This window comes from Mytilus galloprovincialis, chromosome 4 (assembly GCF_965363235.1).
Source record: "Mytilus galloprovincialis chromosome 4, xbMytGall1.hap1.1, whole genome shotgun sequence".
NCBI classification, from domain to species: domain Eukaryota; kingdom Metazoa; phylum Mollusca; class Bivalvia; order Mytilida; family Mytilidae; genus Mytilus; species Mytilus galloprovincialis.
Window position 1 is genome coordinate 51,430,544 of NC_134841.1, and position 72,089 is coordinate 51,502,632.

At 33.2% G+C, this 72,089-nt stretch overlaps 2 long non-coding RNA genes and 1 pseudogene across 3 annotated transcripts; 1 reads left to right on the forward strand and 2 right to left on the reverse strand.

Annotated features, from left to right (window-relative positions):
* The first annotated feature begins 7,759 nt into the window (after nt 1-7,759).
* Nucleotides 7,760-20,209, forward strand: LOC143072393 (uncharacterized). 2 transcript variants are annotated; one of them, XR_012977162.1, is made up of 10 exons: nt 7,760-8,651; nt 9,146-9,399; nt 9,770-9,838; nt 10,190-10,395; nt 10,770-10,838; nt 11,190-11,395; nt 11,765-11,833; nt 12,181-12,248; nt 12,883-12,947; nt 13,187-20,209. It is a non-coding gene; the product is annotated as an uncharacterized LOC143072393 (long non-coding RNA). The 2 variants fall into 2 exon arrangements; XR_012977161.1 differs by having other exon boundaries at nt 7,762-8,651; nt 9,146-9,395.
* Nucleotides 20,210-24,163: 3,954 nt separating this feature from the next.
* On the reverse strand, nt 24,164-34,212 carry LOC143072395 (uncharacterized). Its single transcript, XR_012977163.1, has 5 exons — nt 34,029-34,212; nt 30,924-31,001; nt 27,407-27,515; nt 27,150-27,203; nt 24,164-26,545 (listed from the first exon to the last, which is right to left on the reverse strand). It is a non-coding gene; the product is annotated as an uncharacterized LOC143072395 (long non-coding RNA).
* Nucleotides 34,213-35,896: 1,684 nt separating this feature from the next.
* Nucleotides 35,897-37,734, reverse strand: LOC143072394 (uncharacterized; annotated as a pseudogene).
* Between the last annotated feature and the right edge of the window lie 34,355 nt (nt 37,735-72,089).

Consider the following 72,089-nt stretch of genomic DNA (forward strand, 5'->3'; position numbering starts at 1 on the left):
CTGAAAATTTTTCTTTTTTTTTTCTTCTGCCTAATTTTTTTCCTTAGCTGTTGTGTTGTTTCGCAAGATTTCGCTTAGATATTTGGAATATGATATCATACAGTTTGTACACTTTTGTAACTACTATTGCGTAACCAAATACTTTTCCATGTAAGAGTTATCTCCACGAACACTTTTTCTCTTGTTAATTCGAAAACATTGCAACTGTATAAGAATCCGACAAACTTATTTCTCCTATTTGCTCGTTATATCCTCAGGATGTTTCGTTTAATTTTGACCAAAGCTGTATAAAGATTCTATATGAGAGTTATTTCCCCTTTTGCATTTGATATAAGTGAAATGTATTTGTAACTGGAAAACCATAAGTGATAGAGGCCTAGGGTCATTTGATTTTAGATCCTTGGTCCATAAAAATGAATATGAAGTCAAGGTCATGTTCAAAATTTTGATTTTAGCTTGTTATCACTAACTTTCAGAAATCTTAGTTATAAGATATCAAGAAAACATTTTTAAGAATTATTAGTTGCGACATGTCCTAATACATAAATTTGAGTTGATAGGGTACAGTCATTTAATGAGAGTTTTCTCCCCTATAATATCTAAAATTACAGGTCTGGTTATATTTATCTCATTTATCATATATAATTAAAACATAGGGTCTTTTGATTTGAGGCCCTTGTTTCGGACCTTCTTACGTTCTATAATTTGACCTTTGCTTTTTATAACTCATGTGTATACATAATAAAGTCATGGGACTTTTTGCATTAGCTTGTAATCCATTTATCCTTGAAAAAAACAACTGTAAGTGACCTTTTCTAAACTGGAAGTATAACTATTTTTTTCACTTAATGTAAAGTATATAGAACCATATATTTTTGAAATCAGTGTCAAGTAAACTATCAAACAATACCGGAAGTGACATTTTTCAAATTAAAAATAATCTCCCTTCTTTTATATTTTTTTTGTATAGAAACCATATATTTTTGGAATCGGGGTACAATAAACTGGAATCGACATTCATAATCAAATTTTTTATATTTTAAAATTATCCTTATTTGTGGAAAGACTTTCAATTGTTCTCTCAATAATTGGTTTTTAATTTTCTTTATATTTTCTAATAAATAAATTTGGTGTATTTACTGTCTTCTGATTGGTTAAAATTATTAGTTTTATTTTCAATGTTGTCAATTTTGATGGTGACACGCCCACTCTGATGTTGAGTATTCATACGCCAACATGTGTGTACGTTGTTTTTGTTAATATAAAAAGTTCTTTGAGCCTTATTTTTGACAGAAATTTATTTATAATGAATGGCAATAATTTATTTTGATTTTATTGAACCATAAAACTAATTTTTGACTCTGCACATTTTACATAATCCGCTTCGCGGATTATTCAATGTGAAAAGTCAAAAATTAGTTTTATGGTTCAATAAATTCAAAATAGATAAAAGCCATTCATTAATAGCCTATAGAAAATATATAGTATAGCTAACTTCAAAGATTTGAAAGTGATGTATGTTTATCTATTTCATTTTATATGTTTTGATGTTTATCTGTTTCATTTTATATGTTTTCATATTTATGGTGTTTTTTTCTTTCCATTTTCTATAGGTTACTTCAAATAATTGAAAGTGAAGTATGGTAATCTATTTCATTTTATGTTTTAGATTACGTCCAGGATCAGACAGTGAGGTAAGTTTTGATAGGATTGTGTGCATGTTTGTATGCCTTTTGTCCAAGTTTCCTCTAGGTGTCGTCAAAGGATCCAAGGGAAAGGTATGTTAAGATAAGATTGTGTTTTTGTATGCCTTTTGTCCAAGTTTCCTCTAGGTGTCGTCAAAGGATCCAACGGAAAGGTATGTTAAGATAAGATTGTGTGTTTGCATGTATTTTTGTCCAAGTTTCCTCTAGGTGCCGTCAAAGGATCCAAGGGAAAGGTATGTTAAGATAAGATTGTGTGTTTGTATGTATTTTTGTCCAAGTTTCCTTTAGGTGCCGTCAAAGGATCCAAGGGAAAGGTATGTTAAGATAAGATTGTGTTTTTGTATGTATTTTTGTCCAAGTTTCCTCTAGGTGCCGTCAAAGGATCCAACGGAAAGGTATGTTAAGATAAGATTGTGTTTTTGTATGTATTTTTGTCCAAGTTTCCTCTAGGTGACGTCAAAGGATCCAAGGGAAAGGTATGTTAAGATAAGATTGTGTTTTTGTATGCCTTTTCCTCCAAATTTCCTCTAGGTGGCGTCAAAGGATCCAAGGGAAAGGTATATTAAGATAAGATTGTGTTTTTGTATGTATTTTTGTCAAAGTTTCCTCTAGGTGCCGTCAAAGGATCCAACGGAAAGGTATGTTAAGATAAGATTGTGTTTTTGTATGTATTTTTGTCCAAGTTTCCTCTAGGTGCCGTCAAAGGATCCAACGGAAAGGTATGTTAAGATAAGATTGTGTTTTTGTATGTATTTTTGTCCAAGTTTCCTCTAGGTGCCGTCAAAGGATCCAACGGAAAGGTATGTTAAGATAAGATTGTGTTTTTGTATGTATTTTTGTCCAAGTTTCCTCTAGGTGCCGTCAAAGGATCCAACGGAAAGGTATGTTCAGATAAGATTGTGTTTTTGTATGTATTTTTGTCCAAGTTTCCTCTAGGTGACGTCAAAGGATCCAAGGGAAAGGTATGTTAAGATAAGATTGTGTGTTTGTATGTATTTTTGTCCAAGTTTCCTCTAGGTGCCGTCAAAGGATCCAAGGGAAAGGTATGTTAAGATAAGATTGTGTTTTTGTATGTATTTTTGTCCAAGTTTCCTCTAGGCGCCGTCAAAGGATCCAAGGGAAAGGTATGTTAAGATAAGATTGTGTTTTTGTATGCCTTTTTCTCCAAATTTCCTCTAGGCGCTGTCATTTTAAGGATCCAAGGGAAAGGTATGTTAAGATAAGATTGTGTTTTTGTATGTATTTTTGTCCAAGTTTCCTCTAGGTGCCGTCAAAGGATCCAACGGAAAGGTATGTTAAGATAAGATTGTGTTTTTGTATGTATTTTTGTCCAAGTTTCCTCTAGGTGCCGTCAAAGGATCCAACGGAAAGGTATGTTAAGATAAGATTGTGTTTTTGTATGTATTTTTGTCCAAGTTTCCTCTAGGTGCCGTCAAAGGATCCAACGGAAAGGTATGTTAAGATAAGATTGTGTTTTTGTATGTATTTTTGTCCAAGTTTCCTCTAGGTGACGTCAAAGGATCCAAGGGAAAGGTATGTTAAGATAAGATTGTGTGTTTGTATGTATTTTTGTCCAAGTTTCCTCTAGGTGCCGTCAAAGGATCCAAGGGAAAGGTATGTTAAGATAAGATTGTGTTTTTGTATGTATTTTTGTCCAAGTTTCCTCTAGGTGCCGTCAAAGGATCCAACGGAAAGGTATGTTAAGATAAGATTGTGTTTTTGTATGTATTTTTGTCCAAGTTTCCTCTAGGTGACGTCAAAGGATCCAAGGGAAAGGTATGTTAAGATAAGATTGTGTGTTTGTATGTATTTTTGTCCAAGTTTCCTCTAGGTGCCGTCAAAGGATCCAAGGGAAAGGTATGTTAAGATAAGATTGTGTTTTTGTATGTATTTTTGTCCAAGTTTCCTCTAGGTGCCGTCAAAGGATCCAAGGGAAAGGTATGTTAAGATAAGATTGTGTTTTTGTATGCCTTTTTCTCCAAATTTCCTCTAGGTGGCGTCAAAGGATCCAAGGGAAAGGTATGTTAAGATAAGATTGTGTTTTTGTATGTATTTTTGTCCAAGTTTCCTCTAGGTGCTGTCAAAGGATCCAACGGAAAGGTATGTTAAGATAAGATTGTGTTTTTGTATGTATTTTTGTCCAAGTTTCCTCTAGGCGCCGTCAAAGGATCCAAGGGAAAGGTATGTTAAGATAAGATTGTGTTTTTGTATGCCTTTTTCTCCAAATTTCCTCTAGGCGCTGTCATTTTAAGGATCCAAGGGAAAGGTATGTTAAGATAAGATTGTGTTTTTGTATGTATTTTTGTCCAAGTTTCCTCTAGGTGCCGTCAAAGGATCCAACGGAAAGGTATGTTAAGATAAGATTGTGTTTTTGTATGTATTTTTGTCCAAATTTCCTCTAGGTGGCGTCAAAGGATCCAAGGGAAAGGTATGTTAAGATAAGATTGTGTTTTTGTATGCCTTTTTCTCCAAATTTCCTCTAGGTGGCGTCAAAGGATCCAAGGGAAAGGTATGTTAAGATAAGATTGTGTTTTTGTATGTATTTTTGTCAAAGTTTCCTCTAGGTGCCGTCAAAGGATCCAACGGAAAGGTATGTTAAGATAAGATTGTGTTTTTGTATGTATTTTTGTCCAAGTTTCCTCTAGGCGCCGTCAAAGGATCCAAGGGAAAGGTATGTTAAGATAAGATTGTGTTTTTGTATGCCTTTTTGTCCAAGTTTCCTCTAGGTGCCGTCAAAGGATCCAAGGGAAAGGTATGTTAAGATAAGATTGTGTTTTTGTATGTATTTTTGTCCAAGTTTCCTCTAGGTGCCGTCAAAGGATCCAACGGAAAGGTATGTTAAGATAAGATTGTGTTTTTGTATGTATTTTTGTCCAAGTTTCCTCTAGGTGACGTCAAAGGATCCAAGGGAAAGGTATGTTCAGATAAGATTGTGTGTTTGTATGTATTTTTGTCCAAGTTTCCTCTAGGTGCCGTCAAAGGATCCAAGGGAAAGGTATGTTAAGATAAGATTGTGTTTTTGTATGTATTTTTGTCCAAGTTTCCTCTAGGTGCCGTCAAAGGATCCAAGGGAAAGGTATGTTAAGATAAGATTGTGTTTTTGTATGCCTTTTTCTCCAAATTTCCTCTAGGTGGCATCAAAGGATCCAAGGGAAAGGTATGTTAAGATAAGATTGTGTTTTTGTATGTATTTTTGTCCAAGTTTCCTCTAGGTGCTGTCAAAGGATCCAACGGAAAGGTATGTTAAGATAAGATTGTGTTTTTGTATGTATTTTTGTCCAAGTTTCCTCTAGGCGCCGTCAAAGGATCCAAGGGAAAGGTATGTTAAGATAAGATTGTGTTTTTGTATGCCTTTTTCTCCAAATTTCCTCTAGGCGCCGTCATTTTAAGGATCCAAGGGAAAGGTATGTTAAGATAAGATTGTGTTTTTATATGCCTTTTTCTCCAAATTTCCTCTAGGTGGCGTCAAAGGATCCAAGGGAAAGGTATGTTAAGATAAGATTGTGTTTTTGTATGCCTTTTTCTCCAAATTTTTTCTAGGTGGCGTCAAAGGATCCAAGGGAAAGGTATGTTAAGATAAGATTGTGTTTTTGGATGTATTTTTGTCCAAGTTTCCTCTAGGTGCTGTCAAAGGATCCAACGGAAAGGTATGTTAAGATAAGATTGTGTTTTTGTATGTATTTTTGTCCAAGTTTCCTCTAGGCGCCGTCAAAGGATCCAAGGGAAAGGTATGTTAAGATAAGATTGTGTTTTTGTATGCCTTTTTCTCCAAATTTCCTCTAGGCGCCGTCATTTTAAGGATCCAAAGGAAAGGTATGTTAAGATAAGATTGTGTTTTTATATGCCTTTTTCTCCAAATTTCCTCTAGGTGGCATCAAAGGATCCAAGGGAAAGGTATGTTAAGATAAGATTGTGTTTTTGTATGTATTTTTGTCCAAGTTTCCTCTAGGTGCCGTCAAAGGATCCAACGGAAAGGTATGTTAAGATAAGATTGTGTTTTTGTATGTATTTTTGTCCAAGTTTCCTCTAGGTGCCGTCAAAGGATCCAACGGAAAGGTATGTTAAGATAAGATTGTGTTTTTGTATGTATTTTTGTCCAAATTTCCTCTAGGTGGCGTCAAAGGATCCAAGGGAAAGGTATGTTAAGATAAGATTGTGTTTTTGTATGCCTTTTTCTCCAAATTTCCTCTAGGTGGCGTCAAAGGATCCAACGGAAAGGTATGTTAAGATAAGATTGTGTTTTTGTATGTATTTTTTTCAAAGTTTCCTCTAGGTGCTGTCAAAGGATCCAACGGAAAGGTATGTTAAGATAAGATTGTGTTTTTGTATGTATTTTTGTCCAAGTTTCCTCTAGGCGCCGTCAAAGGATCCAAGGGAAAGGTATGTTAAGATAAGATTGTGTTTTTGTATGCCTTTTTCTCCAAATTTCCTCTAGGCGCCGTCATTTTAAGGATCCAAGGGAAAGGTATGTTAAGATAAGATTGTGTTTTTATATGCCTTTTTCTCCAAATTTCCTCTAGGTGGCGTCAAAGGATCCAAGGGAAAGGTATGTTAAGATAAGATTGTGTTTTTGTATGTATTTTTGTCCAAGTTTCCTCTAGGTGCCGTCAAAGGATCCAACGGAAAGGTATGTTAAGATAAGATTGTGTTTTTGTATGTATTTTTGTCCAAATTTCCTCTAAGTGGCGTCAAAGGATCCAAGGGAAAGGTATGTTAAGATAAGATTGTGTTTTTGTATGCCTTTTTGTCCAAATTTCCTCTAGGTGGCGTCAAAGGATCCAACGGAAAGGTATGTTAAGATAAGATTGTGTTTTTGTATGTATTTTTGTCCAAGTTTCCTCTAGGTGCCGTCAAAGGATCCAACGGAAAGGTATGTTAAGATAAGATTGTGTTTTTGTATGTATTTTTGTCCAAGTTTCCTCTAGGCGCCGTCAAAGGATCCAAGGGAAAGGTATGTTAAGATAAGATTGTGTTTTTGTATGCCTTTTTGTCCAAGTTTCCTCTAGGTGCCGTCAAAGGATCCAAGGGAAAGGTATGTTAAGATAAGATTGTGTTTTTGTATGTATTTTTGTCCAAGTTTCCTCTAGGTGCCGTCAAAGGATCCAACGGAAAGGTATGTTAAGATAAGATTGTGTTTTTGTATGTATTTTTGTCCAAGTTTCCTCTAGGTGACGTCAAAGGATCCAAGGGAAAGGTATGTTAAGATAAGATTGTGTGTTTGTATGTATTTTTGTCCAAGTTTCCTCTAGGTGCCGTCAAAGGATCCAAGGGAAAGGTATGTTAAGATAAGATTGTGTTTTTGTATGTATTTTTGTCCAAGTTTCCTCTAGGTGCCGTCAAAGGATCCAAGGGAAAGGTATGTTAAGATAAGATTGTGTTTTTGTATGCCTTTTTCTCCAAATTTCCTCTAGGTGGCGTCAAAGGATCCAAGGGAAAGGTATGTTAAGATAAGATTGTGTTTTTGTATGTATTTTTGTCCAAGTTTCCTCTAGGTGCTGTCAAAGGATCCAACGGAAAGGTATGTTAAGATAAGATTGTGTTTTATATGTATTTTTGTCCAAGTTTCCTCTAGGCGCCGTCAAAGGATCCAAGGGAAAGGTATGTTAAGATAAGATTGTGTTTTTGTATGCCTTTTTCTCCAAATTTCCTCTAGGCGCTGTCATTTTAAGGATCCAAGGGAAAGGTATGTTAAGATAAGATTGTGTTTTTATATGCCTTTTTCTCCAAATTTCCTCTAGGTGGCATCAAAGGATCCAAGGGAAAGGTATGTTAAGATAAGATTGTGTTTTTGTATGTATTTTTGTCCAAGTTTCCTCTAGGTGCTGTCAAAGGATCCAAGGGAAAGGTATGTTAAGATAAGATTGTGTTTTTGTATGTATTTTTGTCCAAGTTTCCTCTAGGTGCTGTCAAAGGATCCAACGGAAAGGTATGTTAAGATAAGATAGTGTTTTTGTATGTATTTTTGTCCATGTTTCCTCTAGGTGCCGTCAAAGGATCCAAGGGAAAAGTATGTTAAGATAAGATTGTGTTTTTGTATGCATTTTTGTCCAAGTTTCCTCTAGGTGCCGTCAAAGGATCCAACGGAAAGGTATGTTAAGATAAGATTGTGTGTTTGTATGCATTTTTGTCCAAATTTCCTCTAGGTGGCATCAAAGGATCAGACAGTAGGTATGTTAAGATAAGATTGTGTGTTTGTATGCCTTTTTCTCCAAATTTCCTTTAGGTGGCATCAAAGGATCAGACAGCAGGTATCTTAAGATAAGATTGTGTGTATGTTTGTATGTCTTTTTGTCCAAGTTTCCTCTAGGTGCCGTCAAAGGATCAAACGGAAAGGTATGTTAAGATAAGATTGTGTGTTTGTATGCACTTTTGTCCAAATTTCCTTTAGGTGGTGTCAAAAGGTCAGACGGACAGGTATGTTAAGATAAGATTGTGTGTTTGTATGCATTTTCGTCCAAATTTCCTCTAGGTGGTGTCAAAAGATTGGAGGGACAGGTATGTTTAGATAAGATTATGTGTTTGTATGCATTTTTGTCCAAATTTCCTCTAGGTGGCGTCAAAGGATCAGACAGCAGGTATGTTAAGATAATATTTTGTGTTTGTATGCCTTTTTTTCCAAATTTCCTCTAGGTAGCGGCAAAGGATTAGACAGCAGGTATGTTTAAGATAAGATTGTGTGTTTGTATGCTTTTTTCTCCAAATTTCCTCTAGGTGGCGTCCAGGATGGTGTTTTTTTCTTTCTTTTTTCTATAGGTGTATGGTGTTTTTTCCCGGTTGACTTGTTGTCCACAAGGTTAAGTATATATTTTTTTTCAATTTACTAACTGTTGTCTCATAAATATTGAGATGATTTAAGTTTGTATTACAGATGAATGAGCACAGATGAAAGTTCAGTCCTACACCTGAAGGAAGATGGTTTCATTTTAGTTGCCAGATAATGATGATGTAAGTATTTGGTCATAACAATTGTATTTAAACTATTTTAAAAAAAAATTTAGGTAATAAAAATCAGTTTTTCCTTTGAAAGTCCACTTGAAATTTTATTACAAAATTGTCGTTAATTTCTTGTTAAAATTTATTCTCTAATGAAATATAATTCTAAAAGATTATTATTGTATTTGTAAATAGACTGATCCCCCCAATTTAGGATTTGAAATAAAACAGGCATCACATTAACTTCTAATTTAATTATTACAACAAATAGACTTAATTATTGACAATTTGGATATTTATATACATATTTATTTACATTTTAATTGGGAAAATATGACTTTGTTTAGATTGTTTGTTCAAAATGTATTCATCAGATTGTTTTGGTTAGCCACCACATTCTGATAATTATCTGCATACATTAATTTCAGAATTAATGATGTGATCATAATAAACCGTCTTCATAAAACTGATTAAAAGATAAAATGAAAATGGTTAATGAATTACAGGAAAAAAGAGCAAAGACACAGAAAATTGCGCCATTGACACAGATTTGGATAAGAAGCTTAAAGGAAGGTCCATGTTTCAGTCGAGATGGCAGATGAGTAGCAACTCCATGGAAGATGTTTGTTTAGATCTTAACCAAGTCCGAGGCTTTGCCATGTAAGCAATCAAGCAGCAAGGATAGCAGCTGGAATGAAGATTAATTATTACATTGATCTTCAAACAAGTCTGAGGCTTTGTCATGAAAGAAATAATGCAAGTATATTTAAGCCAATTAATTCTGTACATTATCAGGAAAAATGTGATAAAGTCTATAAGGAATATCTGTAAGGCAACACACATTTTTGTTATTTTGCACATTTACAACACACAAAAATAGATATTTATCAGTTTGATAAATGTTGTTCTGGTACAGGAATAAAATTTTATACCATGAAAAGTAAATCCTAATAGAATTTTTACTTCAAGGAAGACTAGTACAATAAACAGCAAGAATGTTTCTTTCATGGGGAGATAACTCACCTCACTATTACACAATCAGAATACAGAATAGATTAATAAAAATTTAGGCTGGCAATTTAACAAATTTGTTAAATATATAATTTGTGTCAATTTTAATTCCTTTTTAGGTTATAAAACAGTGCCAATGTTTTCATGAAGGGGAGTAAGACTTGTGGTATAAGATATCTTAAATACAAGTATGTATATAATTCATCTATTTAAACAAATTTTATCGTCATAAAACAAGTTTACAGGATAAAAACGTGCACTAGGCTTAAAGTTGAAAGAGGTCATATGGTTTTTTGTTGTTGACTAAAGGTTCTAAAATTTTAAATTGATCACACTGATGTTATTGTAAAGACTTGTATGCAGGCTTTGGCTAAACCACAAAATGAAGTACCAACAAAATTACAATTGTTCACCAAATAAGACGCTGAAAATGGCCCCGTTGATGTAGGTCAGGATATGAAGCTTGAAGGAATATATGTCTATTTCATTTATATTAACCAACAGAAGTCTTATAAATATAATTTAATTGATAATTTTAGTTTTTGTTCAAGAAGCCGGCCAGTCCAAGTTTCAGTCCAGATGGCAGATGAGTAGCAACTCCATGGAAGATGTTTACTTAAATCTTCAACCAAGTCCGAGGCTTTGCCATGTAAGCAATCAAATAGCAAGGATAGCAGCTGGAATGAAGATTGATAATTACATTGATCTTCAAACAAGTCTGAGGCTTTGTCATGAAAGAAATAATGCAAGTATATTTAAGCCAATTAATTCTGTACATTATCAGGAAAAATGTGATAAAGTCTATAAGGAATATCTGTAAGGCAACACACATTTTTGTTATTTTGCACATTTACAACACACAAAAATAGATATTTATCAGTTTGATAAATGTTGTTCTGGTACAGGAATAAAATTTTATACCATGAAAAGTAAATCCTAATAGAATTTTTACTTCAAGGAAGACTAGTACAATAAACAGCAAGAATGTTTCTTTCATGGGGAGATAACTCACCTCACTATTACACAATCAGAATACAGAATAGATTAATAAAAATTTAGGCTGGCAATTTAACAAATTTGTTAAATATATAATTTGTGTCAATTTTAATTCCTTTTTAGGTTATAAAACAGTGCCAATGTTTTCATGAAGGGGAGTAAGACTTGTGGTATAAGATATCTTAAATACAAGTATGTATATAATTCATCTATTTAAACAAATTTTATCGTCATAAAACAAGTTTACAGGATAAAAACGTGCACTAGGCTTAAAGTTGAAAGAGGTCATATGGTTTTTTGTTGTTGACTAAAGGTTCTAAATTTTTTAATTGATCACGCTGATGTTATTGTAAAGACTTGTATGCAGGCTTTGGCTAAACCACAAAATGAAGTACCAACAAAATTACAATTGTTCACCAAATAAGACGCTGAAAATGGCCCCGTTGATGTAGGTCAGGATATGAAGCTTGAAGGAATATATGTCTATTTCATTTATATTAACCAACAGAAGTCTTATAAATATAATTTAATTGATAATTTTAGTTTTTGTTCAAGAAACTGGCCAGTCCAAGTTTCAGTCCAGATGGCAGATGAGTAGCAACTCCATGGAAGATGTTTACTTAAATCTTCAACCAAGTCCGAGGCTTTGCCATGTAAGCAATCAAGCAGCAAGGATAGCAGCTGGAATGAAGATTAATAATTACATTGATCTTCAAACAAGTCTGAGGCTTTGTCATGAAAGAAATAATGCAAGTATAATTAAGCCAATTAATTCTGTACATTATCAGGGAAAATGTGATAAAGTCTATAAGGAATATCTATAAGGCAACACACATTTTTGTTATTTTGCACATTTACAACACACCAAAAAAGATATTTATCAGTTTGATAAATGTTTTTCCGGTACACGAATAAAATTTAATGCCATGAAAAGTAAATCCTGTTAGAATTTTTACTTCAAGGGAGACTAGTACAATAAACAGCAAGAATGTTTCTTTCAATGGGAGATAACTCACTATTACTCAATCAGAATACAGAATAGATTAATAAAAATTTAGGCTGGCAATTTAACAAATTTGTAAAATATATAATTTGTGTCAATTTTAATTCCTTTTTAGGTTATAAAACAGTGCCAATGTTTTCATGAAGGGGAGTAAGACTTGTGGTATAAGATATCTTAAATACAAGTACGTATATAATTCCTCTATTTAAACAAATTTTATCATCATAAAATAAGTTTACAGGGAAAAAAACATGCACTAGTATTAAAGTTGTAAGAGGTCAAATGGTTTTTTGTTGTTGACTAAAGGGTTCTTAAATTTGAATTGATCACACTGATGTCTTTGTAAAGAATAATGTATGCAGACTTTGGCTAAACCACGAAATAAAGTACCAACAAAATTACAATTGTTCCTCAACGAATTGGTGCCCAAGAAAATGAGGAAATCTACAATTATATGCAAACCATATTCCAACACTGATTCTATTTATTTTGTAAGAATTTTTTATTGACTATAAACATTTTACTTTTCAGGCTAGCAATAATTACTGCTTTTCAGTATGGATAGAGTTTTAGAATAATCATTGGAGCAGACTTTTGAGGTAAGAAAGAACCATTGCATAGATTTATAAACTTGTTAATTACAGATTATTTGAATGCCCTTAAATTTTGTTTAAGTCTGTGACATTTGAGACAAAAGCTTAAGACGTGGGTTTCATAGAAGTCTAAGGGTTAAGTGGGATTGACTGATTTTTTATTAGCATGACAGAGGAAAGTCAAGGGTCTGGGATCAGACAGAAAGCCATCATACTTGGTCAAATTGTTTTCCATCATGTGTAGTTGACCATAATGTACCACCATTTTGATTTGACAATTTTTTTAAAAGTTATAGGAAGTCTATCACAATTTTAAATATTATGACCAAAAATTAACTTCTGATCACAACTCCTCTGATCAAGACTCTTTTACAGAAAGCTCCTGCCTCCTGTACGGATTGTTTTCCCGTCATGTATAGTTATAAAAAACAAGGAGATGTGGTTTAACTGCTAATGAGACAACTATCCACCAAAGTTCAAATGAAGTGGATGGAAGCAATTATTGTCACATTGATGTGTTCTCTGCATCTTCTTTCACCTTGATATGTTATATATCACCTATTTCTATATAATGTACATAAGTATACCAACATTGATTCCTTTTTTACTATTTTGAATGACTAAGCATTTTATTTTTCAGGTTAGCATTACAGCTTGTCCTTGCAGATTGATGTTGGAAATGGCTATTAGAGTTGACTTTTAAAGGTAAAAAACTATTTTATAGATTTAAAAATTTTCTATTTTTAAATCATGCAAGTTCCCACAATTTTTACAATCTTTTTACAATTTAATGTTCTCTGGAATGACATTTCAAGTTTTAGGAAGCGAAAAATTATTATTTTGAAAGTTTCAATGCTTTAATTGTTATTCCCAGCTTGCTATTTGTTGCCTATTTCAGTTTCTTAAAATATCACAGAAAATTGAAAAGTGTATTTCTTTTTCAGTTAATAATTACTGTGGCTGAAGGATATAATTGTGTGATTAATTCTCCATACTCCTTAGAGATGTTGTGAAGGTTGTTAAAATGTTGACAGCTGGGCATGCTCATCAGACATCAGATTTAAAATCCCCATTCTGACGGGACATGACTGCTGATTTGTATATCCTGCACTTAGTAACCAAACAGATGCCTTACTTTTGCATGGATTTTACTGCCAGTCTGAAGAAGACCAAGAGTTACCATATTTCCCTTTGTGGTCTTTCTAACTCTACCAAACAGTTTCCAATGTGAACGATTCATATAAATCTTGCATAAACAAGAGCAAGAATGTAGTTGATAAATTCTAAAATAATTAATGTAAAGATTCTCCATTTTCAACAAGAGTGGAAGTTTTTAGTTAAGGTTAATGTATTATGTTTTGAATTTTCACCTAACTTTCTTTTTTTCTCCAATCCATTAAATGCTATGGACTTTTGAAGTCCATGGTTCAAGTTTCTCAAACATCAATAACCATGTCAAACCTTCTTGGAATTTTGTGAAAAATTAAAAGCAGAAGCATATTTTTATTCAAAGATAGTATCAAAAGCAAAACTTGGAATTCAATTTTTTGTATCTCACTTATAAATTGACTATAGTTTTTCCTGACAGTCTTAATTTACAAATTTTAGACATCAATAGTGTCATGGCTTCATAGAATTCTATAAAGCCTTAACATAAGAGAAAATACCAAAAGTAATATTTAAAAATTTTCAGTATTTTTCTGATAGATGAAATTAGTTTTGTTTTGCATTTATGATTTACATTTAGCCTTTGGTTATCCTCTTTAAGACACCAATAACAGCTTAAAAACCTCCTTTGAATGTTAACATAATTATCTTTATGATTAAGAAAAATTGTTTCATTTTCATTTCATCCTTCCATATTTTATTTTGGTTTTTACCGCCTACTTTACACAGCAGTAACACAGACAAATCTTTGGGGTTCTGCGTAATCCTTTCAAAAGTTTTTTATTGCTGTTTTTACAAGTTGTGTAGTGTACATGTGTTCATTATTTTCTACTTGTATCATATACATGTTTTTTGATTGATGATTAAACGGTAATACTATTGTAATTTGAGCAGTACCAGAGTAAATGAATGTTTTACAAAGCATCCATAAAACTTTTCATGCATTGAGTTGTGCCAAGTCCAAAAAAAAAAACCAGAATATTGATGAAACATCCTACTTTCAGGGAATGTCAAATAATAGTTTCTGTAAAACAATAATTTGTGTACTGAGTGTACTTAATGAAATGTAAAATTTAGTATTGAATTACAGACCACCTTAACTTATAGTTGTCCATATTTTGAGTTAGAGCCGATAGACTTTTCTATAATTTTGATATAGTTTGTCTCATAAGTAGTGCACTACACCTTAAAAAACTGTCAAAACAAGAATATTTTTTTTGTATTTGTGTTTATTGTCTAAAAGAAATGCACTTTTAAATAATTGTTCTTGGGCCTAAGAGATGAGTTCAGCAAATGTAGATTCAGCAAATTCCCTGATCAGTAAATGTAGATTCTTCAAATTTCGTGATAAGCAGCTATGTACATAAAAGTTGAATTAGTTGAATTCAATCTTAAAGAGTTCACTTAGTCTGTAAAAAAAAATCATATTTCAAAGATAAGTGTACCCGTTTCCTTTCATATGAAACTTTTTCTTCTTCTGTAGGACAGTTAGTGGTTCAAATATATGCAAGTTGGGAATAAAATTACATGCAAGTTTTCAGAATTTCCACGGAAAAATGAAAATAAATTTGCATCAAAGTTGCACTGTCTGCAAAAAAAGTTCAATGCAAGAGTCTCACATAAACTTTTTTAATCATGTCAATTAAGCATGGAAATAACCAAAAAGAAACAAATTTCTCTTTCCTATAGCTTCTATATGCACTTTCATATGTAAATATGTGTTACGGCCGAAATTGACCTCAACTTACAATTTTTTAGAAGCACCCCTCTAAATTTTATTTAATGCATAAAATAACAAGCCCCCTATTAATATACGGTGAAGGAATGGGATAAAGTCAACTTGGTTATCAGAATTTGTGATTATCAACCCTTATCAAAAAGAACTTTTGCCAGTGTAGAAATTTTACTGGAAATATTTCTTTGTAAAGGAGGGCTTTCAATACAATTCAAAGTATTATAAGTAAGCTGAAATCTGAAAGTAGGCAGCTATTTGACATGCGGACATAATAACTTGCCGCCTTAACGTCAGGGGGTAAATAGAGCAAAATCTTGCATTCTCCCAATCTCCTGGCATCCATCTTTCAAATTACATTATTTTTTATATGAAATTAAGGAAGTTCGCTTGCTTTGGGATATTTGTCAGATTTTCAGAATTCTCTAGTTTTATTCATTTGAATGTCTTAAAAAAAATTGCCCATTGACCCCTAATTTTTCTTTTTATAAATCTTTTACATGTATACCGGTAATGATGAGCCATCTGTAAGTCTCATGAACTTAAACTTGGCAATGATAAAGCTATAAGTCAAGAGAGAATATTTTTCCCGCAAAAATTTCAATGATTTATCTCGGAAACAAGCACATTGACCTTTAAATTATTTTTGCTCTTTTGATTCCTTTATAAATCGCCTATCAATATAAACTAGTGTTTTGAAAGTTCATTATTTTGAAACTGAGAAGCAAACTGCTTTCCCTTAAAAAAAAAATGCCCCATGTCCTCTGCAAATGGGATAACTGTAAAGAAAGTCCTTATAAAATGACGAACAATTGTTTCTTTGATCCAAAAAATTGAATATAAGAGGAATGCAACTAATGCAAAGGTTGTCTAATTTAATAAGAAAGACAACTTTTGGTTCGTACCGCACTGTCATCATGATTAAAACTACAGAAGAGTACAAAATTCCCAAGTGATATTGTGTTCTTCGCAATTTGTCACCATAAGAAGAAATTACAAATAGAGAGTGAAAGAAGGTATGACGGTAAACTGGATTAAGAATGTTAAATAAAATATGTTTTTGCAAATTTGGACGACAATTAACTGCAATTATGTACCGTTTCAACAATAGAAGTAGTATAGACTTGCAAATCCATACCATTACATCACAGGAAGTAGTATGGTTGTCTGAGCGAAGCCAATTGGAAGCACGTACCTCTTAGTGAAGCTAATTGGGAGCACACCCTCTGTCTTGTTGCGAAGCTGATTGGAAGCAGTACATATATACCTCTGTCTGCAAAAGCTAGTTAGAAGCAGTACCCCTGGCAGAGAGGTCCCAATTAGAAGTATGTAACTCTGAGGGAAGCCAATTGGAAGCATGTACCTCTGCAAAATTTGATTAAAAATTATTCAACAAATTTTATTTAACATTCTTTTTAAAGTTTACTTTCATACCAGCTCTCATTTTCTATTTATAATTACTCCCCTTGTTGACATTTTGACATGCAAATTATCACTCCACCATTTAGAAGATCATTCTAATAAATTACTACAACACACGCTCAAGTATTGTTATAAGGGTAAACTATTTTATTAATTTTGGTTTATGCACCTTTAAACGATAACTTATTACTTACTTAAACTTTTTGACAGCTAAGGTTCCTCAAGATCTATAGGGAGGCTGATATAAGTTTGCTATCAACGGCATATGATACAGTAACAGGGGAGGTAATGATGTCGCTAATGTCAAATGTTACTTTTAGCCATGTCAAATAGTTGCATATCAGGAAAAGACCCATTTTTTTACTGATTTAACATGAAAATGAATTCATGGACCCCTCTTTTTAAAAATTACATGAGGCTTGAATATGTTTAAAGATTATTTGTGCTAATTTGAAGAAATCACCAATGGAATTTTTCTAAATAAGATAAATATACAGCCAATAATGATGTTTTTTTTTTTTTTTACTAAAATCATGCATAAAGATCATTTGTGCCAATTTGAAGAAATCACCAGTGATATATTTTAAATTAGATAAATATGCATTCAAAAATGATGTTTTTTTTACTGAAGTTGTGAAAATATAATAAAAATGAATTATTTCAAAAGAATATTGTTACACAAATTTAACTTTTTAATTTCTAAACTCCCCTTGTATTTGTCTTTTATGACAAAAAAGAAAGTACGTCTTTCCATTATTTGGAAATATCTAAGAAACCGAAATGTCTAGTATGAAATGTCTGAAATTTGACCACTCATCTATACAAGTAGCAAATGAAGGTACATGTATTATTACATATTTGAATTGACTACGTGAATAAATAGCTTGTGAGCAAACTTTTGTGTTTTTTATTTTCAATAAATTTTATTTAAATGTAAAATACAATAAATTATTTTTTTTAGATTAAATTGTCTATGGGGTAGAATCATCGGTTCTTAAGTTAATGATTTTATAAGAACAGACTTTGCAATCATATAAGTTTGTTAAATAATATTTGTGGTCTTGAAAAATCATGATATCCTTGGAATAGAATAATTACTCATGGCACCAAATAGATTTGACTAGAAATTATTTTGTTATGTAGTAGTTTAAGTGAAAATAGAAACCCTTAATATTTCTTTTAACAGTTTTGAATTATAAACCTCATATATACTTTAAAAACACTTTTTTTTAGTTTAAATTCAAATTGCAGATTTGACATGATAAATTCATTATTTTTATGTACGTTCCCTAGTAAGCTTAAGATTAGAAAATCTTGAAAAAGAAAAAGAAAAAAAATGTACCAGCAGTGAAAGGATTTATAATTTTAAGAATGAATTCAAAGTTTTCCAATGTATATAGCTGCATACTAGGATTGGTATTTGTTTACTTGACAAAAACAGGATTTTTATTTCGGGTCATGTATAAAAAAATGGATTTCCAGAAAGTTGGCTTTTGAGGCTTGAACTTCTTTTCTTTACACTATTGAACCCCAACCAAAAAGATGCACTAGTTTTCTCTGCCAAGTGGTGTATTTACAAACAATTCAAAAAGTTTTGCTTGTTCAGTTATTTTTTGGATATAAAATACTCTTTTACCTTGATAGAAACAAATCCTCACAATTTCAATATCTCACAACAGCCATCATAAGGACTCCCTGGTGAGAATGTGGGAGCCCTACAGTTTTCACTTTGTTCGTCTGTCTACAATTTTTGTAAATGCAAAATCTCCCCCCAGAAAGATAGGTAAATTAAAGCAATCTTTACCATTCACTGTGCTTCCAAGCACTTTGGTTACCATTCTAGGGTTATGCCCCTTTCCATATGGAAAAAATCCTGAATGTTTGTTTCTGTTCTCTTAGTTTAAGTTTGTCTCAACTAAATTTAATGAAATGTGTATATATAATGCTTATTACCACTAAACGCAGTTTAAGTTCAAATTTTGGCAGCTTCACTTTTACAGTTCTTGAGTTATGTCCCTTTATAACGTTATATGCTAGCGGGGGCATCATCTGTGTCCTTCTGGAGGTATTGACCCCATTTATTTTTAATATAGTGGAAGCAGATTAGTTATTTGGGTATTTTGTAGCATAATTAATTATAACTAAATTTTGCTTGTGTTTCATAGACCTATTGTTGGAAATATTTTGAAAACATTCCCTTTCTACACAGTGTTAAGTTTCTTTTTATAATACTCTAACTGATATATTTGCACATGATCGTGTATTTTGTTTTGAATAGTTCTCCTTTTTTATACTGTCCAAATTATACCTCTTGAGACAGTTCTTCCAAGCAAATAGTTTCAAAAAAGGTTTCCAACATTTTTACACTACATTGATTTTATCTCATTTTAAACACAGTTTACAAGTATTTCATTAATTATCATTATAAGTATTTTCTTTATGTGTATATTTTTATGCTTAAGAGTTGTACTCATGTATATTGTATGTATAATAATTCCCTAGGCATAAAAGTATAACAGGAATTGCGCATTTGTAATATATGTACATGTAGGCATAGGAATTCAAGCACCAAAATGATTGGTTTGTAAAGTGACATCTTTATGTATTTTATGTTCTGGTTTGAACTTTGAACATTGAATTTTAAGGGATGTTCAAAGATTTGCATAATTTTGTATTACTAAGTGGAATGGCTATTATATATACAAACATAATCGTATTTCGACTTTTGTACCAAATATTTTATAGCTGTAGTTCTTATGACAAGATTTCTTTTTTACTTTCATATTTACAAACAAAATTATGTTTTCTTTTTCTCATTTACCTAGTGAGGTCACAGAACATATTGTAGTAAAGGGAGAAATTATTGTATATACGGTACTAGCATAGTATTTTTATGAGTTCACATCAGTAGGTATAAGACATGTGACTAATATTATAGCAGGAAATTTTTTCCCGGAGATTATCACTTTCTAGCCCGCTGCAGACAGGGCATTATTCATGTTCCATTCATATTATACATTGATACATGCATTTATATATTTTTTTCAAAACAATACACGTCCAAGTATGTCTCGTGAGACGACTTGTCGCATTGGGTCGGAGCATATATGACTGTTTCCGGACCCTTGGGTTGGACCCAGGTTTCCAGTTTCCCATTATTGGGTTTGTTTGGTTGTTCCTGGCCGGCGAGGTCGTTTATGATCGAGTTATTCATTTGTTTAGTTATTCAGTTTACATTCATGTCAACCATATTATATCTCTTGTTTGTTCTAGCTAAGTTGAAACTTATAGTATTTTTTCAAGTACATTTCAAGGTTTTTGTTATTAGGAGTAGTTGTTGTGATTGCTTTTTTCATATGTTTATATATATTTATGTATGTAATTATTTAATAAATTCTGTTGTTCACTATGCTTGCTGGGCTATCAGCAACACTTTATCATTGTATTCATTGATACCTTATAATAGATATGAGTGTATAGGGTATACGTATAGTTATTCAAATGCAAAAGGTTGACATGAGATTATTTCTCTAGTACTGGTACAAGTTATTGAACTCATATTGTATAATATATGTTTATATTGATAATTTGTCTTATTAAATGGCAGCTCACAATATGCTGTACTCGAGCTAGTCAACAAACATAAGTTTGTGTTGTGTTTTTCTTTAAGGAGTTAAAGGTTAAATGTATTTTGTGGAAAGAAGACTAATTTAAGATCCTATGTCCTTCAAGCTGTCTGAGTTATTGATAAAAATCAGATGTGGTATGATTGCCATTTAGGGTCAACTCTCCACAAGAGACCAAATGACACTAAAATAAACAACCATAGGTCACGGTACTGCCTTCAACAATAAGCAAAACCCATACTGAATAGTCAGCTTCAAAGGCCATGAAATGACAAATTTAAAATAATTCAAACATTTGTTTTGTTAAGCCTATATATTTGAGGGAAAGAAGTTAAGGTAATATTATATATATTTTATATATAAGTATGTCTGAACCAGTGACCACTCTACAATAGATTTTATCCATCAGATCATCATCAGTGATGGGGATACAAGGCTGACAATTATTCTGTATATAGTATAATTCCTCTAAACATCTGATGAGCTGTTTGGCGATTGCAAATGGCAGTCAGCAGGGTTTAAGAACGTGTTGTTCAACCTGCTTTAGTCAAATGCGTTTTGTTAAAATATTCTTTTTCACTTTTTTGGTCTTTTGGAAAATGCTGTTTGTGCTGTATTTAGACCCTTCTACCAAGAAATTTGTTTTGCATGCACACATATAAAAAAAAATGCGGTTTTTATCAAATGCAATCATGTTTGAACGTTGTTTTCAATTTAGACTTATTTATATTTTTTTCGTGTGAATAGACTCGTATATAAAATTGATTTGACATAACCTTTGTTAATACCCCTGCTATAAAGAGTGGTATACCTATAGTGATGCACATGTCCATTCATCCCCTATGAACTTCTGTTAGAACTATAATTTCCACTCCAGGTTTCAAGTACAGCTTTAACAAATCTTTTGGAAATATCAAGGCAATGTCATGGACCATAAAATTTAGGATAAGTTTGATTTTGATAGTTTTGACATTAAAGTTGAACAAGAGATGCCCTAGTTACTGCTAAAATATGGGTTTCCATAATAATACTGCTTGACCAAATCAATTGAAATGATGTTAGTATAAAAAAGATGTGGTATGATTGCCAATGAGACAACTAAATGTCACTGCACGGCCTTCAATAATGAGGAAAGCCCATACCAAACAGAAAGCTATAAAAGCCCCCGAAATGACAAACAAGTCAAACGAGAAAACTTGTGGCCGACTTTATTTACAAGAAAATGAATGGAAAACAAATATGTAACACATCAACAAACAACAACCACTGAATACCAGGCTCCTGACTTGGGACAGGTACATACAAACTGAATGTGGCGGCGTAAATAAACATATTAGCGGGATCACAACCCTCCCTAACCTTGGACAGTGGTGTAACAGTACAACACAAGAACGAACTATAAAAAATAGTTGGAAAAGGCTTATATAACTCATCAGATTGATACAAATAGAAATACATCTAACAAAAACACAAGAGTAAATTTGATGTTTTTCACATTTATCATTTACTAGTTATGCCCATACTAAGTATTGATCTTATCAAAAGTTGCTGCGGACTATACAAGCGAACTAGACTTTTTCCTCGATGTTTGGGGATAAAGAGGGGGTGCGGACTATACACAAATGCGGATAATACACGGCCGTATCTCGTCTGAATTGTTTTAGATTGTCATATCTGGGCCTTTTATAGCTGACTATGCATTATGGGCTTTGCTCATTGTTGAAGGCTGTACGGTGACCTATAGTTGTTAATGTCTTTGTCATTTTGGTATCTTGTGGACAGTTGTCTCATTGGCAATCATACCACATCTTCTTTTTTATATATAAATAATAGGGAAGATGTGTTTTAGAGGTCAGTTTGTATATGTTGTTTCACAAGCTAATTGGAAAGTGTAGATTGTGTCATAAAATTGAGAATGGAAATGGGGAATGTGTCAAAGAGACCACAACCCGACCATAGAAAAAACAACAGCAGAAGGTCACCAACAGGTCTTCAATGTAGCAAGAAATCCCACACCCGTAGGTGTCCTTCAGCTGGCCCCTAAACATATATATACTAGTTTTTTTTCTGCTGAAAATTAGCTTTTCTTGTCACTTGGCTTCCGTAGTAAACTTTTTAAAAAATCTTGTGAAACTACGAGAACAAAGGAGGTTAAAATTGGACTTGAGAATTGTATGTTTTGTTTTAATCAGGCCAAAATACTACAAATTATACATAGGAGTAGTTGGGATAAAACTATTAATACAAAATAACTTCTTTTTTGGCACATCACAATAAAAGTGACAAAGGAATGACCCCTTAAATATGCATTATTTGAGCTGTAATGCCAGTTTTGGTCAAATTTTCAATAATTTGGTCTTCCACCTTTTCGTGGACAGACCTTTGCTTTTGTTCTGATTATTAATTTTTGTCTTGCACAGTATTATTGTTTCACAAGATGTCACTTAGATTTTTGGTATATGATATCGAACAGTTTATACGCTTTTAAACCTGACCCTGTTTAACCAAACTCCTTTTCTTAGGAGAATTATCTCCACGAAAACTGTTTTTCTTTTGTTCACTACTCCGTCACAACCAAAAAAGATTACAACAATTTTTTTTTACCAAATTGCTAGTTACAACTTCAGGATTTAAAAGTGCTATGAGCAGTGTTTATTAAACTTTGGTGCCTGATTTATATCTATTAAGATAACCTCCCTTTTAATTTTTATAAATTTCTGATATATACAGAGTAGCAAAATCTCAAAATCCATCATTTTCCAACTTCAATTATTTTTAGCAAATATAAATTTTTAACCTAAATCATAGGAACAAATAGAGGTCTTGAATGAGACTGTATCTTGAATCCATATAAAACATTAAAACTTGGATCTGAAAAGTGCCGATTTTGCATTTTTTCAAATTTCAAAGTGATTTTTCTCCACCCAAGATCACATTTTTTTGTAATGCCTCCAAAATTATCTTCATATATCATTCTTTTACCAAGAAAAAAATTGAGTATGTGTTTTTTGTTGTTTAAAAAAAAAAAATCCAAAATTTTCTGAAATTTGGAAAAAACTTGAAATTGTGAAGTGCAGATTAGAAGAAAGTATGCTTTTATCTTCATCAATTTCAAAGTTTTTCTTATTTAATTTTGTAAAGTCATACTAATTAGGAATTGCATTGATACACAACCAATATTATTTAAAATAAATATCAATAACAGTTGCTATGGAAAAGCATTACAAAGAACTTCCAAGTTGGCTTCAGACCACAATTAATTCCCTTTGTTTATGATCTAGAAATATAGTTCCCAATTATTGGGGTATTTATTCTTTTGTCCTTGAGAAAATGACATCTTAAGTAATAATTGATAGACGGATGCCTAGTGATGCTTAGTGATGACTTGAGACCTACATGACATGTAAGCACATATAGGGGACAACGAAGGCCAAGTGACGCCCCTAACACATTCTATGTGATCCTGGATACTACTGTGCCTCATGATAACCTTCAGACCTCTAACTGTGTTGCCCTTTAACCCTGGAACAGCTGGTTGCAAATCATACTCATCATAAACATGTACATGTATATATTATACAACATGGGACCAAAATCTACAGTCTCTCGGCTAGTCTTTAAGATGAATAACCACATTTACTGACCATATAAAAACCAGAACCAGACAAATGACTAAACCTAACGCAAGTACTTCAACAAATTGATAAGGCTGTTGATAACAAAGGCTTGATAAAGTTTCACTTTTATTATAATATAAGTTTGGGTATTTCTTTCAAGTGTTCTGTCTACTGTTTGTTTTACTATTTAAGAGGTCATATCAGTGAAATAAGTAAAACATATTGAAAAAAAAAAATTATTGTTGAAAATGAAAATAGCGATCTGGTCAAAATGAAAGTAAGGTAAAATTCATAGCGGGAAATCAAATGGCAAATGGCAAAATCAAAACCTCAAACACATCAAAAGAATGACTTACAAGAAAATAAAAAAACATGGTCAAAATTATTTCCTTTCTCTCATTTTTTCATGTAAAATATGTGAACAAATGAATGAAAAAAACTAGTTTTGTTTGCTTAAGGATGTACTTAGGTGAGGTTTTGGAATGTGTGTCAAATGTTCGGACTCCTTGGTGTTTTTCCATACAATATAATGTAAACTATTTTGCCCCATAACAGCCATTTATTTTTTCATATAAGACTTAATAGCTCATTAAGGGTCATTTACCAAAATTTTAGAAGATTCTTAATTTTATTTCTTTTGTTTTGAGATCTAATAATACCAATGCAAATATAAGGTAAAAGTCCGGGTCAGCCTTTTCCCGCCATATTTTAAATCTCAAATATCTCGAAAAGGAGGTCCATGACCTATCAATATTTTTAGCTTATTTTTATCCTTAATTGATGCTCTACCAGCTTATAGTATCAATTTTAACTTCTTAATTTATTATTTTTCATCTAACCTCACCTAAGTACATCCTTAAGATATCTTTTTTTTGTATCTTATATAATACTTTATCGTAGAAATGCCAAGATATCAAAAAAATGTGGAAAAATAATGTTCAGTATTTACAGATGGGTGTTGAAATAATCCATAATGTAAAATTTTATATTGCCAATTATGCAGAAATGAATATCTTCACATGATATTTTGGCAATAAAAAGTAACAAGTTTGTAGCAACTAGATCTAAAAAGTCATTCAAGTTATTATTGTTTTAATATTTTGAAATTTTTACATCAAACAACAGTCTGACAGTTACCGGTATATAAAATATCAATAGATTTTTCCATAAAAAACAAGGTCGTTGTTAGTGTCATAACAAAGTCTCCTTACTTGACATGAATGATTCATTTTAAGCGCCTGATCATGATCTCTCTATATTGGGAACTTTATACAGATCTTGTAAGTCACCATATCCTGATTCAAATACATGTATAGTGTTTCATAAGTAAAGGGTATAAGCTCGGTCGAAAAATCATCTGAATGTATTACTCTGAACCATCTCCTTGCATGACTATAAATCAATCCACAAACAAAATAAATTAATTCGGGTGTCATGCATAAACTGAATTACTTATCCTTCTAAGAATTTCTTAATAAAAAGTCTGTAACTGTATTAAAATGAATAACAGACTTACTAGATAGCAATACTAACACAACATAATATTAAACCACAAAAATTCCAAACAAATTCCAAAGGGAACTTATATATGATTTCAGTTATAATGACCAGTACCTTGTACTATGCTTAGTTCAGCAGTCATCTTTGTTTGTAAATAGGATAATTTCACATAATTTTTATTTAAGGTGGTACCCAACACCTTCACTTAAACTAATTTGGCTCGTTTGATTTTTTATAAAATTTTGACAAAGCATTTACTTTGACCCTTTGAAAAAAATATAAAAATTAAAAAAAATTTGAACAACCATATTATTAGAAAAATTACACAGGTTACATAGCAGTTTGACAAACACTAGGTTTGATCATTGAGAAGCTTAATATTCCATTAACGACACAACGTAAGTAAAACGTTTACCTGATTTTACAGAGTTATCTCCCTGTAGTGTTAGGTACCACCTTAAAGATGACTCAGATTCTGTTGAACCAGTGATTTCAGAGAAGAACCCATAAGAAATAGTTTTTGATCAGTAAGACAGATAAAAATGGTGGCAAAGATGACAACAAGTGATATATATAACAATCAAAATTTGAATATAGTACATGTAGCAGATAAAATCATTTAGTCATTTTCAAAAATCTGATTTCGAAGTTTACAAATTTCTGTTTCCCTAATAGCGTCAGAATCTTCTGTACATTTTCCTTTTTTGTTCATTTGCGAAAAGAAGCTTGTTATCTGCTGAACAGCAGAATTTCATCATAGGTGAATCTTCTGGTGCCGTCTGTGTTTTTCTAATTTAGCATGGATTCCAACACTATGAAGGGGTCTTCTTTCCGACCAGTAGTAAGACCTATATTGAATTTTTCTGTTAGATATTTTTTTTGGTTGTTGAATCTTTTACATTCTCTTTCATCCTTGAGGCACACCCAGAAGTATGTTGGTTTTCTTGGTTGTTACTTGGCTCTAATTGTTTGGTTTCTGCTGTTAAGCAATCATTTGTTTGTATTATGCTGTATTCAGCTATTTTTTGCAAATAAAGATGTTTAGTTACATCAGAATTAATACTGGATTTGTGGTCGAGCTCGAGACAATATTTCCCTACAATTATATGATTTGTCAAGGCTTCATCATTATCAAAAGATGGCAAACATCCATTGTTTGTACATGTCATGTGAATAATGCTTGTTTTTCTGTTTCATCCTGCTGATTTGTGGGTATTTTTTCCTTTTCAATTAACAATCCTGTCAAATAAAAGAACAGTATGTTAACCTATTCTTTAAAATTTAAACTTCTGATAAATAATTAAAAGTACCTTATTGTTAGCATATTGTACAAATGATGATGTAATTTTTGTTTAAAGGACATACAGTTAAGATGTAAAAAAGCAAAATTCCCATATTAAAATAAAATAATTAGAAATTATGCTTGCTAGTCTCTAGGGCTATACTAATAATTTTTTCTAAACATCAGATATTTTAGCTAGTAATAAGCAATAGCTTGTAAAAAGTTTTAATTAAATCAGGTGAATACATATATACCATAGTTTTAACAGTAATATTTTGCAAAATGTGGAATTTCCCAGGACAATATCATATTGAAAGAATACATGTAGCCACTTTACCTATTTTTATAAACTGAAAGTCTGACCGATGATTTAAGAGAAAATGAATTTGTTTGTGCCTAAATATAGATAGAGTTATACCAAATTTTATTGATTGTGGGTATAATTGGTATTTTTAAGTGGTTCTGTTAACTTCTGTCATATTTGCAAAGTGACAAAAGGGAAGTAATTCAATTCTTTAAAGTCAATAGCCAATATATAAGGGAGATAACAATACAACTTACTTTCTATAGTCTATTTTCTTTATTAAAACAACTGTTCTTCTTATGCATCCTTATCTGAAAGTGAAAAGATACATTTTACAGAGGTATCATTAGATGTTGTATACATAATTCTAATGTTGATGCGATATTAAAAAAAAATACACCTAGTTTCTTTAAAATGTTCTTATTACTTTTTATGTGTTATGAATATGATTAAATAATTGCCTTTACTGAATAATCATGATTTTTGAAAACAAATTATCAAATAAAATATTAACCCGTGAACTGCAGACTACCACTCCTATAATCTGTCACTATTTCTTCTATCTGCATATCATAGCACTCTTTACTACTACTGGTTGATATGTCTTAGTTCCAATATTCAATCTGTAATATATTAAGACATAAACATGTGATGATCCATAAAGTTATGAATACTAGTACTCAGTATAGCAGAAATTAACTCTTTAACAAAATCATGACTGAAACAAATCTTTCAACATTAATTTATGAAAATGTTCAAGCTCAGATACCCATTTTGAATTTGTTTTTATACAATCTATACTGAATATATTTAGAGCTTAATTCTTTCAAAATATGATAGTTATCTCCTATATGATATAAAAGTAACAACTTTAATATATAATATTCTTTAGCTTAGACATACATAACAATACATAAGAAAAATGGATGCATCTTTGTCATTCTGTCAAACAAAACCTTCACCATAGTGAAAAGAATGCAGATAAGAAGTAACAATAAAAGACATGCATGGTGGTTGTGTTCAAATATGATCTTCATAGGTGGATCCAGGGGGGGGGGGGGGGGGGGCTGGGGGGCCCGGGCCCCCCCCTTTCGTGGGAATAATTTGGTTGATTATATAGGGAATCACTGAAGCATGACTGGAGAGGGCCCCCCTTAGGTCAGTCAGAGGGCCCCCCCTTAGGAAAAGTTCTGGATCCGCCACTGATCTTAAACTTCTTTACTTCACTGAAATCATGGCTTATGCAACAGCTAGAATCTACAGTCAATAAATGTGACAAGTCTATTGTTATATGCTTAAGCTTTCAATGATAGCAAAATGTTTTAATAAATAGAGTTAAATCATGGAAAGTTTTATTCATATTTTAATTTTGGACTGGTAATGTGCTATGTTGAAAAGGATTTGTGATCCACCATTTAAAAAAAATGTTAGTTTCAGATTATGAACTGTTGATAACCTTAAATGTTCCGCTGTCATATGTGAGAATTTTTCCTAGCCAGTTGCAATCCGTCTGTTTTTCATCATCATGCCATACATGTAAAATTTGGTACCCAATAAGTAGCTCTGGTTCTTTAGATAATTTTGCCAAATACAAATCATTTTCAGATGAATTTTGAGAACTTTGATGTTTTTTAAATCCAAAAGTTGAAGAAGATTTTCTACTAATTTCAGTTCACTGTATGGTTTTCCTTTGCAACTGTATAAAAATAAATGTTTCTGTTCACAATTTACTGTATTAAACCAACTCCTTTATCATGTTAAAATGTTGTTTCAAAGCTTTAATTTTTTTAGTTTTGGTTCGACATTATTCTAGTTCTGTATTTATTTTATTTCTATCTTCCCAAATTCCAATATCTCTCATTTGCTCTAAAATATCTTGTTTGTGTTTACTTCTTTTTTCTAATTTCTTTTTCTGCTGTTCCTCCCTTTGTTTTATTGTTGCTACATGACTTTTAAAAAGATTACTCTTTCTCTCTTTCATTATTTTAATGTTACTCCTGTTAGATTTTCTTGCCTCAGATATAATTTTTTTTTTATCATCAGAAGATTTTTCCTCTAACCATGCACCAGTTTTATTACCACTATACATAATTGTATTTTCTATACCATTTATATTGCAATTAGGTGCACTTTTAAATTTCGAATCAACTTTTGCCATAAGTCTTTCCAAACAAATATTATTTGGTGGACATGATGCAGATTTTTTCATAATGTTGTTACTAGGTTCATGATATATGCCATGTTTCAAAAAGTCTTTAAATAAAAGTTCACATTTGCAGCGCAATACAACAACTAATTTGGCAAGTATAGCCTCTGTCTGACTGTCCAAAAGAGATTCTTCAAAGAGAGACGTAGATACATCACTCAGCTGTGTGGATGGTCCGAAAAACAGTGAAATATAATTTTTTAACATTAAATATGGGTTTTCTTCACAACATTTAAGTACATCAATAAGGTGATTACACACATTTCCCATAGATAGTGCAGTAGAACTTTCATCAGATGCTCTGTTTAAATATGGTTCAGTAATAATTTTAGATATGATGCCCAAAGCTCTGCAAATTGCCAATATTCTGTCATCTTTTAGTGCTTTCAAAATATAATGGTGTGTAAAATTTAGTGTGCTTTTAGAATTTTGTCAAATTACTGTACCAAATGAGAAGCTAAATAAAATGTCCCTGCTGCATTAAAAAACAAAACATTAAATCTGTTTCCTCTAAAATTCATTACAGGAATTGATTTCATCCCTTTATCCTTCATGTAAATCGACACATACAAGGGATCTCCTGACCCATCTTTATAAAAAAGTTTGGAAACAAATCTGAGCAGTGTCAAAATTTTTGAATCTGAAGAACTTTTAGAATCTGACGCAGCACAAAAACCAATATTACTTTCAAATTTCATAATTTCTTTTTGACAAATATCTGCAAACTGCAATACTGGATGAACAGCACATCTAAATTCATTGATATTGTTATCCATGCATGTACCAGTAGCATTATTTTCAGCATTTAACAATCTATTGGTTTTTATTTCAGTTGCACTTCTGTCAGTCATAAAGTTTGATGTTTTTTCTAAAAAGTTGGTACTCTCAGAAATATCATTTAAGATTTCTTTCGTATTCTTAACATATGTTTCAGCTTTACCATCTGAAATTTCTCGTACCCCTGCAGTCAAAATTTTACCTGACTCAGTTGAATATCCGACACCATATATATGTCTCCCTTTTTTAGTAGTCGCATCTCTGTGCATAGTTAAGTTTTTATCATTTTGAAATACATCCTCTATATGATGCCTTGATGCCTTGACACACTATCTAATTCATGCATCATTTTTGATGCTGTGCTAACACTTGGAAGTTCATTAATTTCATAGTTCACAAGTGAGAGAACAGTACGAATAATTGGCTGAATATGTTGGAACCCTATATTTCTACCCAGAAATTCATAGTATACTTTTCTGATGTTTTCATCATATGGCTTGCCTTTTTCACTCAATCGTACACTTAACTGTTTGTCAGTGATAGTTTCTATACCAATATTTTGATTTTCACATGTATTAGGTAACTTTGATAGTACAAGTTTTGGTAGTTTAAATTGTCTTAAGCTATAGGTTATAAACCGTTCCCCGCCGTGTTAACCTTATGTTTTCATAAAATGTGCTACTCTTCTGGCTTTGATTTGCAAACTATATGCATTTACTGTATCAATATGCACACCAGCGACATCACATAGTGCTACATGTAGCTTTTTAACATTTCCATTTAACCTATCATATATTTCCTTCACTATTTTATTTGTTATTTTTTCTATGACAGTTCACAAATGAAAAAATATCTCAGATATTTACCATAATTCTCTGTTTTGAAGAAATAAACAATCAAGCATAAGCAAGCAATAGCAAGTAAGCACAACGAAATATAATTGCAAAATAAAAGCAAAGGGTAATACAAGCAGCACAAAAAATTATATTAGAATTAAATAATAAAAAAAAGCAATTGTAAAAAACTGTAATGAAAATGATCTACATACCAAATTACAACAAGATCACATTGTGTTTTCATAACAACACATCCACTATAGTTTAGGAAACTTGTGTTTTGCATCAACCTAAAAAAAAACAGTACTGATCAGTACTACTAATAAATTCACATAAATTACTAGTGCAATAAAATTTAAAAAAATCAGGTGTATGAAAAAACTAAGTTTTACAGCTAATTTCCAAATGCTTGTAGAGAAAAACTTTGAAAGGCTTGCTTGCCCTATTTGTATAAATTTTAATTCAAGATTTGTAAGTAACATTGACATCTTCAAACAATATATATAGGCATACTGTAACTTGTATATAGTATATCTAAATTTGATTGGACATTATCCCTATTACAATAAACAAGCAAAGCAAGCAAGACAACCAAAGTCTTGCTTTACATGCATTAGGAAATTAGCTGTAATCATAAAACAAATAAGTTTGAAAACATGCTTGTGACACAACTTGTGCTATGAAAACTCACATATCCAAACCAGTATCACCATGATCAGACTTTATTTTAGTAAAATTAGTGCTTGGATAGAACAAATGTACCTATTTTCTTACCTTATTTTCTGTTATTGATACATAGATGGCACTTTAGACATACTAATTCTAAGACTTATTTTGATTCCATACTTAAATTTATTATTCAAAGTTAGTATACAATTTAAGAAACTTGACAAAATGTTTGGCAAATCAACTAGTTTCTGTAAAATTTAATACTTTAATTATGCACAATGCTTAGTGAGTCATCACTGTCAGTATCATCAGGAGGATAGTATGGTCTCCTGCCCTGTGGGTTAATCAAACTAACTGAATGTGAAGAAGAATCAGATTCCATTATGTCAACAATTTGAATATGACCTGTGTCTATCAAATTCTGTTGGATATCTTTGTCATCAGTATATTCAATATCTATACTTGAGGACTGATTCAAAGAATCAGTTTCTGAATCAGATCTTAAAAAGTATGACTCAAATGTATTTGATTCTAGTTCCTGATATTGCCCTTCATCTGTATCTGCATTAGAACTTACAAAAGAATCCATAGAACCAAAGATATCTGGAGAATAGATAGTGTCTGAGACTCTCCATTTACACAATTTATACTTCCATGGACAACATTACAAATTTCACACAAACACCCTGGAGACAGATTACTGACTGATTTCAGAATCAGTTTCTATTCCAAAATATTCATTATATACACAGCGATATAAAAGTGCTGCACTTCCATTATATAGTGATATATATCCTTCTTCAGGAACAGGAGTCTGAAAGTAAGGGTATTCCCAAAATGCACACCTAGCCATTTTTCTGAAATTTAAGTATTTTAATTTAGTTTTTTTTTTAATTTAAATATTTTTACATCTTGTATGCATTTTTATTTTTCGTTGGTTGCTGCATATTTCTGGGAGGAAATAAGTATAATATTGTTTCTTTTGGGTTTTTTTCAAATGTGAAGATGATTTGAAATGTTAACATATGAACAAGGGAAGTAATCCTAACAATATTAAATAATTATCTCCTCTATTAATGTTTTTTATCACAAGTATATTAAATCAAATCAAATCAAAGTTTTATTCATTGTCGATACATAGTAAACAAAGTAACACAAGGTCTAGTGAGCTTTTAAAATCAATCCTCCCACTGTTTATTATTCTTTTATGCTTTATATACTTAATGATTTTGTTGTCACAAAAAACAACAACATTGTCATCATTACTTTTAACTCATATTTCAAATATTTTGGCCACGAGCATCACTGAAGAGACATGTATTGTCGAAATGCGCATCTGGTGCAAGAAAATTGGTACCGTTAATTTTATTACTACCACTGGGTCGATGCCTCTGCTGGTGGACTATTAGTCCCCGAGGGTATCACCAGCCCAGTAGCCAGTACTTCGGTACTGGCATGAAAATATGGATTTTTTGTGTTATTACAATTTGCCGTTACAAAATATTAGAAATTATTATAAATTAAGGAATGTATCTCCCTCATGCAAAGCTCTGATTCCTTTCACGGATTTGGCTAAACTTTTTGGACCTTTTGGATTATAGCTCTTCATCTTTTATATAAGCTTTGGATTTCAAATATTTTGGCCACGAGCATCACTGAAGAGACATGTATTGTCGAAATGCGCATCTGGTGCAAGAAAATTGGTACCGTTAATTTTATCAAGACTGCATGAATAGTTAGTGAAGAACTTCTATTTAAGAATTGAATGCTCTTTTTTTTAATTTATTGGGGTGTAAAAGCGTTGACCGAAGTACATTTTGTTTCCGCGCTTCATACTAAAAATGTGCGCACGGTCAACGCTTTTACAACCCTATAAAGTTACAAAAAAAAGCATTCAATACTTATAATAACATTTTTACCTATAGGATCATGAAATCACGCCTTTTATCAAGTTTTTATTTCATTTACCTGTGCACTTTATTGTGGGACCTCGTGTCATCATGAATGAAAAGTTTTATTGTGTGATACAACTGCTTAAGGAATAACATGTGATGTCTAGTTAGCCAATCAGAATAACATATTATAGTGAAACATACATTTAATGTAATTATTTAAATATAAATATGAGTATTTCAGTGTTAAAGATTCTTCATTACTTAATAATTATTAATTGTTATATGAATAAAAGGAGATGTGGTATGTACATCAATAAGACAACAAATCAATGACATACTCATAGATAACAAAAAGACAAAATACATTCTTCTGTCCCAAGTCAGGAGCCTCTGGCCTTTATTAGTCTTATATTATTTTAACTTTTAGTTTCTTGTGTACAATTTGGAGTTTAGTATGGCGTTCATTATCACTGAACTTGTATATATTTGTTTAGGGGCCCGCTGAAGGAAGCCTCCAGGTGCGGGAATTTCTCGTTGTATTGAAGACCTGTTGGTGACCTTCTGCTGTTGTCTGCTCTATGGTTGGGTTGTTGTCTCTTGGTACATTCCCCATTTCCTTTCTCAATGTTATTCAATAACTCAAAAGTTAAAATTTCTTATGAAGAGATTGGTTCCTTCTTAAAAAAATTAAAAGCTGCATTTGTTTTACAACACAGTTATCTCTTTTTCTAAAATATCTAAACATTAGCTTACCAAGTTCCTTTTATATTCAGATATATGAAAGTCCAACTTCAAAGTTCAAATACAGATAATGAAAAATAAGCTCCTGAAAATACATGAAACTTGTCTCACTTTTATACATAGATTTAAGAAAATTCAATTTATAGCACTAGTGGAACCCTCAGGTTGCATAACACTTGCAGAGCCTGATTAATGATCCACACGAATATGTGTTAAGATAGTTCACCATGCTTACATGTTACAAAGCCAACTAGCATAAAGCAGAGGGTAAATAAGGATCAAGAGGTGCATACACTATAAAGTGTGTGTTGTATAAGAGCGAGAGAGAAGAGAACATGCATATAAACTGAATTCATTTTTTTCTTGTGACATGCAATGGAAGTGTTATAGGTATTAGAGAAGGAATATTAAAATTCATAGGATAATATGAAAAAAAATATAACCATGATAACAGACCATCACTGACATTTGACTTCATGTTTCCCCTTACTTATTTTCTATGTTTTGGGTAAACTCTTTATTTCTCATAGTTGTAACACATTTGACTAAAAGTCACTATAAAGTCTGGACTTAACTTATAGAATTTTTATATGTACAAAATGTATTTACAATTTTTTTTCTTGTGCTTCTTTTTTCAGGTTTTTTTTTCACACTCACAGTGCTTTTATGTTCAGATCCCCTCCCCCTACCCTTTTATCACCCTCTTAAATGATAATATGTCAATAAAATTATTTAAATAATGAACAATATTGAATTACTTTATTGTTATTGTCATTTTGATTGCTTTATTTCCATGAGGAGACAAAAAATATTTTATCATTCATTAGATTTCTTTTCTGATATAGAATATTGTATAAGGAAAATTAATACCGGCAGAGGAAAAATCATATAAAGTTAAAAGCACTGGAGTGACGTTTTAGAAATTTTCACACTAGCGAGATTCAACTGTGATATCAAATGTGTCATTTTTGTAAATGAAAATGAATGATTGTCCATCTTAATGGCTCATTAGACATCCATGGTAAGGATAGCTATTACACCTCTTTATATTAAAAAAAATATATTTCAGTGAAGGATCGCTTTTGCCATGTTGAATATTAACAAATAGATTTCATAATAATTCATATTTGGTATGTACCCTTTTATTCCTACCAATCTCATAATTTCTACTTCGTTACAAAACGTCATTTAGCAGCACCACTTGTCAATTTTCCCTTGGTATCGTGCAGCACACAACCGAATCACACTTCCGGTATACATAAGAGTTATCTTTTCTTTTCCCGCAATCGTCAAGTAGAAACGCTAATACATGTGTACATTATTGTGCTATAATTCTTTATGTTTACTTTTGAACTAATAGTCTTATAGGATTTGTCTAGAGAACTTCTGGTAGTTGTTCTTGATGGGTTTCTTTCTTCGATAGACTGTTTGACTGAACTTCTTTTAGTCAACAATGTAAACATGATGGCAGTGGTAATAACACAATCTGGCTTGACATTAAAAATATCTATTTTCACTTCAGCTTAATCATTTAATAAAATAATAAACTTTAGGTCATGAGTGTGACAAAATAAATTCCATTTCTCCAATTTTAAAGAAATTATAGTTAAATGCATTTTTATAGGAATTTATTGATGTATAAACTGAACCAATGTTACTCACAAACATATCATAGTTTATGAGTGAATTTGTCGAGTTTATACACCAATGAATTCATTTAAAAAGGCATTTAATCCTTTACTATTAAATCTATCAGTGGTTCTTATTTCAAATATTTAATTTTTTGTTAGGTTTAATTAAATTACTTCCAAATTCTTTATAATAATACTTGAATACATGTATAACTATGTAATTTTTTTGCATAACAGTAATTGTTTGAGTTTTTAGTCTGACATCAAATAATTAACTGGACCAACACCACAGGCTTTCCAAAAACAAATACCCTGCTCTTCAAACTGAAAATCTGAGTAGGAACCAATGGCTGGTATGGCCTTGAAAGCAGTCTTCTTTGAAGGGTTGTACTCTACTACACTCACTCTGTGTTTCACATTTTTCATTGTAGTTTCAATATCCTAAAATTAACATAAAAAATCATTTATGAAATGGTTTCTACTTATTGTAAGAAAATCCATGATTACAATAGACAACTTTTGAGTTCGATGCATTTCCGTCAAAAACTCTGGTTTTAGTGAACGTCGTTTGTGCGTTTAGGGGCGTCGTCACTTCCATTCCAATGTTGAGCGAGTGGTTGGAAAACTGGAATTCTATGTTGTACGAATTATACGGCAAATTAAATTCTAAAAAATTGACATTCAGCCATTCTGTCATTAGGGAATTGTTATTAAGTACCTACAGAACAACCATTATTTTTAGTTTATCCTGAACAATGGCGATCACTAAGATGCTTGATGAACGTAAATAGTGCAGGGATACAGAAGATCCCCTCTATCTGGTAAATGACGTCATAAAGGCGTGCATAATTGACGAGTTTTTTATGGTGACGGATGAACTCGAAAGTGGTCTATTAGTTTACATTAGCCTTGACACACTTTTAAAGTCAGTCTTGGATGTTCAACTCATATTTGTGTTCACTTTCATGTTCTTTTTTTTCCCCAAACAATAAACTGTCTTAATTACAAAGAAGATAATTGACTGATTTGGGTAATATTCTACTGTTACAAGTACATGTATATAATAGCAACTGGAAAAAATACCATTTGTAGCAATAGTTTATTTTTGTTTGAAATTAAAATACACTGGTAGCTCACATTAATATTGCATTAAAAAATTGTCAAGTTTTATTTATGGGTGCTTTTGTCAAAACTGAAGCTTAGGATCTAAATAAAACACAATGTATCAAAATTTATTATTACATATTTTTAGGTTAACAATCATGTCTCATAATACTGTTTTTTTTAATTTTTATCTAAAATGGTTGAACTGATAGTAATATTCTGCAACCAGTTTCATTATAACTGTTATTCTATGTAAACTTAAAACTGAGCGAGTAAGGACAGAAAATTTGCAACTTTCTAAAGAAAAAAAATATAAAATATTACAGAGAAACATATACCTTTTTCATTGCAAATGCTGTTAAAAGATAATTTTTCTGGTTTATAAATCTTCTTATAGCTGATTTCAGAGTCGCTCCTGTTCTGTCTCAAGGTTCTTTGCCAATCTGTGACTCACAGAAATCATACGAAGTAATACTTCCATTTGCGTTAAGGAGGGCCATCATCTCAGAAGATTTGTAGCATCCTGCATTATCTGACCATAAATGAAATGATAAATCAGAACCTTTCATAGTTTGGATGCAGTTGATGACATCAATGATTATTGCAGCTGTGGTCAAGCTGTCCTGTGTAATTTGACTCTGGAAAATGTGAACAAACCCTAAACTTTCAATTACCTCATCTGATTTCCTGAAGGCCATAGTAATATGCCAAGGAAAGCCACGTTTGGCAAACCAGTCATCTGGTCCTCATGATACTTTCGTGGCAAATACTTCAGTCTGAGACCAGAAATACTTCATCTTGACCCATAGTTTCAAACAATTTGCTCGTTGCCTTAATATCTTGATTCTTACAATGAACAATATGCCTCTTTAAATTATTGATACTTTGGATGGATTGCTTGATTTTAAAATTCATATCATTCAGTTTTTCATTTTCTCTGACAATATTTGTCCAGCACTTCACCAGTTTCTGTATTGATAAGGTTGCATGAGACACACACTTAATTGTGTTGATGCTGGCAAGGATGTGCAATCTGTGGATGAATAGAATCACTAAGTGCATACATCAGACAATGATCTCCTATTTCACTATTTGCAGCAATATGCACCTGAAACATAAATGTACAATATGAAACATTTTTTGACTACTTCATGGAATGTTACTTTTATTTTGGTCTTTGTCTTACAAGCATTAACCTCTTTTTATCTCTAGCTTGGTCTGTTTTTCAGATACATTATGTACTCTAAGAAATATATATTTAGTGTATGACATAATTGGAACATGTGCACATCTGTCTAGCAGGTATCATCTGTTCATTATTTTTTTTAAAGTTTGCCCAGTTTTCAGAAATTGCGTATTTGGCACAACTTTTTGGAATTTTGGATCCTCAATGCTCTTCAACTTTGTAATTGTTTGGCTTTATAACTATTTTGATATCAGCGTCACTGATGAGTCTTATGTAGACGAAATGCGCGTCTGGCGTACTAAATTATAATCCTGGTACTTTTGATAACTATTTCTATAAGTGATACATGTAAGTCAATTATATCTTGTATGTGGTATAATTGTAAGGTGCATGTACATGTATTTCTGGCTGTGTTATCTTTCCTTAAACTCATTTGATGGTTCATTGGTAAAAATTAAGTTTTCTTGGTGAGTTTTGTTTCTAAGAGACTTAAGCAATAGGTTAAATGAATTTGCTGTACCAGGAATGATTGTACAGCCTATATGTGTTTGTCTTAAAGAATTTATCTGAACTTGACTTCCATTTACATTGATCTTCGACATGTGAATTCAATGAAATACTTGCAGTATAATTATTTTTTTCGTTTCAACAAAAATTCAATTATGAACAATACAACGTAACAAGACATTTCATTGTGTTTATTCTTGTTTTTTTCTTTATGAATTCCTAAAACTACTTGGAGCTGGCATGTCAGTTTAGTGCTAATAGTCTGTTGTTTTTTAGGTATTATTGTCATTTTATTTATTTTCTTTCTTCTGACATCAGACTTGGACTTCTCTTGAACTGAATTTTAATGTGCGTATTGTTATGCGTTTACTTTTCTACATTGGCTAGAGGTATAGGGGGAGGGTTGAGATCTCATAAACATGTTTAACCCCGCCACATTTTTGTGCCTGTCCCAAGTCAGAAGCCTCTGGCCTTTGTTAGTCTTGCATTATTTTTAATTTTAGTTTCTTTTGTACAATTTGGAGTTTATCACTGAACTAGTATATATATTTGTTTAGGGGCCAGCTGAAGTATGCCTCTGGGTGCTGAAATTTCTGGCTGCATTGAAGACCTGTTGGTCCGAGACCACAATTGTATTCCCTTGATTTTCGTTGTTCACAAATATAGTCCCTAGTGTTGACATTGGGTTACTTGCCATTAATTTTTATACCCCTTCCAAATTTATTTCTCCATGTTTAATGCCTCAAATTGCAAGTAGGGGGGTAAAATTACACTGTAAAAAAAATTGGGTCCAGAATTTTAAAGGAAAGTAGTGATTTAGTCCAGGTGATAAAGGTTGAAAAATAGCACTTCGGAAGCTGTCAAAAGATTTCAGGACGCCCTATTAAAAGATAAAACTGTCCATATTTTGAGTTAGAGACAATGAAGTTTTCTATAATTTTGATATAATTTGTCCCAAAAGTAGTACAACACACTGTAAAAGTTTCTTTGAGAAAGCGCAGGTGGGACTTTTTTTATTTTCATTTATGTTCTAAAAGAAATGCACTACGAAATAATTGTGGTCTCGGACCTGTTGGTGACTTTCTGCTGTTGTCTGTTCTATGGTCCGGTAGTTGTCTCTTTGACACATTCCCCATTTCCATTCTCAATTTTACCTTGAAATCTGTTTGTAGATACTGTTTACACTGCAGAAGCAATGAAGAAAATTCTTTGTTGTTCTCGATCAATTATGTCCATCTTAGCTAGTTTGTCTAGGATATCTATGATGGTTCAAATTGAACATCCTCCTTTAGCAACAAAGTAATCTATGCCTTCAAGACTTGTTCTCACTTGTGCTCCACATTGCGCCAATATTCTATACATGGTGCTATCACCTAAAAATTTAAAATTTATAATTTAATTCTAAAGTTTGAAGAGAGCAAATGAAAATAGGAATATCAATTCAATGTTTTTGTTCACAGTCTGAGAGTGAGAATAATGTAATTCTAACATAAGAATAACACAAGTTGAGCATTAATAGTAAGCCAAATTTGTTGAGACATGAGATTATCATGTAAATATCACAATATTTAAGGGGGCTTGCGGGTCTAAATCAAAATTTTTATTTAATATAGGATTTCGCTATATTTTTCTATAAATACTTTATCTTATACTAAATAGAAAAATGAAATAAAAAAATGTGGTCACCGTTCATTTACGCTCACAATTTGCCTTCGAAACATTTTTGATAATGTCCTTTTTTTCTGTTGAACTAATAGGAGAAAAATTGGTATTATCGAAATAAAAAAAGAACTAAATTACAGAAATCACTTAAATTTTACAATTATTTAGTTTATGTACAGCTTATTCGAAAACAACAATAAAAAATATAGGTCACATATGAAATAAAAAAGATATTTCGATTTCAATGCCAAAAAAATGGCATTTTTGCACCAAAGGGAGATAATTTGGAGCTTTTTCAATGATATCTACATTTTAAAAGTCATCTGGGGCCAACACGAATTGATTATTTGGGATGATTTTTGTACCATATGATAAAGTAACAACATTACTAAAGGTAATTAATAAAATTTGTAATGAAAAATAAATGTTTAATTTTTTTCTGAAAATCTTATAATTGCAAGCCTCCTTAATCATGAAAATTATGTTTCTACTGGTTTTACATTATATTCACATGATTATTTGAGACAAAATTAATTTAAGGTTAAATTAATGTTAATATCTACTACAAAAATAAGTAATCATCCATTGTAAACAGACAGAACTCAGGAATGTTAAAATAATAATAGATAACCAGAGTAGTTATGACTGTGGCCAAGTTTGCTTGAATCTGGCCTAAGAGTTTCATGGAAGACGATCTTAGTAATTATATATTGTAAAAAAATTACTTTGAAGGGCATTAACTCCAATAGTGAGTCAATTGATAATTTTTGTTATGCTCGACTTATTTGTAGATCTGACTTCATTTAACTTTATTGCTGAATTCAGTTTATCTCTATTCATATAAAGTTATACCTAATTGAGGACCAATTTGATAATGATAAGATTCACCATATCAAAGAACCCAAAAATTTCAATTTTTTTATCAAATCAAACCAAGTTTAATTTTGGACCCTTTTGGGCCTGTAGACAGAATAGAAAATTGGGTCCAATATCTAAAATATAAGCACAATGTTAGATTTAGAATATCATAGAACCCCAAGTATTCATTTTTTGTTAAATCAAACTTAGTCACTTTTTTACCTGTAATTTTGACTAATTTGAAAAGAGGACCCAATATCAAAAATAAGAATAGGCATATCAAAGAACCCCAAGAATTCAAAACTTTGAAAAATTCCATTGAAATTGGTCAAGAAATAAGAATAAGCAATTTATACAAATTATTAGAAAAGTAGTCATTCCTTTTTTATAAGGAGCATTGTAATTAATGAATTTGGATGCAATTCTTACAAATGTAAAGCAGCAAGCATTAGTATTACTATGAAAAGAAAAAAAAACCCAAAATAATACCTGTGATAAAAATTCCATGCTACTTTCAGAAATCATGCTTCTGCATTCACTCAAATTCAATCCTCTTGTCTTTGTTACATCACTCTGAAAAATAAAAGGTTAGAGGTGACTTCATGATGATCTGGTATTTCCCTTTTAATATCTTTGGAATATGTCAGATAAATCTGTTATTACTAGTTTAAAAACAGTGGAACAACTGTTACTACACTAAAGCTAAGTCACAGGCACATATGATAAAATATCGACTCTGAGTGATCATGGCTGACCTATAGTTGTTTATGTCTATGTTGTACTTGCCTCTCTAGTAGAGAGATGTTTTGTTGGCAGTTATACCACATCTTATCTATGTTATTATTCAAGTAATAATTTTTAGGGGTTCAGTTCTATACACCTATCAAGATCAGGTCATATTAGATATAACATTTTCTTTCTGTACACTTTGCCATTTACAGTTGGATTTGATAAGATAAATTGAGAATGGAATTATTTTTATAATGAGTACATTAAAATGAATAAAATTTAGAATGGAAAATTTCTTAAAATGAGTACACAACCTTGGATATAATGAAATGGCAAATTTTGATTTATATTGAACTGATGAGTTATGGAACTTTGTTAATGGGGAAATAGCCCTTTTATTAGATGTCTTGATGTTAGATATTATTGCTCAGCAAGTGCATATAATACACTCTTTGCCCAGTTAACTATAGTTTATAGTCTTCATAGCATGTTCCTTGATGGATTGTTGTTAGGAAATACAGGCTTAAAATATTTTAGAACAAAATATGCTGAAGTGTGTTTTAATGTTGTGACAGATAACTTACATCTTCTGTTGTTTCCATCTTTTCTGGACATGTTGGCATATTCCCTTTTCTTCTTTTTGATTTAACCTATAAAATAAAAATTGGTTATTCAAGAATTACTATCTGGATCTATATATATAATATAATTAAGCTGAAATATTTGCCTGTGAAAATAAATTAATTTATAGTAAATTATAAATTTAAACAGCTTGAATTATTCCCCTTTATATTTAATCACTGTATCTGAACTAAATATATAGGGCAATAGCATTTTAACAAAATATTTTCTATGTAGTGGAAGTAAATTTATATTTCTGATAAGAAAAAAAATCACTATATGAAAGAATGATAATTATTTGCACAAAATAGATTCAGCTAATCAAAATGGAGAATAAAAATAAAATCAACACTATAAACAGCATACAAGTTTGCGTACTACAATATACTAATGTATCAATTTCCCAGATTTCTCTCAATCAAAGATAATTATTGTTTTATACATTTGGTACTGACTTTTCTTGTTTAACATGAGATTCTTAGATATTTCATTAATTAAAATACACATTAAGTTATATATTAACTCACAACTTCTGAGTAATCAGTATAACGTGGGCTCAAACTCTGTCTGAACTGCTGAATTGATCGTACATTAAGCTGGTTCATTCACCTGAAAAAAATAAATTAAAATGTCCGTGATACAGTATACTGATGATAATACGTGATTTACTATATAATTCATATATATATTTATTATTGTAAATAATGTACAATATATTGAATAGAAACCAGGGTACAATAGGTACTATTTGTTTTTCAGATAACCCTTTCCTCCATTGAAATTTTGTTTTGCATACTTGATTCGCATAGAATTTTTAAATAAAATGCTGTAAATATGCTTTAATGTATTAATGCATTATGAAAAACAAATATTTCATCAAATAAATTTTAGTCAGATATTCCTATTATATTCCTTTTCATATTGGATACAAATTTTCTTAAGTCTACTGCAGACACTTTGTAGTCAAACTGTTTCAACTGAGGTACTACACAGGCGTCAATAGGCGTCATTATGGAGTAAAGGGGGTGGCGTCAAAAAGCCTCATTATGGAGGAGAGTGATAAAGTGCCATTTCTTTGTCTTTTGCATCATCCTTAGACCATTTTTGCATAGAGAATAAACATACCCTGTTCAGTTATAGTATCATTTGTGAAATAGATTTTTATGTTGTACTGTAACACCACTGTCCCAGGTTAGGGGGAGGTTTGGGATCCCTCTAACATGTTTAACCCCATCACATTCTGTATGTATGTGGCTGTCCCGAATCAGAACTGTTATTGAGTGGTTGTCCTTTATTGATGTGTTACATGTTTGTTTTTGGTTCATTTTTTTTTAACAGAAATTAGGTCTTTAGTTTTCTCTGATAATTAAATTGCATTATACATTTGTCATTTTGGGGCCTTTTTTAGCTGACTATGCGGTATGGGCTTTGCTCATTGTTAAAGGCCATACAGTGACCTATCCAGCTATCGTTGTTAATTTCTGTGTCATTTAATATCTTGTAGAGAATTGTCCCATCAGCAATCATACTACATCTTCTTTTTTATATAGACTTTCCAATATAATATAAATTTTTCAAGGCTTCTCGACTCAGGAAATGTAGTAAAATGAGCCTTTATCCTGGCATGTAAAGACTTTGTATGCCATATATTACTAAACACATGCTGAACCTTTTGTGAAGATACAAGGATTACTTTAAAACAAGATATTATTATTACCTCATTTCCCTCTTCAAGTACTGCATCATTGGCATCTATTCTTATTTTCTTCTGACATAAAATACAACATGCTGGAAAAAAGATAGCTTTAATTTATAAAACTACTGTAAAACATTGAAACTAATATGGATTTTTCGATGATCATTTTCCCGCATGCTAACTTCTACACCATTAATATTAGTGCATTTGATTCTAACAGGATAACAGTCTAATAAAATTATAAGAAATAAAACACATTACTGTTTCTGTGAGATCTTCAACAAAATACCGTATAGTTAGCAATCTCAAGATGACTGACCCTTTTGGTTGTTACTAATATAATGCACGTCAAATATCATTTTAAATATGAGGATGGCGCTACCTTAAATGTCAGATTTATACCAAGACTATGTCCTATATATTGATTGATTGTTGATTGCTTAACGTCCAGTGGCAAATATTTCATGCATGTAAAAAAAGACAATGTATTGCCATATGACCTTTTACATTGAAGGATGAAATTTGAAAAAAATAGGCAGGACAGGAGTTTTTAGTAAAAAAAAAAGTCAGGATGTGACACTTGCAAAAAAAAAAAAGTCAGGACGACAATTAGGTAAAAAAAAAGTCAGGATAGACTAAAAAAAAAAAGAAGGGCAGGACCGATTAGAGTGAAAAATAAAAATGCAGGACAGAGATTACAGCTAAAAAAAATGCAGGACAAAATTTTTCTTCCTAGCCCCCCATAAAAATCAAATGGTAGCTCCCTAAATAGGAACATGTATGCTATATATTTTTTTAACTTTTAAACGTGTATCATCTAGATGTATTTTATTTTTTACTAATGTAGGAGGATAACTTCTAACAACTCTGTATATAGAAAACTTCTCACAACTCTGTATATAGAAAACTTCTCACCAATGAGGGGTGTCTCGTGGTGGCAGTATGTATTTATGTAATATATTTTTTAATATTTATTATTTGATAAAAAGAAAAAAAATTATGGGTACTGTTCCCTTACACTCAAATTCAGTTTAAAATAGCCTTTTTTCAATGACATGTACGCGTTAAATTGCCCTTTTTCTGACTAACACACTGCCCTTTTCAAATCCTGACTAGAACACTGCTATGTATGCACAAATCATATATGTGACTATGTTTCAATAACCTTTTAGTCTTTGTCTTGCCTTCATGGACTGGTTTATTCACTCTCATTAAATTACATGGACATGCTACGTTAATTTCTGTTGATTGCCGACATTCAAGTGACGTTCATAAATTGGAGACGACAATTTGTTATTAACGCTAAGTTCGACTTGTATATATTTTCAATTCAATTTAAATATGTATTGCCATATAAACTATATCAACATTAAGTTTGTGACAAATACAAAATAAGTAGATAATCAGTGTATATAAAGTGTGAATCCAGCTAGTTAATTTTCACTGTCATATGTGGGTATGTCTATTGTAGAATAAAGGATCATGGGAAAACTGTATTTGTTTACGTTTTGAAAATACCAAATTAATTGATTTGAAGGAAAGTTTTTACATATTTTCATTGTGATATGTCTTTATTATGTACAAACATAGCATTAAAGTTCAAATAAGTGTTATAAAAGCAACATAATATAGCATATCGATTTTTGAAAGCGATCCATTTTAACTATAGATGCGATGAATTATCACTGTTAGTGCAGTCATTTCTGATGTGGAATTTTCGAAGATGCGAGGAATTTATTGTAGAATTATGTGATAAATGCACTTGAAACAAATGAAAAAACTTAGTTGATGACTTTAGAATTTATGATAAATGTATTTTCAAATTGAAATACAAACTCCTCATTCATTCTTTATCAAATATATAGCTTTTCAAATTTGTAACAAAAACGCTTCTCAAAATGTCATATTGTATTCTTCAAATTACGTTTTTTCTTGATTTAAAAAAAAATAAATTAAAAGATATTTCTGTATTCTTTTTAAGTCAAAGATTGATATTTTGTTTTGGTAGAACAAATGTTCTTGACTCGATTGTTGCTTGCATGATTGTAACTGTATAAGGTGAAACGGTATGTGACATAAATTATCCACAGTCATTAAAACATGAAATGTAAGGTGTGGGCGAACTTTTTTGTTTGCATTGGTACGTGAAGTAGAGCACCCTTGATACAAAAAAAAATTATCCGTAATGAACAGCTCGATACCAGAGGAGGATTTAGGGGGACAGGGGGTTGCCCCCTTTTTGGGAAAACATTTGGTTACTTTTATATGGAATCACTGGAGCGGGCCCCCTCTTAGGTAGTCATTGGACCCCTACTTATAAAAATTTCTAGATCCGCGAGTGGATACTACCACAGAGGTCAAACAATGCACATTTGGGTAATTGTACACAACATGCATGCTACAATTCATGTTTGATGATCTTAGACCCTTTGGACCTCTATGTGGGCTATTTCGGTAACTTGGTAAAAATCCCCAAACTGGATACAAAGTTAGATTCAGCATGTCAAAGAACCCCAAATATTCATAAGGTCTTTTGTCTATAAAAATGCATGCATGGGATACATTTGTTATTGAAGGCGATGATGACTGTGACAATAGGATGAAGATAAAAAAAATATCTTATTCTGGGGTCTCATTAGGGGGGGGGGTCTGATCCCTGATCCCGCTTACTGCTTTATCAGATTCCCGTATCCCGCTTATACTATGCAGTTCTCATTTTTTAAAATTTTCCGTGTCCCGCTATACTTTATTTCTCGTTTTCACGACACAATCATTTGACTATCACGTGTCACGCTTACAAAAAAATCGGCAATTCCGCGTCACGCTTATACCTCAACGCGACCCACTATTCTACTCTTTTCTGACTCATATTAAGCCCATTATAGATATATTAAAAAAGTGTGTTTTTTATCCCTTTTAATCCCGTCTCGTTTCGGGTTGAGCCACAGATAGATAAGATGTCATATGTGACAACGAGACAACTCTCAAAATGAGTCACAATTTATAAAAGTATACCTTTATACGTCAAAATACGGTCTTCAACATGGAGTCTTGGCTCACACCGAACAGCAAGTTATAAAGGGCCCCAGTGTAAAACCTTTTAAACGGGAAAACCAACGATTCAATCTTTATCAAGATGTACGTAATTAGTGGTGAAGTGTCATGGAAATGGATAAAAAAAATAAGGATATGGAAATGGATAAAAAAAAAACAAGGATAAAGATCCCTATACGATTCATAAGAAATTTTTAAAATGGAATACATTTGAAATAAATGTTATTTCTATTGAAATTATTTAGAGTGTTTTAAAACCAAACTTTCCTCCGTAAGTTAAATTTTATCAAATCCGTCTCTTACTTTATCTATTGTTTGAGCAAGTCGGCTAAATTAAGGCTTTACAGCTAATTTCCTAATGCATGTAAAGCAAAACTTTGGTTGACTTGATTGCTTAGTTTGTATAATTGTTTTTACAAACTTTGTAAATAAGATTGACATCTTTAAACAATATGTATCGGCATAGTTTAACTTGTATTTATATAATTATTATATTTGAATTAAATTGGGTGTTATCATAATGATTGTACAAAAAAAAAAGCAAGCACGCTAACTAAAGTCTTGCTTTACATGCCAAAAAAAATACGCTGTAATAGATAAAAAAATAAATATATCATACAGTGAAAATGCGCCGCATATACAATACTAATGAATCGCTCTACAGTGAAAATGAAGGAATAGTATCATTATTCGACAGTAAACATGACTCGCATAAAGAAAGCATCATAGTGGAATTCAGTTCAATATGAAGAAACTGAATGACAAAACCTATTCTACGTCATGCAACTTTAATAATTGTGTTGAAATGAATATTTTTTCTGCAACAACATCTTACCTGTTAGTTATAAAACACCTGCACGATCTGTTGGTGAAATGTCCTAAATATTCACCTATTTTGGTATATATTTCACAGCTATTTGGATTTAGGCGCGAAAAAAACCCGTTCGCATCTCTAACTTTGTTTTATTAGTATTATGTGTTTCTTAACATATACTTTTTAACTAATTTTCTTCATTTTCTTCAAAAATAAAAAAATAAGTCGTCTGTTTATTTATCATTCTACATCAAACATTTCTGGCATATACAGTGAAAATGATATTTTAGGATCCGCACTTTACATACACTGATAATTGTATAACTAAAATTCACATAATAATATATATACACAATCATTTAATTACAGTAAATATTCCAGTGACTTAGTAAACAAATAACAAAAAGCATGGTTATTGAGCACGTGTTTAACATGAACAATCAGATAATTGTTTGTTTTAATGACAGATCCATGCGTATTGCGACCACCGGATTTTTACGAGGAGGGTTTCGCTCAGGTCACTATGCATACGGAAAATATGTCGGCGATTTGCTTCCTGGAAGGAAGCAATTAAAAATAAGTAAACTTCTTCTAAATGTGAACAAATTAAAGAATTTTCCTCAGAAAAAAGTATATTTACATAAGTTGTATAATGAAAACTATCCAGTTAGTTATAAAAAACATATGCATAATTTTTTTTAATTTGAGGTTTCTTATGACTTTAAATGGAAAATAGTGTGAATTCACAAAAAATTTTTTTTTTTAACTCCTAAATACCCAAATATTTTGGAAATATATATAATGTTGCCAAGTTGTAGCTACCAATTTGGGCGAAATTTGAGATTTGGCATGGTTTTATGGCAGACTGGCTCTTAAACAATAGACAAAAAGAAATTACAACTGAAATTTAACAACATGAAGATTAAGGATGTACGTCGCTTAATATAGGTAGATATCCGAACACACCCTAAGACACAAGGTATGTTTATATAACTGCGTGCGCAAGGACTTCAATATTTTAAGTGAATACCTTTACATGCGTTTTATGTTTTAGAATGGATATAGACAATGGAATTATATTCTTAGTGCAAAAAAACGAAGAAAGTAATGACGTTATCAGTGATTGTGTTGATTCAAACTGTGGATTAATTTCAAATGTGTGTTCAGATATATTCGATTTCATTGTGGATTACAAAGATGATATTGTTATCTGTAGCAGCTAATAATGGTAAGTTTTTTAAATATTATTTTTGACAATGCAGTCGTCTGCTATTAGTTTCTTGTCTTCTCGGGTTATATTTCTTACAAGGTGAATGAGTGACAAAAAAACCGTGAATACATGTTCACGTTCAAACCATATCGAGTGCACCGCAGTTTTTTTTTATATTTCAATTATAATAATGAACAAACGAAGAGATAAAAACTAAAAGTTGCAATCATTTTGAATTATTTTGCTGTTCATCAGAATTATTGAGAGACTGTTATTGTTTTCAAAAACAGTACCAACTTAATATAACCCCTTTTTAGCTCACCTTTTCTCATCACTTGATGTCTGTCGTCTGTCATCAGTCGTCCGTCATTGTAGTCCCTCGTCTGGCATCCATTGTCAAGCATCCCTCATCTGTCGTCCGGCATCCGTCGTCTTTCGTCATGCATCCGTCGTCTGTCGTCCAGCATCTGTCATCTGTCGTCCGGCATCCGTCGTCTGTCATCTGGCATCCGTCGTTCGTAAAATTTAACAAAAATTGCCCCCATTTTCCTCTAGGTTGTGAGTCCCAGAACGGGCCATACAAGGCATGTTATTTTGAAGGTCCATATCGAGTGCACCTCAGTGTTTTATTTTATTTTCAGTAATTATTCACAAATGAAGAGATAACAACTACAAGTTGCAATCATTTTGAATTCTTTTGCTGTTCATTGGAATTTTCGAGAGCCTGTTAATGTTTTCAAAAACAGTACCAACTCGATATACCCCCTTTTTAGATCACCTTTTCTCATCACTTGGAGTCTGTCGTCTGTCATCAGTCGTCTGTCATTGTAGTCCCTCGTCTGGCGTCCGTTATCGGGCATCCGTCGTCTGTCGTCCGGCATCTCTCATCCGGCATCTGTCGTCTGTCGTCCGGCATCTGTCGTCTGTCATCTGGCATCTGTCGTCTGTTGTCCGTAAAATTTAACAAAAATTGCCCCCATTTTCCTCTAGGTTGTGAGTCCCAGAACGGGCCATACAAGGCATGTTATTTTGAGGGTCCATATCGAGTGCACCTCAGTGTTTTATTTTATTTTGAATAATTATTCACAAATGAAGAGATAACAACTACAAGTTGCAATCATTTTGAATTCTTTTGCTGTTCATCGGAATTTTCAAGAGCCTGTTAATGTTTTCAAAAACAGTACCAACTCGATATACCCCCTTTTTAGATCACCTTTTTTCATCACTTGGAGTCCGTCGTCTGTCATCAGTCGTCTGTCATTGTAGTCCCTCGTCTGGCGTCCGTTGTCAGGCATCCGTCGTCTGTCGTCGGCATCCGTCGTCTGTCATCTGGCTTCCGGCATCTGTCCTCCAGCATCTGTCGTCTGTCATCTGGCATCCGTCGTCTGTCGTCCGTAAAATATATATGTTATTGTTAAGGTCTTTGTGTATGTCTCATGTCCTTTTTTGTCCCTATTTTTTTTCCTTTAGGTTGTGTGACCCAGGACTTGGCCATACCAGGTATATATGTTATTGTTAAGGTCTATGTGTATATGTCTTGTCCTTTTTTGTCCTTATTTTTTTTTCCTTTAAGTTGTGCGACCCAGGACTTGGCCATACCAGGTATATATGTTATTGTTAAGGTCTTTGTGTATATGTCTTGTCCTTTTTTTGTCTTTATTTTTTTCCCTTTAGGTTGTGCGGCCCAGGACTTGGCCATACCAGGTATATATGTTATTGTTAAGGTATTTGTGTATATGTCTTGTCCTTTTTTTGTCCTTATCTTTTTTCCTTTAGGTTGTGCGACCCAGGACTTGGTCATACCAGGTATATATGTTATTGTTAAGGTCTTTGTGTATATGTCTTGTCCTTTTTTTGTCCTTATTTTTTTCCTTTAGGTTGTGCGACCCAGGACTTGGCCATACCAGGTATATATGTTATTGTTAAGGTCTTTGTGTATATGTCTTGTCCTTTTTTTGTCCTTATTTTTTTTCCTTTAGGTTGTGCGACCCAGGACTTGGTCATACCAGGTTTATATGTTATTGTTAAGGTTTTTGTGTATATATGTCTTGTCCTTTTTTTCCCTTTAGGTTGTTCGGCCCAGGACTTGGCCATACCAGGTATATATGTTATTGTTAAGGTCTTTGTGTATATGTCTTGTCCTTTTTTTGTCCTTATTTTTCCCCTTTAGGTTGTTCTGCTCAGGACCTGGCCATACCAGGTATATATGTTATTGTTAAGGTCTTTGTGTATATGTCTTGTCCTTTTTTTGTCCTTATTTTTCCCCTTTAGGTTGTTCTGCTCAGGACCTGGCCATACCAGGTATATATGTTATTGTTAAGGTCTTTGTGTATATGTCTTGTCCTTTTTTTGTCCTTATTTTTTTTCCTTTAGGTTGTGCGACCCAGGACTTGGCCATACCAGGTATATATGTTATTGTTAAGGTCTTTGTGTATATGTCTTGTCCTTTTTTTGTCCTTATTTTTTTCCCTTTAGGTTGTGCGACCCAGGACTTGGCCATACCAGGTATATATGTTATTGTTAAGGTTTTTGTGTATATGTCTTGTCCTTTTTTTTCCTTTAGGTTGTTCGGCCCAGGACTTGGCCATACCAGGTATATATGTTATTGTTAAGGTCTTTGTGTATATGTCTTGTCCTTTTTTTTGTCCTTATTTTTTCCCCTTTAGGTTGTGAGGCCCAGGACTTGGCCATACCAGGTATATATGTTATTGTTAAGGTCTTTGTGTATATGTCTTGTCCTTTTTTTGTCCTTATTTTTTTTCATTTAGGTTTTGCGGCCCAGGACTTGGCCGTACCAGGTATATATGTTATTGTTAAAGTCTTTGTGTATATGTCTTGTCCTTTTTTTGTCCTTATTTTTTTCCTTTAGGTTGTGCGGCCCAGGACTTGGCCATACCAGGTATATATGTTATTGTTAAGGTCTTTGTGTATATGTCTTGTCCTTTTTTTGTCCTTATTTTTTTCCCTTTAGGTTGTGCGGCCGAGGACTTGGCCATACCAGGTATATATGTTATTGTTAAGGTCTTTTTGTATATGTGTTGTCCTTTTTTTGTCCTTATTTTTTTCCTTTAGGTTGTGCGGCCCAGGACTTGGCCATACCAGGTATATATGTTATTGTTAAAGTCTTTGTGTATATGTCTTGTCCTTTTTTTTGTCCTTATTTTTTTCCTTTAGGTTGTGCGACCCAGGACTTGGCCATACCAGGTATATATGTTATTGTTAAGATCTTTGTGTATATGTCTTGTTTTTTTTTTGTCCTTATTTTTTTCCTTTAGGTTGTGCAGCCCAGGACTTGGCCATACCAGGTATATATGTTATTGTTAAGGTCTTTGTGTATATGTCTTGTTTTTTTTTCCTAATTTTTTTCCTTTAGGTTGTGCGGCCCAGGACTTGGCCATACCAGGTATATATGTTATTGTTAAGGTCTTAGTGTATATGTCTTGTCCTTTTTTTGTCCTTATTTTTTTCCTTGAGGTTTTGGAACCCAGGACTTGGCCATACCAGGTATATATGTTATTGTTAAGGTCTTTTTGTATATGTCTTGTCCTTTTTTTGTCCTTATTTTTTTTCCTTTAGGTTGTGCGGCCCAGGACTTGGCCATACCAGGTATATATGTTATTGTTAAAGTCTTTGTGTATATGTCTTGTCCTTTTTTTGTTTTTATTTTTTTCCTTTAGGTTGTGCGACCCAGGACTTGGCCATACCAGGTATATATGTTATTGTTAAGGTCTTTGTGTATATGTCTTGTTTTTTTTTTCCTATTTTTTTTCCTTTAGGTTGTGCGGCCCAGGACTTGGCCATACCAGGTATATATGTTATTGTTAAGGTCTTTGTGTATATGTCTTGTCCTTTTTTTGTTCTTATTTTTTTCCTTTAGGTTATGCGGCCCAGGACTTGGCCATACCAGGTATATATGTTATTGTTAAGACCTTTGTGTATATGTCTTGTTCTTTTTTTGTCCTTATTTTTTTTCCTTTAGGTTGTGTGGCCCAGGACTTGGCCATACCAGGTATATATGTTATTGTTAAGGTCTTTGTGTATATGTCTTGTCCTGTTTTTGTCCTATGTTTTTTTCCTTGAGGTTTTGGGACCCAGGACTTGGCCATACCAGGTATATATGTTATTGTTAAGGTCTTTGTGTATATGTCTTGTCCTTTTTTTGTCCTTATTTTTTTTCCTTTAGGTTGTGCGACCCAGGACTTGGCCATACCAGGTAAATATGTTATTGTTAAGGTCTTTGTGTATATGTCTTGTTTTTTTTTTGTCCTAATTTTTTTCCTTTAGGTTGTGCAGCCCAGGACTTGACCGTACCAGGTATATATGTTATTGTTAAGGTCTTTGTGTATATGTCTTGTCCTTTTTTTGTCCTTATTTTTTTCCCTTTAGGTTGTGCGGCCCAGGACTTGGCCATACCAGGTATATATGTTATTGTTAAGGTCTTTGTGTATATGTCTTGTCTTTTTTTGTCCTTATTTTTTTTCCTTTAGGTTGTGCGGCCCAGGACTTGGCCATACCAGGTATATATGTTATTGTTAAGGTCTTTGTGTATATGTCTTATCCTTTTTTTGTCCTTATTTTTTTCCCTTTAGGTTGTGCGGCCGAGGACTTGGCCATACCAGGTATATATGTTATTGTTAAGGTCTTTATGTATATGTCTTGTCCTTTTTTTGTCCTTATTTTTTTTCCTTTAGGTTGTGCGACCCAGGACTTGGCCATACCAGGTATATATGTTATTGTTAAGGTCTTTGTGTATATGTCTTGTCCTTTTTTTGCCTTTATTTTTTTCCCTTTAGGTTGTGCGACCCAGGACTTGGCCATACCAGGTATATATGTTATTGTTAAGGTCTTTGTGTATATGTCTTGTTCTTTTTTTGTCCTTATTTTTTTCCCTTTAGGTTGTGCGGCCGAGGACTTGGCCATACCAGGTATATATGTTATTGTTAAGGTCTTTTTGTATATGTCTTGTCCTTTTTTTGTCCTTATTTTTTTTCCTTTAGGTTGTGCGGCCCAGGACTTGGCCATACCAGGTATATATGTTATTGTTAAGGTCTTTGTGTATATGTCTTGTCCTTTTTTTGTCCTTATTTTTTTTCCTTTAGGTTGTGCGGCCCAGGACTTGGCCATACCAGGTATATATGTTATTGTTAAGGTCTTTGTGTATATGTCTTGTTCTTTTTTATCTTTATTTTTTTCCCTTTAGGTTGTGCGACCCAGGACTTGGCCATACCAGGTATATACGTTATTGTTAAGGTCTTTGTGTATATGTCTTGTCCTTTTTTTGTCCTTATTTTATTCCCTTTAGGTTGTGTGGCCGAGGACTTGGCCATACCAGGTATATATGTTATTGTTAAGGTCTTTATGTATATGTCTTGTCCTTTTTTCGTCCTTATTTTTTTTCCTTTAGGTTGTGCGACCCAGGACTTGGCCATACCAGGTATATATGTTATTGTTAAGGTTTTTGTGTATATGTCTTGTCCTTTTTTTTCTTTTAGATTGTTCGGCCCAGGACTTGGCCATACCAGGTATATATGTTATTGTTAAGGTCTTTGTGTATATGTCTTGTCCTTTTTTTGTCCTTTATTTGTTTCTTTAGGTTGTGTGGCCCAGGACATGGCCATACCAGGTATATATGTTATTGTTAAGGTCTTAGTGTATATGTCTTGTCCTTTTTTTGTCCTTATTTTTTTTCCTTGAGGTTTTGGAACCCAGGACTTGGCCATACCAGGTATATATGTTATTGTTAAGGTCTTTGTGTATATGTCTTGTCCTTTTTTTGTCCTTTTTTTTTCCTTTAGGTTGTGCGGCCCAGGACTTGGCCATTCCAGGTATATATGTTATTGTTAAGGTCTTTTTGTATATGTCTTGTCCTTTTTTTGTCCTTATTTTTTTTCCTTTAGGTTGTGCGGCCCAGGACTTGGCCATACCAGGTATATATGTTATTGTTAAAGTCTTTGTGTATATGTCTTGTCCTTTTTTTGTCCTTTTTTTTTTCCTTTAGGTTGTGCGACCCAGGACTTGGCCATACCAGGTATATATGTTATTGTTAAGGTCTTTGTGTATATGTCTTGTTTTTTTTTTGTCCTAATTTTTTTCCTTTAGGTTGTGCAGCCCAGGACTTGGCCATACCAGGTATATATGTTATTGTTAAGGTCTTTGTGTATATGTCTTGTCTTTTTTTGTCCTTATTTTTTTTCCTTTAGGTTGTGCGGCCCAGGACTTGGCCATACCAGGTATATATGTTATTGTTAAGGTCTTTGTGTATATGTCTTGTCTTTTTTTGACCTTATTTTTTTTCCTTTAGGTTGTGCGGCCCAGGACTTGGCCATACCAGGTATATATGTTATTGTTAAGGTCTTTGTGTATATGTCTTGTCCTTTTTTTGTCCTTATTTTTTTCCCTTTAGGTTGTGCGGCCGAGGACTTGGCCATACCAGGTATATATGTTATTGTTAAGGTCTTTATGTATATGTCTTGTCCTTTTTTTGTCCTTATTTTTTTTCCTTTAGGTTGTGCGACCCAGGACTTGGCCATACCAGGTATATATGTTATTGTTAAGGTCTTTGTGTATATGTCTTGTCCTTTTTTTGCCTTTATTTTTTTCCCTTTAGGTTGTGCGACCCAGGACTTGGCCATACCAGGTATATATGTTATTGTTAAGGTCTTTGTGTATATGTCTTGTCCTTTTTTTGTCCTTATTTTTTTCCCTTTAGGTTGTGCGGCCGAGGACTTGGCCATACCAGGTATATATGTTATTGTTAAGGTCTTTATGTATATGTCTTGTCCTTTTTTTGTCCTTATTTTTTTTCCTTTAGGTTGTGCGACCCAGGACTTGGCCATACTAGGTATATATGTTATTGTTAAGGTTTTTGTGTATATGTCTTGTCCTTTTTTTTCGTTTAGATTGTTCGGCCCAGGACTTGGCCATACCAGGTATATATGTTATTGTTAAGGTCTTTGTGTATATGTCTTGTCCTTTTTTTGTCCTTATTTTTTTTCTTTAGGTTGTGTGGACCAGGACATGGCCATACCAGGTATATATGTTATTGTTAAGGTCTTAGTGTATATCTCTTGTCCTTTTTTTGTCCTTATTTTTTTTCCTTGAGGTTTTGGAGCCCAGGACTTGGCCATTCCAGGTATATATGTTATTGTTAAGGTCTTTTTGTATATGTCTTGTCCTTTTTTTGTCCTTATTTTTTGTTCCTTTAGGTTGTGCGGCCCAGGAATTGGCCATACCAGGTATATATGTTATTGTTAAAGTCTTTGTGTATATGTCTTGTCCTTTTTTTGTCCTTATTTTTTTTCCTTTAGGTTGTGCGGCCCAGGACTTGGCCATACCAGGTATATATGTTATTGTTAAGGTCTTTGTGTATATGTCTTGTCCTTTTTTTGTCCTTATTTTTTTTCCTTTAGGTTGTGCAGCCCAGGACTTGGCCATACCAGGTATATATGTTATTGTTAAGGTCTTTGTGTATATGTCTTGTCCTTTTTTTGTCCTTATTTTTTTTCCTTTAGGTTGTGCGGCCCAGGACTTGGCCATACCAGGTATATATGTTATTGTTAAGGTCTTTGTGTATATGTCTTGTTCTTTTTTATCTTTATTTTTTTCCCTTTAGGTTGTGCGACCCAGGACTTGGCCATACCAGGTAAATATGTTATTGTTAAGGTCTTTGTGTATATGTCTTGTCCTTTTTTTGTCCTTATTTTATTCCCTTTAGGTTGTGCGGCCGAGGACTTGGCCATACCAGGTATATATGTTATTGTTAAGGTCTTTATGTATATGTCTTGTCCTTTTTTCGTCCTTATTTTTTTTCCTTTAGGTTGTGCGACCCAGGACTTGACCATACTAGGTATATATGTTATTGTTAAGGTTTTTGTGTATATGTCTTGTCCTTTTTTTTCGTTTAGATTGTTCGGCCCAGGACTTGGCCATACCAGGTATATATGTTATTGTTAAGGTCTTTGTGTATATGTCTTGTCCTTTTTTTGTCCTTATTTTTTTTCTTTAGGTTGTGTGGCCCAGGACATGGCCATACCAGGTATATATGTTATTGTTAAGGTCTTAGTGTATATCTCTTGTCCTTTTTTTGTCCTTATTTTTTTTCCTTGAGGTTTTGGAGCCCAGGACTTGGCCATTCCAGGTATATATGTTATTGTTAAGGTCTTTTTGTATATGTCTTGTCCTTTTTTTGTCCTTATTTTTTGTTCCTTTAGGTTGTGCGGCCCAGGAATTGGCCATACCAGGTATATATGTTATTGTTAAAGTCTTTGTGTATATGTCTTGTCCTTTTTTTGTCCTTATTTTTTTTCCTTTAGGTTGTGCGGCCCAGGACTTGGCCATACCAGGTATATATGTTATTGTTAAGGTCTTTGTGTATATGTCTTGTCCTTTTTTTGTCCTTATTTTTTTCCTTTAGGTTGTGCAGCCCAGAACTTGGCCATACCAGGTATATATGTTATTGTTAAGGTCTTTGTGTATATGTCTTGTCCTTTTTTTGTCCTTATTTTTTTCCCTTTAGGTTGTGCGGCCGAGGACTTTGCCATACCAGGTATATATGTTATTGTTAAGGTCTTTATGTATATGTCTTGTCCTTTTTTTGTCCTTATTTTTTTTCCTTTAGGTTGTGCGACCCAGGACTTGGCCATACCAGGTATATATGTTATTGTTAAGGTCTTTGTGTATATGTCTTGTCCTTTTTTTGCCTTTATTTTTTTCCCTTTAGGTTGTGCGACCCAGGACTTGGCCATACCAGGTATATATGTTATTGTTAAGGTCTTTGTGTATATGTCTTGTCCTTTTTTTGTCCTTAATTTTTTCCCTTTAGGTTGTGCGGCCGAGGACTTGGCCATACCAGGTATATATGTTATTGTTAAGGTCTTTTTGTATATGTCTTGTCCTTTTTTTGTCCTTATTTTTTTCCTTTAGGTTGTGCGGCCCAGGACTTGGCCATACCAGGTATATATGTTATTGTTAAGGTCTTTGTGTATATGTCTTGTCCTTTTTTTGTCCTTATTTTTTTTCCTTTAGGTTGTGCGGCCCAGGACTTGGCCATACCAGGTATATATGTTATTGTTAAGGTCTTTGTGTATATGTCTTGTTCTTTTTTATCTTTATTTTTTTCCCTTTAGGTTGTGCGACCCAGGACTTGGCCATACCAGGTATATACGTTATTGTTAAGGTCTTTGTGTATATGTCTTGTCCTTTTTTTGTCCTTATTTTATTCCCTTTAGGTTGTGTGGCCGAGGACTTGGCCATACCAGGTATATATGTTATTGTTAAGGTCTTTATGTATATGTCTTGTCCTTTTTTCGTCCTTATTTTTTTTCCTTTAGGTTGTGCGACCCAGGACTTGGCCATACCAGGTATATATGTTATTGTTAAGGTTTTTGTGTATATGTCTTGTCCTTTTTTTTCTTTTAGATTGTTCGGCCCAGGACTTGGCCATACCAGGTATATATGTTATTGTTAAGGTCTTTGTGTATATGTCTTGTCCTTTTTTTGTCCTTTATTTGTTTCTTTAGGTTGTGTGGCCCAGGACATGGCCATACCAGGTATATATGTTATTGTTAAGGTCTTAGTGTATATGTCTTGTCCTTTTTTTGTCCTTATTTTTTTTCCTTGAGGTTTTGGAACCCAGGACTTGGCCATACCAGGTATATATGTTATTGTTAAGGTCTTTGTGTATATGTCTTGTCCTTTTTTTGTCCTTTTTTTTTCCTTTAGGTTGTGCGGCCCAGGACTTGGCCATTCCAGGTATATATGTTATTGTTAAGGTCTTTTTGTATATGTCTTGTCCTTTTTTTGTCCTTATTTTTTTTCCTTTAGGTTGTGCGGCCCAGGACTTGGCCATACCAGGTATATATGTTATTGTTAAAGTCTTTGTGTATATGTCTTGTCCTTTTTTTGTCCTTATTTTTTTCCTTTAGGTTGTGCGACCCAGGACTTGGCCATACCAGGTATATATGTTATTGTTAAGGTCTTTGTGTATATGTCTTGTTTTTTTTTTGTCCTAATTTTTTTCCTTTAGGTTGTGCAGCCCAGGACTTGGCCATACCAGGTATATATGTTATTGTTAAGGTCTTTGTGTATATGTCTTGTCTTTTTTTGTCCTTATTTTTTTTCCTTTAGGTTGTGCGGCCCAGGACTTGGCCATACCAGGTATATATGTTATTGTTAAGGTCTTTGTGTATATGTCTTGTCTTTTTTTGTCCTTATTTTTTTTCCTTTAGGTTGTGCGGCCCAGGACTTGGCCATACCAGGTATATATGTTATTGTTAAGGTCTTTGTGTATATGTCTTGTCCTTTTTTTGTCCTTATTTTTTTCCCTTTAGGTTGTGCGGCCGAGGACTTGGCCATACCAGGTATATATGTTATTGTTAAGGTCTTTATGTATATGTCTTGTCCTTTTTTTGTCCTTATTTTTTTTCCTTTAGGTTGTGCGACCCAGGACTTGGCCATACCAGGTATATATGTTATTGTTAAGGTCTTTGTGTATATGTCTTGTCCTTTTTTTGCCTTTATTTTTTTCCTTTTAGGTTGTGCGACCCAGGACTTGGCCATACCAGGTATATATGTTATTGTTAAGGTCTTTGTGTATATGTCTTGTCCTTTTTTTGTCCTTATTTTTTTCCCTTTAGGTTGTGCGGCCGAGGACTTGGCCATACCAGGTATATATGTTATTGTTAAGGTCTTTTTGTATATGTCTTGTCCTTTTTTTGTCCTTATTTTTTTTGCCTTTAGGTTGTGCGGCCCAGGACTTGGCCATACCAGGTATATATGTTATTGTTAAAGTCTTTGTGTATATGTCTTGTCCTTTTTTTGTCCTTATTTTTTTTCCTTTAGGTTGTGCGGCCCAGGACTTGGCCATACCAGGTATATATGTTATTGTTAAGGTCTTTGTGTATATGTCTTGTTCTTTTTTATCTTTATTTTTTTCCCTTTAGGTTGTGCGACCCAGGACTTGGCCATACCAGGTAAATATGTTATTGTTAAGGTCTTTGTGTATATGTCTTGTCCTTTTTTTGTCCTTATTTTATTCCCTTTAGGTTGTGCGGCCGAGGACTTGGCCATACCAGGTATATATGTTATTGTTAAGGTCTTTATGTATATGTCTTGTCCTTTTTTCGTCCTTATTTTTTTTCCTTTAGGTTGTGCGACCCAGGACTTGGCCATACTAGGTATATATGTTATTGTTAAGGTTTTTGTGTATATGTCTTGTCCTTTTTTTTCGTTTAGATTGTTCGGCCCAGGACTTGGCCATACCAGGTATATATGTTATTGTTAAGGTCTTTGTGTATATGTCTTGTCCTTTTTTTGTCCTTATTTTTTTTCTTTAGGTTGTGTGGCCCAGGACATGGCCATACCAGGTATATATGTTATTGTTAAGGTCTTAGTGTATATGTCTTGTCCTTTTTTTGTCCTTATTTTTTTTCCTTGAGGTTTTGGAGCCCAGGACTTGGCCATTCCAGGTATATATGTTATTGTTAAGGTCTTTTTGTATATGTCTTGTCCTTTTTTTGTCCTTATTTTTTGTTCCTTTAGGTTGTGCGGCCCAGGAATTGGCCATACCAGGTATATATGTTATTGTTAAAGTCTTTGTGTATATGTCTTGTCCTTTTTTTGTCCTTATTTTTTTTCCTTTAGGTTGTGCGGCCCAGGACTTGGCCATACCAGGTATATATGTTATTGTTAAGGTCTTTGTGTATATGTCTTGTCCTTTTTTTGTCCTTATTTTTTTTCCTTTAGGTTGTGCAGCCCAGGACTTGGCCATACCAGGTATATATGTTATTGTTAAGGTCTTTGTGTATATGTCTTGTCCTTTTTTTGTCCTTATTTTTTTCCCTTTAGGTTGTGCGGCCGAGGACTTTGCCATACCAGGTATATATGTTATTGTTAAGGTCTTTATGTATATGTCTTGTCCTTTTTTTGTCCTTATTTTTTTTCCTTTAGGTTGTGCGACCCAGGACTTGGCCATACCAGGTATATATGTTATTGTTAAGGTCTTTGTGTATATGTCTTGTCCTTTTTTTGCCTTTATTTTTTTCCCTTTAGGTTGTGCGACCAAGGACTTGGCCATACCAGGTATATATGTTATTGTTAAGGTCTTTGTGTATATGTCTTGTTTTTTTTTTCCTAATTTTTTTCCTTTAGGTTGTGCGGCCCAGGACTTGGCCATACCAGGTATATATGTTATTGTTAAGGTCTTTGTGTATATGTCTTGTCCTTTTTTTGTTCTTATTTTTTTCCCTTTAGGTGATGCGGCCCAGGACTTGGCCATACCAGGTATATATGTTATTGTTAAGACCTTTGTGTATATGTCTTGTTCTTTTTTTGTCCTTATTTTTTTTCCTTTAGGTTGTGTGGCCCAGGACTTGGCCATACCAGGTATATATGTTATTGTTAAGGTCTTTGTGTATATGTCTTGTCCTTTTTTTGTCCTTATTTTTTTTCCTTGAGGTTTTGGGACCCAGGACTTGGCCATACCAGGTATATATGTTATTGTTAAGGTCTTTGTGAATATGTCTTGTCCTTTTTTTGTCCTTATGATTTTTCCTTTAGGTTGTGCGGCCCAGGACTTGGCCGTACCAGGTATATATGTTATTGTTAAGGTCTTTGTGTATATGTCTTGTCCTTTTTTTGTCCTTATTTTTTTTCCTTTAGGTTGTGCGGCCCAGGACTTGGCCATACCAGGTATATATGTTATTGTTAAGGTCTTTGTGTATATGTCTTGTCCTTTTTTTGTCCTTATTTTTTTTCCTTTAGGTTGTGCGTCCCAGGACTTGGCCATACCAGGTATACATGTTATTGTTAAAGTCTTTGTGTATATGTCTTGTCCTTTTTTTGTCCTTATTTTTTTTCTTTAGGTTGTGCGGCCCAGGACTTGGCCATACCAGGTATATATGTTATTGTTAAGGTCTTTGTGTATATGTCTAGTCCTTTTTTTGTCCTTATTTTTTTTCCTTGAGGTTTTGGAACCCAGGACTTGGCCATACCAGGTATATATGTTATTGTTAAGGTCTTTTTGTATATGTCTAGTCCTTTTTTGTCCTTATTTTTTTTCCTTTAGGTTGTGCGGCCCAGGACTTGGCCATACCAGGTATATATGTTATTGTTAAAGTCTTTGTGTATATGTCTTGTCCTTTTTTTGTCCTTATTTTTTTCCTTTAGGTTGTGCGACCCAGGACTTGGCCATACCAGGTATATATGTTATTGTTAAGGTCTTTGTGTATATGTCTTGTTTTTTTTTGTCCTAATTTTTTTCCTTTAGGTTGTGCAGCCCAGGACTTGACCATACCAGGTATATATGTTATTGTTAAGGTCTTTGTGTATATGTCTTGTCCTTTTTTTGTCCTTATTTTTTTCCCTTTAGGTTGTGCGGCCCAGGACTTGGCCATACCAGGTATATATGTTATTGTTAAGGTGTTTGTGTATATGTCTTGTCCTTTTTTTGTCCTTATTTTTTTTTCCTTGAGGTTTTGGAACCCAGGACTTGGCCATACCAGGTATATATGTTATTGTTAAGGTCTTTGTGTATATGTCTTGTACTTTTTTTGTCCTTATTTTTTTTCCTTTAGGTTGTGCGGCCCAGGACTTGGCCATACCAGGTATATATGTTATTATTAAAGTCTTTGTGTATATGTCTTGTCCTTTTTTTGTCCTTATCTTTTTCCTTTAGGTTGTGCGACCCAGGACTTGGCCATACCAGGTATATATGTTATTGTTAAGGTCTTTGTGTATATGTCTTGTTTTTTTTTTTCCTAATTTTTTTCATTTAGGTTGTGCGGCCCAGGACTTGGCCATACCAGGTATATATGTTATTGTTAAGGTCTTTGTGTATATGTCTTGTCCTTTTTTTGTCCTTATTTTTTTCCCTTTAGGTTGTGCGGCCGAGGACTTGGCCATACCAGGTATATATGTTATTGTTAAGGTCTTTTTGTATATGTCTTGTCCTTTTTTTGTCCTTATTTTTTTTCCTTTAGGTTGTGCGGCCCAGGACTTGGCCATACCAGGTATATATGTTATTGTTAAAGTCTTTGTGTATATGTCTTGTCCTTTTTTTGTCCTTATTTTTTTCCTTTAGGTTGTGCGACCCAGGACTTGGCCATACCAGGTATATATGTTATTGTTAAGGTCTTTGTGTATATGTCTTGTTTTTTTTTGTCCTTATTTTTTTCCTTTAGGTTGTGCGACCCAGGACTTGGCCATACCAGGTATATATGTTATTGTTAAGGTCTTTGTGTATATGTCTTGTCCTTTTTTTGTTCTTGTTTTTTTCCCTTTAGGTTATGCGGGCTAGGACTTGGCCATACCAGGTATATATGTTATTGTTAAGACCTTTGTGTATATGTCTTGTTCTTTTTTTGTCCTTATTTTTTTTCCTTGAGGTTTTGGGACCCAGGACTTGGCCATACCAGGTATATATGTTATTGTTAAGGTCTTTGTGTATATGTCTTGTCCTTTTTTTGCCTTTATTTTTTTCCCTTTAGGTTGTGCGACCAAGGACTTGGCCATACCAGGTATATATGTTATTGTTAAGGTCTTTGTGTATATGTCTTGTCCTTTTTTTGTCCTTATTTTTTTCCCTTTAGGTTGTGCGGCCGAGGACTTGGCCATACCAGAAATATATGTTATTGTTAAGGTCTTTATGTATATGTCTTGTCCTTTTTTTGTCCTTATTTTTTTTCCTTTAGGTTGTGCGACCCAGGACTTGGCCATACCAGGTATATATGTTATTGTTAAGGTCTTTGTGTATATGTCTTGTCCTTTTTTTGCCTTTATTTTTTTCCCTTTAGATTGTGCGACCAAGGACTTGGCCATACCAGGTATATATGTTATTGTTAAGGTCTTTGTGTATATGTCTTGTCCTTTTTTTGTCCTTATTTTTTTCCCTTTAGGTTGTGCGGCCGAGGACTTGGCCATACCAGGTATATATGTTATTGTTAAGGTCTTTTTGTATATGTCTTGTCCTTTTTTTGTCCTTACTTTTTTTCCTTTAGGTTGTGCGGCCCAGGACTTGGCCATACCAGGTATATATGTTATTGTTAAAGTCTTTGTGTATATGTCTTGTCCTTTTTTTGTCCTTATTTTTTTCCTTTAGGTTGTGCGACCCAGGACTTGGCCATACCAGGTATATATGTTATTGTTAAGGTCTTTGTGTATATGTCTTGTTTTTTTTTGTCCTAATTTTTTTCCTTTAGGTTGTGCAGCCCAGGACTTGACCATACCAGGTATATATGTTATTGTTAAGGTCTTTGTGTATATGTCTTGTCCTTTTTTTGTCCTTATTTTTTTCCCTTTAGGTTGTGCGGCCCAGGACTTGGCCATACCAGGTATATATGTTATTGTTAAGGTGTTTGTGTATATGTCTTGTCCTTTTTTTGTCCTTATTTTTTTTCCTTGAGGTTTTGGAACCCAGGACTTGGCCATACCAGGTATATATGTTATTGTTAAGGTCTTTGTGTATATGTCTTGTACTTTTTTTGTCCTTATTTTTTTTCCTTTAGGTTGTGCGGCCCAGGACTTGGCCATACCAGGTATATATGTTATTATTAAAGTCTTTGTGTATATGTCTTGTCCTTTTTTTGTCCTTATCTTTTTCCTTTAGGTTGTGCGACCCAGGACTTGGCCATACCAGGTATATATGTTATTGTTAAGGTCTTTGTGTATATGTCTTGTTTTTTTTTTTCCTAATTTTTTTCATTTAGGTTGTGCGGCCCAGGACTTGGCCATACCAGGTATATATGTTATTGTTAAGGTCTTTGTGTATATGTCTTGTCCTTTTTTTGTCCTTATTTTTTTCCCTTTAGGTTGTGCGGCCGAGGACTTGGCCATACCAGGTATATATGTTATTGTTAAGGTCTTTTTGTATATGTCTTGTCCTTTTTTTGTCCTTATTTTTTGTTCCTTTAGGTTGTGCGGCCCAGGAATTGGCCATACCAGGTATATATGTTATTGTTAAGACCTTTGTGTATATGTCTTGTTCTTTTTTTGTCCTTATTTTTTTTCCTTGAGGTTTTAGGACCCAGGACTTGGCCATACCAGGTATATATGTTATTGTTAAGGTCTTTGTGTATATGTCTTGTCCTTTTTTTGTCCTTATTTTTTTTCCTTTAGGTTGTGCGGCCCAGGACTTGGCCGTACCAGGTATATATGTTATTGTTAAGGTCTTTGTGTATATGTCTTGTCCTTTTTTTGTCCTTATTTTTTTTCCTTTAGGTTGTGCGGCCCAGGACTTGGCCATACCAGGTATATATGTTATTGTGTTTGTGTATATGTCTTGTCCTTTTTTGTCCTTATTTTTTTTCCTTTAGGTTGTGCGTCCCAGGACTTTGCCATACCAGGTATACATGTTATTGTTAAAGTCTTTGTGTATATGTCTTGTCCTTTTTTTTGTCCTTATTTTTTTCCTTTAGGTTGTGCGACCCACGACTTGGCCATACCAGGTATATATGTTATTGTTAAGGTCTTTGTGTATATGTCTTGTTTTTTTTTTGTCCTTATTTTTTTCCTTTAGGTTGTGCGGCCCAGGACTTGGCCATACCAGGTATATATGTTATTGTTAAGGTCTTTGTGTATATGTCTTGTTTTTTTTTTCCTAATTTTTTTCCTTTAGGTTGTGCGGCCCAGGACTTGGCCATACCAGGTATATATGTTATTGTTAAGGTCTTAGTGTATATGTCTTGTCCTTTTTTTGTCCTTATTTTTTTCCTTTAGGTTGTGCGACCCAGGACTTGGCCATACCAGGTATATATGTTATTGTTAAGGTCTTTGTGTATATGTCTTGTTTTTTTTTGTCCTTATTTTTTTCCTTTAGGTTGTGCGACCCAGGACTTGGCCATACCAGGTATATATGTTATTGTTAAGGTCTTTGTGTATATGTCTTGTCCTTTTTTTGTCCTTATTTTTTTCCTTTAGGTTGTGCAGCCCAGAACTTGGCCATACCAGGTATATATGTTATTGTTAAGGTCTTTGTGTATATGTCTTGTCCTTTTTTTGTCCTTATTTTTTTCCCTTTAGGTTGTGCGGCCGAGGACTTTGCCATACCAGGTATATATGTTATTGTTAAGGTCTTTATGTATATGTCTTGTCCTTTTTTTGTCCTTATTTTTTTTCCTTTAGGTTGTGCGACCCAGGACTTGGCCATACCAGGTATATATGTTATTGTTAAGGTCTTTGTGTATATGTCTTGTCCTTTTTTTGCCTTTATTTTTTTCCATTTAGGTTGTGCGACCCAGGACTTGGCCATACCAGGTATATATGTTATTGTTAAGGTCTTTGTGTATATGTCTTGTCCTTTTTTTGTCCTTAATTTTTTCCCTTTAGGTTGTGCGGCCGAGGACTTGGCCATACCAGGTATATATGTTATTGTTAAGGTCTTTTTGTATATGTCTTGTCCTTTTTTTGTCCTTATTTTTTTCCTTTAGGTTGTGCGGCCCAGGACTTGGCCATACCAGGTATATATGTTATTGTTAAGGTCTTTGTGTATATGTCTTGTCCTTTTTTTGTCCTTATTTTTTTTCCTTTAGGTTGTGCGGCCCAGGACTTGGCCATACCAGGTATATATGTTATTGTTAAGGTCTTTGTGTATATGTCTTGTTCTTTTTTATCTTTATTTTTTTCCCTTTAGGTTGTGCGACCCAGGACTTGGCCATACCAGGTATATACGTTATTGTTAAGGTCTTTGTGTATATGTCTTGTCCTTTTTTTGTCCTTATTTTATTCCCTTTAGGTTGTGTGGCCGAGGACTTGGCCATACCAGGTATATATGTTATTGTTAAGGTCTTTATGTATATGTCTTGTCCTTTTTTCGTCCTTATTTTTTTTCCTTTAGGTTGTGCGACCCAGGACTTGGCCATACCAGGTATATATGTTATTGTTAAGGTTTTTGTGTATATGTCTTGTCCTTTTTTTTCTTTTAGATTGTTCGGCCCAGGACTTGGCCATACCAGGTATATATGTTATTGTTAAGGTCTTTGTGTATATGTCTTGTCCTTTTTTTGTCCTTATTTTTTTTCCTTGAGGTTTTGGAACCCAGGACTTGGCCATACCAGGTATATATGTTATTGTTAAGGTCTTAGTGTATATGTCTTGTCCTTTTTTTGTCCTTATTTTTTTTCCTTGAGGTTTTGGAACCCAGGACTTGGCCATACCAGGTATATATGTTATTGTTAAGGTCTTTGTGTATATGTCTTGTCCTTTTTTTGTCCTTTTTTTTTCCTTTAGGTTGTGCGGCCCAGGACTTGGCCATTCCAGGTATATATGTTATTGTTAAGGTCTTTTTGTATATGTCTTGTCCTTTTTTTGTCCTTATTTTTTTTCCTTTAGGTTGTGCGGCCCAGGACTTGGCCATACCAGGTATATATGTTATTGTTAAAGTCTTTGTGTATATGTCTTGTCCTTTTTTTGTCCTTATTTTTTTCCTTTAGGTTGTGCGACCCAGGACTTGGCCATACCAGGTATATATGTTATTGTTAAGGTCTTTGTGTATATGTCTTGTTTTTTTTTTGTCCTAATTTTTTTCCTTTAGGTTGTGCAGCCCAGGACTTGGCCATACCAGGTATATATGTTATTGTTAAGGTCTTTGTGTATATGTCTTGTCTTTTTTTGTCCTTATTTTTTTTCCTTTAGGTTGTGCGGCCCAGGACTTGGCCATACCAGGTATATATGTTATTGTTAAGGTCTTTGTGTATATGTCTTGTCTTTTTTTGTCCTTATTTTTTTTCCTTTAGGTTGTGCGGCCCAGGACTTGGCCATACCAGGTATATATGTTATTGTTAAGGTCTTTGTGTATATGTCTTGTCCTTTTTTTGTCCTTATTTTTTTCCCTTTAGGTTGTGCGGCCGAGGACTTGGCCATACCAGGTATATATGTTATTGTTAAGGTCTTTATGTATATGTCTTGTCCTTTTTTTGTCCTTATTTTTTTTCCTTTAGGTTGTGCGACCCAGGACTTGGCCATACCAGGTATATATGTTATTGTTAAGGTCTTTGTGTATATGTCTTGTCCTTTTTTTGCCTTTATTTTTTTCCTTTTAGGTTGTGCGACCCAGGACTTGGCCATACCAGGTATATATGTTATTGTTAAGGTCTTTGTGTATATGTCTTGTCCTTTTTTTGTCCTTATTTTTTTCCCTTTAGGTTGTGCGGCCGAGGACTTGGCCATACCAGGTATATATGTTATTGTTAAGGTCTTTTTGTATATGTCTTGTCCTTTTTTTGTCCTTATTTTTTTTGCCTTTAGGTTGTGCGGCCCAGGACTTGGCCATACCAGGTATATATGTTATTGTTAAAGTCTTTGTGTATATGTCTTGTCCTTTTTTTGTCCTTATTTTTTTTCCTTTAGGTTGTGCGGCCCAGGACTTGGCCATACCAGGTATATATGTTATTGTTAAGGTCTTTGTGTATATGTCTTGTTCTTTTTTATCTTTATTTTTTTCCCTTTAGGTTGTGCGACCCAGGACTTGGCCATACCAGGTAAATATGTTATTGTTAAGGTCTTTGTGTATATGTCTTGTCCTTTTTTTGTCCTTATTTTATTCCCTTTAGGTTGTGCGGCCGAGGACTTGGCCATACCAGGTATATATGTTATTGTTAAGGTCTTTATGTATATGTCTTGTCCTTTTTTCGTCCTTATTTTTTTTCCTTTAGGTTGTGCGACCCAGGACTTGGCCATACTAGGTATATATGTTATTGTTAAGGTTTTTGTGTATATGTCTTGTCCTTTTTTTTCGTTTAGATTGTTCGGCCCAGGACTTGGCCATACCAGGTATATATGTTATTGTTAAGGTCTTTGTGTATATGTCTTGTCCTTTTTTTGTCCTTATTTTTTTTCTTTAGGTTGTGTGGCCCAGGACATGGCCATACCAGGTATATATGTTATTGTTAAGGTCTTAGTGTATATGTCTTGTCCTTTTTTTGTCCTTATTTTTTTTCCTTGAGGTTTTGGAGCCCAGGACTTGGCCATTCCAGGTATATATGTTATTGTTAAGGTCTTTTTGTATATGTCTTGTCCTTTTTTTGTCCTTATTTTTTGTTCCTTTAGGTTGTGCGGCCCAGGAATTGGCCATACCAGGTATATATGTTATTGTTAAAGTCTTTGTGTATATGTCTTGTCCTTTTTTTGTCCTTATTTTTTTTCCTTTAGGTTGTGCGGCCCAGGACTTGGCCATACCAGGTATATATGTTATTGTTAAGGTCTTTGTGTATATGTCTTGTCCTTTTTTTGTCCTTATTTTTTTTCCTTTAGGTTGTGCAGCCCAGGACTTGGCCATACCAGGTATATATGTTATTGTTAAGGTCTTTGTGTATATGTCTTGTCCTTTTTTTGTCCTTATTTTTTTCCCTTTAGGTTGTGCGGCCGAGGACTTTGCCATACCAGGTATATATGTTATTGTTAAGGTCTTTATGTATATGTCTTGTCCTTTTTTTGTCCTTATTTTTTTTCCTTTAGGTTGTGCGACCCAGGACTTGGCCATACCAGGTATATATGTTATTGTTAAGGTCTTTGTGTATATGTCTTGTCCTTTTTTTGCCTTTATTTTTTTCCCTTTAGGTTGTGCGACCAAGGACTTGGCCATACCAGGTATATATGTTATTGTTAAGGTCTTTGTGTATATGTCTTGTTTTTTTTTTCCTAATTTTTTTCCTTTAGGTTGTGCGGCCCAGGACTTGGCCATACCAGGTATATATGTTATTGTTAAGGTCTTTGTGTATATGTCTTGTCCTTTTTTTGTTCTTATTTTTTTCCCTTTAGGTGATGCGGCCCAGGACTTGGCCATACCAGGTATATATGTTATTGTTAAGACCTTTGTGTATATGTCTTGTTCTTTTTTTGTCCTTATTTTTTTTCCTTTAGGTTGTGTGGCCCAGGACTTGGCCATACCAGGTATATATGTTATTGTTAAGGTCTTTGTGTATATGTCTTGTCCTTTTTTTGTCCTTATTTTTTTTCCTTGAGGTTTTGGGACCCAGGACTTGGCCATACCAGGTATATATGTTATTGTTAAGGTCTTTGTGAATATGTCTTGTCCTTTTTTTGTCCTTATGATTTTTCCTTTAGGTTGTGCGGCCCAGGACTTGGCCGTACCAGGTATATATGTTATTGTTAAGGTCTTTGTGTATATGTCTTGTCCTTTTTTTGTCCTTATTTTTTTTCCTTTAGGTTGTGCGGCCCAGGACTTGGCCATACCAGGTATATATGTTATTGTTAAGGTCTTTGTGTATATGTCTTGTCCTTTTTTTGTCCTTATTTTTTTTCCTTTAGGTTGTGCGTCCCAGGACTTGGCCATACCAGGTATACATGTTATTGTTAAAGTCTTTGTGTATATGTCTTGTCCTTTTTTTGTCCTTATTTTTTTTCTTTAGGTTGTGCGGCCCAGGACTTGGCCATACCAGGTATATATGTTATTGTTAAGGTCTTTGTGTATATGTCTAGTCCTTTTTTTGTCCTTATTTTTTTTCCTTGAGGTTTTGGAACCCAGGACTTGGCCATACCAGGTATATATGTTATTGTTAAGGTCTTTTTGTATATGTCTAGTCCTTTTTTGTCCTTATTTTTTTTCCTTTAGGTTGTGCGGCCCAGGACTTGGCCATACCAGGTATATATGTTATTGTTAAAGTCTTTGTGTATATGTCTTGTCCTTTTTTTGTCCTTATTTTTTTCCTTTAGGTTGTGCGACCCAGGACTTGGCCATACCAGGTATATATGTTATTGTTAAGGTCTTTGTGTATATGTCTTGTTTTTTTTTGTCCTAATTTTTTTCCTTTAGGTTGTGCAGCCCAGGACTTGACCATACCAGGTATATATGTTATTGTTAAGGTCTTTGTGTATATGTCTTGTCCTTTTTTTGTCCTTATTTTTTTCCCTTTAGGTTGTGCGGCCCAGGACTTGGCCATACCAGGTATATATGTTATTGTTAAGGTGTTTGTGTATATGTCTTGTCCTTTTTTTGTCCTTATTTTTTTTTCCTTGAGGTTTTGGAACCCAGGACTTGGCCATACCAGGTATATATGTTATTGTTAAGGTCTTTGTGTATATGTCTTGTACTTTTTTTGTCCTTATTTTTTTTCCTTTAGGTTGTGCGGCCCAGGACTTGGCCATACCAGGTATATATGTTATTATTAAAGTCTTTGTGTATATGTCTTGTCCTTTTTTTGTCCTTATCTTTTTCCTTTAGGTTGTGCGACCCAGGACTTGGCCATACCAGGTATATATGTTATTGTTAAGGTCTTTGTGTATATGTCTTGTTTTTTTTTTTCCTAATTTTTTTCATTTAGGTTGTGCGGCCCAGGACTTGGCCATACCAGGTATATATGTTATTGTTAAGGTCTTTGTGTATATGTCTTGTCCTTTTTTTGTCCTTATTTTTTTCCCTTTAGGTTGTGCGGCCGAGGACTTGGCCATACCAGGTATATATGTTATTGTTAAGGTCTTTTTGTATATGTCTTGTCCTTTTTTTGTCCTTATTTTTTTTCCTTTAGGTTGTGCGGCCCAGGACTTGGCCATACCAGGTATATATGTTATTGTTAAAGTCTTTGTGTATATGTCTTGTCCTTTTTTTGTCCTTATTTTTTTCCTTTAGGTTGTGCGACCCAGGACTTGGCCATACCAGGTATATATGTTATTGTTAAGGTCTTTGTGTATATGTCTTGTTTTTTTTTGTCCTTATTTTTTTCCTTTAGGTTGTGCGACCCAGGACTTGGCCATACCAGGTATATATGTTATTGTTAAGGTCTTTGTGTATATGTCTTGTCCTTTTTTTGTTCTTGTTTTTTTCCCTTTAGGTTATGCGGGCTAGGACTTGGCCATACCAGGTATATATGTTATTGTTAAGACCTTTGTGTATATGTCTTGTTCTTTTTTTGTCCTTATTTTTTTTCCTTGAGGTTTTGGGACCCAGGACTTGGCCATACCAGGTATATATGTTATTGTTAAGGTCTTTGTGTATATGTCTTGTCCTTTTTTTGCCTTTATTTTTTTCCCTTTAGGTTGTGCGACCAAGGACTT